Raw genomic sequence first — 72,089 nt, forward strand, 5'->3', positions numbered from 1 at the left:
TCTAAACTGTCATTGCTAGGGATGTTTGAACCACCTTAGTATTAGCAAATCAAACTGAAATGGAAAGTTTATATTCTATGTAGGAAACATTTTTAAATTGTAATTTGACTCCCCAAAGGCCCTTCATAGATCCATAAGAATGGACAAAATTTCTAACTGCAAGTTTCTGTGTATCTTCCTGGGAAGATTTTCCCATTGCTAGCTATTTTGTTTGTGTACCCCATCTGTCTACCTCATCTTTATAGTCGTATTGCTTCCGCAAAAATGCATGATGCAAATGAGACCTTAATAAATCCGTGTTGGTTTGAAGGATAACTGAGTGCACAAAGACAATTACACAGGGGGCATTCTGATTGATATATATGAAAGTCTTATAGCCACCATAATGATGTGGATAGATGCAAATGAATGAGTATATCATGAACATATAGCTCATGATTGCTGTGAATTTTGTTGTTTGAAAATGGAGGAAATAATGTTATCCTATATTTCCTTGATTAGTAAAGGCTTCATAAAAGGTGATTTTTAAAATCAACAACAGTAAGAAGAAAAGAAGACTAACAGACTGCACGAAATAATATTCAAAACAGTAAACAGTTTAGTGAGGGAGGAAAAAAATAAACTCATTTAGAGAGAGGATTAAGGAATGAAAAGCACAGCTACTGGTTGAAAATGTAAAAGTGTGTCAGCTGGGAGATGATTACCTGTCCAGAAGAGAAGAGGAGAGTTCACAACATCCTGTGAAGTTGAAAAGTGTGAAGTTGGTTACACAGCATTTTAGAATTTAGGGAACACATCACTGAAATCAGAGCTAACTCACTTAGCCCACTATCTTGGAGGTTAATCAAAATTTTTAAAAAAATTAAGAAATTTGTTTTCTGAGAAGCAATCTTTTTTTTCTATTTAATATTTTTAAAATTTGTTTTGTTTATTTTTGAGAGAGAGAGACAGACAGACAGAGTGTAAGTAAGGAAAGGGCAGAGAGAGAGGAAGACACAGAATCCGAAGCAGGATCCAGGGTCTGAGCTGTCAGCCTACAGCCTGATGGGGGGGCTCGAACTCCCAGAGTACAAGGTCATGACCTGAGCTGAAGTCAGTGGCTTAAACAACTGAGCCACCCAGGCGCCCTCTGAGAGGCAATCTTAAAATGGGTCCTGAAATTGAGGCTTGCCTACGGATGTCAGTCTATCCAACAGGTGAGAGAGAACCAATTCATGATTATTTTGTCAGACTGGATTTAGGTGAGTTTTTGTAGGAAATAAAAAGGGAGAGATATATGACCTTACACCTGAGGTAGTTGGGAAAGAATGTCTCTAAGTCCAATTTGAAAAAGATCATTCTTTTTTTTTTTTTAATTTTTTTTTTCAACGTTTTTTATTTATTTTTGGGACAGAGAGAGACAGAGCATGAACGGGGGAGGGGCAGAGAGAGAGGGAGACACAGAATCGGAAACAGGCTCCAGGCTCCGAGCCATCAGCCCAGAGCCTGACGCGGGGCTCGAACTCACGGACCGCGAGATCGTGACCTGGCTGAAGTCGGACGCTTAACCGACTGCGCCACCCAGGCGCCCCATGAAAAAGATCATTCTTAAATCAAAACAGGAATTTCTATGGATTTCCTTATGTCTACCCAGAAGAGTGTTATTATGCTTAACAATTTTTAGTATAGTCCGAAACAGGGATATTATAAAACAGATTATTTGAATTACTGTTTAAAATTTTTCCATTAACATTTGGTAAGAAAGCAGATAGCATCTGTGTAAAATCTCACTCCAATTTATTGGTAAGTAACTATAGTATTCAAAGGAACTCAAAGGCAAAGAATTGAGCAATAATTTAATTGGCTTATGTCATTTGACTCATCGCAAAGTGTGTATTATTTCATGATTTAAAAAATCCCCCAAATAGTCTCAAAATTACTGAAATTTTACTAATCCTTTCCATTTACTCTTGGAATACCCTCTCCTATGAATGATCTATAAAAAGAGCTGACTAGGGGCACCCGAGTAGCTCAGTCGGTTAAGCGTCTGACTCTTGCTTTCTGCTCAGGTCATGATCTCACATTTCATAAGATCAAGCCCCAAACTGGACTCTGCACTGACAGTGTGGAGCCTGCTTAGGATTCTCAGTCTCCCCCCCCCCCCCGCCCCAACCTCTCTCTCTCTCTCTCTCTCTCTCTCTCTGCCCTTCCCCCGGCTGCATTCTCTCCCCCTCTCCCCCATCAAAAAAATAAAAAATTAAACATTTAGGAAAAACGAGCTGACTAAATATTTAAACATAAACATTAAACTCTGATTTTTACTTAAGTATAGAGACCAGCAAGTGATACTGTACCATATTTCACTGATCCTATGTATTTGGTTTGTTTTGTATCTTCTCTTATCTCTTAATTTCATCGTGTCTATACACACCCTTCATCCATTCTTGCTATTTCAACATATTTTTGTTGTGTATATGCATACAAGTATTTATGCCATATTTGCATACACACAATTTTCTAGTTTTGATTGAGTTTGTGGTTATGAACTGTTAATATTTCCTTAAGCAGCAATGATGCATACACTTTAAAATCAGAGAGGAAAGTAATATATATCTTACATATACCTATACACAGATACAAATCTGTCCTCTCAAATATAAGGAGATAAATCTATATCTATGTCTGTATCTATAATTCTAGAAATTTGTCTTTCATTTATTTGGCTAGAAGAAGATGAAGAAGATGTAATCAAGAATGTGTGTTTTTTTGTTTTCCTCTTAAGCATAAATGAAAAACCTTGAACTGCCTTTAAAGGTCAAGTCATGAACACACATGGGCTCTACCGTGTGCCTTAAGTCTCACAATTCTGTGTGCCTCATAAATACGGCAAAGCCCTCAGCCATCCTACTAAAAGAGACCAATGAAACATGCTGATTTTAGATTCAGTGAAGCCCAATTTCTCAGGATAACACACACAGGGCTCTGCTACTCTAATCTATACAAGACAAGAACTAGCCTGCAGTGAGAAGCCCAGCCTGTCCTTTGGGCATTCTGTCTATGGCTAACAACCTTGCTAGTTAATAGAACAGTGGCTTATATAAGTTATGGTGGGAAAGCCCTATGGTAATGTGCATTTTTGCCAGTTAGTATCAATCCTCTAATAGACACAGAACATAATGCAATGACATGAGCATGTGTCATGTTTGCTATTTCCTTATTGTAGGGGGCAAAAAAGATATTACAACTCTGCTTGCTCGTTCTTAAACTTGGATAAGCTACTTCAATTTAAATAAGTGTTTCAACTTGGTTTTGGTTTTAGTTTTGATTTTCTGGTTTACAATATACATACAGTTGTATATCTACACAGAAGGAAGAGACCTTGTCTAATAAATGTGAGCCTTGTCTTAGAAACACCAAGAAGGCAGGCAAGAAATAGTACATACTTTTCTGCATGGATGTTAAAACAATATCACTAATATCATTTTGGAAAGAACTCTCACTCCTGCTGTTTGGAAAGCAAATGAGCTAATGCTATAATTTCTCTTCTTGATAAGATTCATCAGCGGTTGATTCCCAAAACTGCATAGTAAGTACATGCACAAACGTAATCAACAAGATCATTAGCATTTATTAAAGAAGCCAATTTCAAACTGAGGGGCAGCATTGAAGAAAGATATAAATAAAATCTCTTCCTTTCTAAATCCTATTTGAATATATACACAAAATGTGTTTCGCAGTACAGTTAAGTGTATTTTTACTCTTTCTATGAAAGAGGGGTCAATACGTATCCTGCCCACATACACAATGGTAAAAATACCGTTTTGGAGCCCATTAAATGAGTTTCAGATTTATGTGAAATAGCAAGTGTGTTAGAAAAAGAAAAAGATGCATGGATGTCTTTGCTTGACATTGTTTTAAAGTAATACATCAGTTTCTAAACTTTGCTTGCATTTTGTTATAAAGTTGTTGGTTATGCCTCATCATAAGGTGGTATCCTTAAGGCCCCTCAGGGAAGGAGCCCTATGTCAATGTTATTTATCCTTGATTGCTTTGAATCAAGGCGACTTTATGATGGTTACTATACTTCCATCTTCTTCATATTAAAGAATAAATATGAAAGTAAAGTTTTGCCACTTAGTGCTAATATTCTTGTTTTCCAATATAGCTGTGCTTAGCATCAAATTATCTAATAGCTTATTTCTCTTAAAAATGATGAGATTGTGAAATGCAAACATGCAATTCTCAAAAAGTCATAAGTTGCATTTTACTTTTCAGAGTCGAAAACCCAGTTCTATTAAGACTATCTAATACCAACTTTAGAATATGCCACCTTGTAGTATATTAATATAAATCATACTAATATACATGTTTTGGCAAGGCTCTTATAAATAGTTTTATAAGTTTATGGAAGGTTATGAAATGTGATCCTCCAGTCTAAATATTTACTGGTGCACATTTTCCAAAAAGAGTCCAACATCATTCATGAAGTATTCTCCCATTTCACCACATACAATTAAAGCTTACCTCAAATTAAAGTAAGAGTTAAGTCAATTGCTATGGTAGTTACTAAAATCTCATAATTCTTTATGATATACCATAAAGGAATATCTTTAGAATAGACCCAATCTACATTTCATCATTTACACTATTTAAATTAAAAAAAAAACCACACATTTAATAAGGAAAAGCCATTGTTAAGATGTCCATTGTAAGTTCATTTCAAGGCTGATCTTCTAATACATTTTATTGCTCCCTACTCGTGAAGGGTCCTTAAGAGACAGAAAATGGCAAGAAGTGAGAATTTGTTAATAGGTCATAGGTTTGGGCTCTGTTTATAAGATTCTGAAACAATGGGATAATGCATGAAAAATTAAGTCATGCACAAATGTTTCCAATTACTCACTTGTTTGGCATTGCATAGATTGGACCAAACATGGAAATTAAAGTCTACATTTTTCACCCCATTGTTTACTGTATTGTAGATTTGGCCTTATGGGTCATATTTCTGAACTTACGCAGAAGTAATTGTGACTGTTCCTACTTTACTACTTCAGAATCAAGCAAAGCTAAGGGTTGAGTCAGTCAATCCATAGTGACTTATTAAAATAAGGCATTTTAAGTATTTCAAGAATGGGCACAAGTGGACCAGCGATGATGACTCCAACTGGCAGTGTTGCACAAGTAAAGAGCTACCTTGGTCCTCGCTATATAACCTTTAGAAATGTTTAAAAATGAGTGTGAGCTTTTATGAGATCAATATATTTTGAATATGCCAGAAAAATCAAACCTTAGCCCAACATATGATAATTAATTTCCCTACACCATTCAATTGCTTCAAGATGCCTCTCTCTCGTGGTCTCTGGCCTTTAGTTAATGTTCCAGTCACATGTCGTATTGTACCTTCGGCTAGAATACCTACTACTGGTTTTTCCCTCTTCCGCTTGAAATTGACATCATATAGTGAAAGATGAAGGGGCCAATGTGCTTCTTAAGAAGCAAGTAGTCATGAGACTTCACCTGCCACCACAGATAGAAAAAAAGGGGGGGAGTTTAGCAATTTCAAGAGCCACAATTTACCATGGAAGCCTCTACTTAATATTCCGCTTGATCTGCCAAGTTTATAGCCTGGCAAATCTGAATACAAATGTCGATGCAAATGAGGATTCATTATTCTTACAAGGTCTTTGTGTTGAAGCTTAATGTAACTTGGTTCCTATGGTTGCTCAGGGAACATAGATTGCAAGACAGCAAAAAATGATGAAAAGAAGAAAAATAGAGAAAGAAAATAATAGAAAGAGAAGGAAATGTTTAAAATGCACTTCAGCCTGCAATGTGAGGATGGCTAGGAACAAAGCATTGTCATTACAATCCCTCTTTCTTGCCAGTTACAAGATACTTACTTCTCATCAGCAACAGAGGAGTTAACCACTCAAGAACATTCTACTCCCAGAGAAAACATAACAATTCTCTTTTTACTGATCATAACACATTGTTCCCATTATAAAACCAATTTCTCAAATTGTCAAAAATTTTTACCATTCTTTTATAATTATAGAGCTCATGGGCTGGTGGGACCTATGCATTCCGATCTCTAAGAAGACTACAAATGCATTTAAAAAACCCCACCCAACAATTCCCTTCCTTTCCTAATGGATTAATTGCCAAATAATTCTGAATCAACATGTTAAGAAAGCTAAGGTTAATACATTACACATTGAAAAATCACAACAGTTTAACATCATTCATTTATTGTTTACCATAACCCATTGCACGCAAAGGTTGCAAAACCCCCAAGTTAGGGGAAATCCTGAAAGGCTGCAAAATTATGATTATATCTCATATACCATAGTATATTGTCCCGATGAATCTTTTGCATGGTTAGCTGTTGTTTACATATAAATACCTTCTCCGGAAATAAAAATGTACTGAAGGTAACAGGAGCTGCAAAGCTTAGCAGATACGATGATCCCAAGATCATTGCAGTAAGGCTTGCTTCTTCATCCATAAATAAAGCACATTTGCATCCATTCAGTCAAATTAGCTCCATTAAAAAGGTGGTTATAATTAGCTCCTTTTTCTGGTTCACGGGTAAAATTCTTGCATGCCTGCTGTTTTGATTAAATCCACCATTGTCTTCCAATAGCTAGTGCTAATTCTTCCAAGGAAATCTTCAGTTGAGGTGTTATTTTATTCTGCGCTTCCGTTAGTTGTCTAATTTACGCCAAGTCCCTGCAGTGTTTCCTTAAGCCATCCTCTTTGTCTTGCCTTTGAAATTTACCAAATCTTACAAGAAATCAATACTTAATTGATTATTCACTTTTCTGCAGCTTCAAACAGCAAGCACGCATAAGATCCTGGAGGAGTCCCCCGATTTCCAATGCAGGAGGTTGTTTGGTGGCAGAGGTCTGCAAGTGTCCAACAGCAGGCATTCCATGGAGCCGTGCACTGGCGTGGAGTGCCAGCGTCTGATAGAGAAAACGAAGATACTCTAACGAAGCAGGAGAAGTTCCTGGATGAGGCAGATCCCTCTCAAGGCTTTGGATAAAAGGCTGAAGCAGGAGCAATTGGATACTAGAACATCAGATATATAGATGTATATATTTTTGCATTAATCCTTCTGCTTTTTGCTTACCCTTTCTTCCCATGGCACTGACGTGGAATATCCCAAGTGCCACCGAACTCAGAGAACTCCACGCCGGAATGGGGGTGAGACTGGTGGTGTACCTCTGGCATAGGATAAGGATGGCAGGCACGTAATATTACGAAATGTAGGACAAATTCAAGCAAAAGAGAGGGAGAGGGAGAGAGAGGGGGAGAGGGAGAGCTAGAGACAGATGGCGGATCTGGCTAGGAGCCAAAGCCAGTGAAATGAATTACATTGCTGAATAACTGTACACCATTGATTCTGCCACTTGTTGCTGCATGGCAAAAAAAAAAAAAAAAAAAAAAAAAAAAAGGAAAAAAACAGCCCCAGTGTATGCTGGAATCTCCCTATTTGTCATATGTGCAGCAGGCAACTTTCACGCACAACTCAATCCTGACAATGATATGCTCTGGGTGTCTTGCGTGGGTGCGTAGGTGCGTGAGAAGGATGTGTGCATGTGTGTGTGCCCGAGGAGCAAGTGTGAGTGTGTGCGCATATGTATGTGGGAGAAAGGACAAACAATCCTTGCAATCCGGCCATTTTTGTTTAATGAAGAATGGAAGACTGGCATTCAGAGATGTGGTTATGTGCCGCATATTAATGTGTGCTCACCAGACATCCTCCCCCACTTTAAAAATGAGTGCCACAGAAGTGAAGCCCTCTACAGATCAACCACGTGGGAGAAGCAAACTCATGAGGTAACATATCATCTCTAAACCTCCAAATGGGGCACAAGGAATTCTGCAGAACAAGTTTCTCTCAGACAGGAAAAGCTGGTTCCAGGGATATGATGTTTGGGTGTTTTCGAAAAGACAGCCCGTCTCAGCAGATTGTTCAATAAATGCTTCATACCCAGGATGAAGGGAGACATTATGGGATGCCCAGGGGGCTTTGGAAATCAAATACAATGTTTGAGTAGCACAATTTGAGGTACATTATAAAAAAGCAATTTGAATTGCCAATGAGGCGACACATATCTGCATGCTAATTAGACCTGTGTCAAGCTTCGTCTGCAGGCTTCTGTTGATGGGGAGGAATGTGCATGTAGCTCTGCTGAGAGATTGTTTCTGCATAAATTATCAGCTTTGTCCTACTGATCATTTTCCCAAACAAACATGAAATGCAAGATCAAAAGGCGATTCTAAAATTAAAATTATTGATTGACAAAGCCTAGATTTCAGAATCTAATTAGAGGAGGCACAAACAAAAGCTGATATTATTACTGACTCTGCCTGAGCTAGCAGCCAGATTGCACAGGGTTTGTAATTTATCTTTGTTTATGCAGCCAGGATATTAAAAATGTAATTAAAATGGTCAAATGATCTGATCAGAAATAGCCACCTAGTGGCAAGTATATTATTTTAAATGGATTATAAAGGCATTGGTCTGTGCAAATAAAAAGCTTTTTTTTTTTTTATGACAAACCTAGCATCTCATTGAGATCTTGCTAAGCAATTCATCTTTTGCTAATAAGTTGTCTTTTGTGTTTTGCTCCACAGATAAGAAACGTCATTTATAACCCTCATTTGTACACTAATAAACATTCTGTTATTACAGGTGGCATCCTGTTATTACAGGAGGATCTTTCACAAATGGTGGCATATTTTTGTCACAAATGGAAGTAATGCAACACCTAATTCCACACACTCATCATATACATTAGATATAATAATTGTATGTACTCAATGGCATCGGCAGGTTAAGTCAGTCCCTCTTCATTTGGACTCTAATATGTAGTGGGTCTCAATATCTCTGGAACTTGGCATTAATGGTCATCCTGAGCCCTGAAAATAGGATTGCAAAGCAAACCCACTTGCCGACTAAGTACCTTCTTCAACTTACTACTTCAGAACAGATACAGTTGCTTAAAAGCATGTAATAAGGTGATTCAAGTGATTTATAGGCTAGATCTTCTCTCATTTAGCAACATTTTGGAAGTGCCAATGAATTATTTTAGGAGCAAATTGTCTAATATAAAATTTATTAACCGAAATGCATCTGCTGTCATCTAATTGTGGATTTTGCAGCCGGTCGCCAGAAACAGCCTTGTGATTCTCTAATAAAGCACCTAAAAATGCATGATAAATAGTTTTAAGAAAAATGAGAGCCATGCTTGTGAGGTCTACATAAGAAATGTTGGAACCCATTTATTTTCCTTTTTCTTTCTTTCTTTCTTTTTTTTTTTTTTTACTTTATGAAATCACTATGGACCTGCTCAATTCCTTTTTAAGAAATTCACAATTTAGGGTTCTGTCAGCAGCTCTGGGGTCTTTTGTTAGGTGCACTTAAAATGCCAGATTAAATATTAATATGTGGTTAGAGTTGTGCTATTTTGCAAGCCCTGAAACCCTATTAGTAAATCATGATCTGGTGACTGATGCAAGAAATTTCAAGGCACCAACAGTGCAGATTGCTTTATGCCCATCAATCTGATGGATCACTAATTTTTAGCAAATTGGGCCTTTGGACTCATAGCTGTAAGCAGGTACATGTTTTCCATCAGTAGAGAACATGGTCCACCTACTATAGCATTTTCTGCACAAAACATGCACCCTAACAAGCAGAATTTTTTTTTTTTTTGCATATTTACTGACAGTCTTTGAATGGGCAATGCTGTATTTCAAAATATACCTTTACTTGTGTTGCAAAGTGTCTCCCTCCTGCCCCCCCACTCGTCAAAGAGTTGGAGATTTCCTAGATTTCCAGAAATATTTTAAAGGAAAATAAAGGAGGAGAGAAGTTGATATGAGAAGACAGATACACCAGCCTCATTAGCACTCTTTTAAAACAGGAAACAATGAGCTAACGATGTAATTCTAGAGAGTTTCAACAGTACCTCTTAAACTGTGGTAAGCAAGAAGATAGAACAACCCATGTAAGACTAGGGAAAAGACTTCGAAAAATAAAATAGTAGGAATGATGAGGTTGCCTGAAAGCAACCTTCTTTATTCTTTCTGGAAATCTGTCTACATAACACGCTGCTGCCTCTGAAAAGTGAAAGACTTGTTAGCATATGGCTCATTTCTCAAATGTGGTCAAAAATCACTATTTGATCCTCTGATAATCCAGGCGGGAAAACATCTTCATTGGTGATATTTGTTTCACACAGATGGGCCTTGAAATCCTTGTGAAATCCTTGTGATAGGAATTAACATATTTCATTATTGTATTTACCAATTATAAAGCATTTTCCTCTCAGTGGATACTCTGCAAGCTTATGTTGGGTTCTGATTTACCATCTGTCCTTTTTTTTTTCTTTCAGTTTTACATACCATTCTACAATACAGGCACAGTCATGAATTTAAAGGGAGGAGCATGAAAGACTACTGGCTTCTCCTCTCCCCTCTCCCGTATTGTTATTTTTTTAATGTTTGTTTGTTTGTTTGTTTATTTTAAGAGAGAGATAGAGAGTGAGTGGGGGATGGATGGAGAGAGGAGGAGAGAGAGAAAGAATCCCATGCAGGCTCCATGCTGTCAACGCAGAACCCAATGCGGCTGGGGTGGGGGGTGGGGGCAGGCTCAAACTCATGAACCATGGGATCATGAGCTGAACCGAAACCAAGAGTCAGACACCTAATGTACTGAGCCACCCAGACACCCCTCCCTTAATGTTACTGTTATTATTAATTTAGAGATAAGTAGAGTTCAAGAGTCAAAGCCAACATTTAGGTAATAGATGCCTTTAGTCACATTTTAACTCAATGTTTCACCGAATTTTCAAGTCTAAGAATATAAAACTCGTTATGATAAGTTATTTAAAATTACTGAAGTCAAGTTTTAATCTATAAATTTAGTCAGTTTACTACATAATAATGGCCATATTCTCCATAAGATTCATTTACATATGCATGTGTGAGCATACACACACACTCACACAACATTTCATTTTTCCAATAACCCTAAAAGTTATGGCAATCACGCACTCAAAGCATTAAATGGTTGTGCTTATTTAACCTAGAAAGGGCCAGTTGAGGTATGATTCTTTGGATAGACAACCTAAAACGCCTTTTTCTGTGTTTCCCTCTCCAGCTTCTGGTTTGGGCTTCAATTATTCTCTCCACCTCCCATCCTGCCCTACAAATAAAGAGGCGTATGAAATCCCCTTGCTGTTCTCCAAAGCTGCGATTCTTTTCCCCGCACCATGAAAGATGATGTCTTGTCTTTCCATTCTTCCCCATGCTCTCAAAATGTTGAATTGATTTTCCATAATAGAGGAAAACATAGGACAACATTACAACAGATCTGTACCTAAAACAAGTTTAAAACAAAGTGTTTAGCATTCTCAACACCAGCTACATTGGGTTCCCTTGTTTCTTACTCCAATACCACCCTGTGCTTCCCTTTGATAATGGTATCTAGGCTTGCTACTGTAATTATTTTTAAGGATTGTGTTTTTTCTCAGATATGAAAAGAAGAGCATCGGCTATCTCATTCATTAGGCACAGTTCCTGATGAGTGGCAATTATTCATTAACTCTTTGTGAGCAAATATCTCAATGAATGAATAGTACCGAGAAATTAATAACTAAAATTTGGAAGAAAAGTTTTATATGCTTCTGAGGAGTAGCCGGTAGTACTAACGCATAAATTTCTCTGACATTTGAGTTTGCTGCTCTCATTGACATAAAATTTTAACATGATGCTTCAGTAGAGAAAAACATGACAACTCAACTTTGAGATAATCGGTTGCTAAGATGTTTCCTTTGAATGTAGGGTGCGGGTACTCAAGGAAACACTCTACCTAATTGTGCATCTATCAACTAGCAGTGATTGGGCCAGGAATTCCTTAAGGTCCCATTTACCTCTAAAGTTCCATGTTCTGTTTGTCTGCAAAACTGGCCTGAAGACTGTATCGGGGTGTAGGCTAAGAGGCAATAACAAAGAGATCCAAATATTGTGGTTCCAACATTGACAAGATTATTCCTCACGGAACAGTCCAGATAAAAGGAGGCAATCCAGGGTAAGCAGGCAGCTCTAAACAAGTCCACAGAGGCTCCCTGTTTCTTTCTATCTTGCTGCTCTAACATTTTCGGTTTGAAGCAGGTCTGTATTCCAAATGATGGGAAGGTGTAAAAAGGGAAAGGAAACACAAGCTTTTTAATCACATGGCCACACCTATTATAAGAGACACTTCAAAATGCAGTCTTTAGTTGGGTGTGCATGTGTTGCTTTGGGAAGAAAAGGAATGAAGATGGGAGGGAAATTAACAATATCTATTTCAAGAACTTTTCTCAAAGTGCATTCTCTTTTCTGACCCAATTTCTCCTTACAGCTCTTTAGGTTTTTTTAATGTTTATTTTTACTTTTGAGGTAGAAGAGACAGAGCACGAGTGGGGGAGGGGCAGAGAGAGGGAGACACAGAATCTGAAACAGGCTCCAGGCTCCGAGCTGTCAGCACAGAGTCCGAGGCTGGGCTCAAATCCATGAGCTGTGAGATGATAACCTGAGCCAAAGTCAGATGCTTAACCAACTGACCACCCAAGCACCCTCCCCCCACTCCTTACAGCTGTTTATATTCTAGCTTGGTTGGCCTTGGAAGTCACTCTACTTCTGTGTGTCAGTTTTCTCTTTGGCAAAGAAAGATCTGAGCTTGCCTGTTGCAAAATTTTATTCTCTCTAAAATTCTGTGATATTTTTGTTTTGCTTTTCAAGTAAGAGAAAAAAAATCTAACTGTACAGTCCCTAAAGAATGTTGCAGAAGCATAAAAATGTCCCCAAATTTAAAATAAAGCATTGAGCAACTTTACAGTGTCTTATGACAGACACATGTATTCTCAAAATTCATCAAAATGTCAAAGTTCATCAGTAAGTCTTTTCTATAACTTTCAAGAGCTTTAAATCTTCATTCATATCGAAGTTACTTTAGGACATATTTTCTGTAAGGACCAATCATGACCAGAGTAGTCAGTCATAGCAAATTCCTCTCTAAGTCAAGAGCCAAAAGACTCTTCTAATCTGGGTTTGGTTGGCAAGGGTAAAAACAGGTGATGAGAGGGGTACAAGACTCATTTGATAAATGTTTGAGTATCTTCTTTATGTGAGACAGTATATGAATTATGGTGAGAGGTGCAATAAAGACCAAATCACATTCTTCATGCTTAATAAGCTTCTAGTCCCATAAGTTCATGGAGGCTTGTGATATTTTTATAAGAATCAAGTGAAATATGTTCCAGGATATTTTAGCAGAAAAAAAAAAAGATATCTGCAGACATAGTCAATCATAGTAGGATAGGCAAGCGGTGTAGAGGTAAGACCTGGGATTGCATTCACCCTCTTGGGGGAGGCTAATTTATTCCGTGTGCTGAAAGCAAAGTTCAATTTGGTGGACAAGCACACTTTGATATTCAAATTTTATGGCAATATGGCAATTTCCAGTTGTGGTGCATATAAATAGCAGGAAATTTATGCAGTAAGGTGTCAGGAGCTCCAGCTGTGAGTTAGGGAGTCAATGTTAGTCGTACATCTTCTTTAGAAATTGTGCAAACTTGCCTTAGACCCAGAATCAAAGTTCTAAGGTCTGAAAAAGAGGTTGGCAAGATTTTGGTAAGAGTTCCAGTCTTGGCAGGGATTGAAATGTTAAACAAGTTAATAGCAGTGGTTCAGAAATGGAGAGCAAGGCAAATAGGATTAAAGTTCTGAAAACAGGGTTCGTATTGAGAAATATTGTTAAATACCAGACAAAATAGTTAGGGATTATGCTCTTTAAAAAGTACAGAATTATTGCAATGTTTGGTTTTATTGTTGGCTGGAGAACAGCATTATCAGAGCTGTATTTTTAGCAAAATAATCTATTAGAGGTTGTTTGGAAAAGACTGAGGCCAATGCAGGAAAACTCATTAATTTCATACATTTCTTGTTGAGTAATTACATTATGCTATATGTAGGGTTTTGCACCAGGGATTTAGAGAAGTGACTGAGTATGCAATTAGATGAAGACTCAGAAAGAATTTACAGTTGACCTGAACTACCGTGTTGGCAGTGAAAATAAATACAGGAGAAAAAAACAGAAGCAGAATCTTCAATACTGCATTTCTGAATGGAAAGTGGAAAGTTCAGAATAAAACTGAGATATTGAGCTTGAATGGCTGAGATGATATTAATTTCCTTAACAAAAATAGAAAAGGTAGAGATTATTTGGGGTTTTGATGATCAGGAGACATTGAAATTAATCCACTAGTTATGAAATTCTATAAAGGATTTTTAACAGGCATTAGAACTTAAGGATCTGGAATTTGGTAAAGAAGCCTGGAGAGGAAACAGCAAGATAATCAAGCATCATGTATAAAGGCAAACGTTAAAACCATGGATGTTCATCAGAAGACAGGGAAGGAACATGTAAAAAGAGAGAAGGTAAAAGAGAAGAGTGAAACCATTCATTCATTCATTCAACAAATAAGTATTGAATATTTATGGAAAATAGAGGAACACATAATTTTAAGAAAGCAGGAGGTTTACATAGAAAATGCTGCCAAGTAGACCTCAGCTTGGGAAAGACAATGTATTATACTAGAATATAACTAGTTACTTTTAAAGTGAGTATTCTGGTCAATAGAAGGTGCAAAGGCTCATTTGCAATGAGATTTTTTTTTTTAACAAGTAAAAATAAGAAAAAGAAGACAACACACAGGGTAGAATCTTTTTTTTTTCCATAGATTGTGTGAAGAGTCTAAGAACCTTCCACTGAACAGGTTAAAAAAAAAAGTTATTATGGCAAAGGGGAAATAGAAAGTAGCTTGAGTGAGTCAACAAGGGGGTTTAGTGTTTAGGTTCCAGAAGGAAACCTTTTATATATGAGAAATGTACCGTGTTTTAAAACATAAATTTTACAAAGACTGTCTTCATAAAAATTGTAGGTTACTTTCCTTTTCAAAGTAGAGCAACTCTGTAAGATTCTTAACCCTATCAAGGATGTTCATGAGTCAAGGATGCTTCTATCTTGAGGGTAGGATCTGGCATGTAACTTGGTGGCCAAAGTCCTCAAAATTGCATGGCTTCTAGTCAAATTCTGTCATTGGATTCCTGTGAAAAGTAACTATCTCTAACCAACCTTTGGGATAGTCAAAATCATGCTTTAGCAGTAAAGAAATTTATTACGAGTTTTATTAGGTTGCAACTAGTTTCTACCTGATCTAAAAAGTCACCTTGCACCTATGGAAAGAGGATTATTTATATAATTATCCGCACATAAGTCCCCATCAACCACTATGTATAATTATTTCATGGCATTCAAATTCAGCACAGAAACATCAAGACCTAAGTACAAATATTATTACTATAATGGGTTTTCATTTCCAGAGGTCGCCAGGGGAAGGGATTAATTTTGCTGCTTTATTGTATACACAGCAAGGCACGCGGAGTCATGTTACAATGCCTGTGTCTTGAAAATTGCATTTGGATGTAATAAGAAAGGCACTTTTTAAAACAATTTTACAATTTTAGATACATTAACTGCATTTCTCTCCATCTTGTTTTGCTAACAGGTTTTGAAGCCTTTCATTTGGATAACATTGATTCTTGTCAATTTTAGAAGGAAAATGTTTCAAATGCTTTCTTAAAATTCTTTTTCCATCCTTTCTTTGATGGTTTTTAGATTGCCTATCTAGGTCAGTCTGTAAATGCTCTGTGTCATGATATTTCTGAGGAACAATTTTTAATTTTGGCAACATGGAGAAGGAGGCACGACAGAGACCTGACTTACTATTTGAATTGCAGTTTTCATCAACATGTATCTTAAAGCTCAAGTAATAGGTAAAGCTTAGTGCTATTCTTTAATCAGCTTCAGCCCATGAGCTTAGTTTTTTTTTTTTTAAGGGGTTATTTAATTAGAATGGCAAATTGATCTTGCAACTGTGAGAAATGTCTATTTGACATAGGTGAACCATAATGCTCATCCCACAAACAATTGAACTCAGAAAAGGTCTTTCTTAAAGGAATTGTCTATCTCTGCAGAGCAAAGGCAACTTCTTGGAAAGTTGCTGTTTTCTATGAGTTAACATGATATGACACTAAATCAACCTGTAGGTTGAATATGTGATTAAGAAAGATCAGTCTCTGCAGCTATAAATTTATGTTAACCAAAAAAGGTATGCACATATATATTTCCCTATTTGAATCAAACTGGTTATTTTATGTCAAATGGAAAGTTTTTTTAACCCTATTTTTACCCATTGTGCTATTTAATTGAAATCAGATTTTTTTTCTTTTCTTTTTTTAGATAAATACTAAAAGTACTAAATCATAGAATTGGAAGATGCCTTTGACATCATCCAGCCCAGTATATTCAGGTGAAAAACCTAAGGCCCAGGAAATAAGCTTATTAGAAGTAGAAATGGGACTGCTAAATATTGAATTCCTAATCCAAGCTTCTTTACACAGCGTGTATTGATGTAATTACGAGCACTATTCAGATTGTCAATGCTTTTGAAAATATTCACTGCTAATTTTATTTGTGCATATATAAAAAGAACGTGTTCTTTTGACAAAAATAAATTTGGAATTTTCAACATTTATCAGAATGCATTTTTCAAGGTTAAGCTTTTACTGCCAATTCAGAAGCTATTTCTTATGAATTCAGAAAATAAAAACAATCCAGGTCTTAGAATTAAGGGTTTTTTTTTTTTTGAATAGTTTGAAATCTTATATATATCAGAGGTTCTTTTTAAAATTATTTTTAAATGTTTATTTATTTTTGAGAGAGAGAGTGCAAGCTGGGGAAGGGCAGAGAGAGAGGGAGACACAGAATCCAAAGCAGGCTCCAGGCTCCTAGCTGTCAGCACAGACCCCCATGCGGGGCTCAAATTCAGGAATGGGGAGATCATGACCTGAGCTGAAGTGGGCTGCTTAACAGACTGAGCCACCCAGGCACCCCCCCAGAATAAAATTTTTAAAGTAATGATACAAAACATTGCAAAGTTACAGAGGAAGCCAATTATGTAAATATTATTGTTATTTAAGAAATCAGTTTCCATAAAATAATACTACTTATTTATTTATTTATTAACGTTAAATAATATATATCAGTGAGTTTAACAGCCGCCATAATTTCTAAGTGGTCATGTATAAAGAAGATACTTCAAGATAGATGCAACAACTATATTGCAATATAAAAAAAAGTCTTATTTGTATTGGTGACAAACACAGGTACTGCTAATATTAATACTTTTTTGTAGTTTCTTTCCGATACTCCCTTTGAATAAAACACTCAATTTCAGTTAGAAGTTCATAAACACAAAGATGTTAAATTATTTTCCAAATATCAGAACTCCATGTTAGAATCCCCTGATTTACACTCTTTTCCCTAGTTTTGGTGTTCCAAAACCAGGGTCCAACATACCCAACAGCAAGGGTTAAGAGTCAGAGAGACCAGGGCTGTCTCAGAAAATGACCGAATCTCCTCGCAGAGGTCCTTCCTAGCCATGCTAGCTCCAAATCGGCTACCTAAGAGCCCAGCGTAGCCTCATTCCCTGCATGGCAGTCTACCCTGAGGCCCTTTGTAGTCACTTAATGCACTTCTCTTACTGAATTTCTTTCTTTCTTTCTTTCTTTCTTTCTTTCTTTCTTTCTTTCTTTCTTCTTTCTTTTTTTTTTGCTTTATCTTTTTTTCTGTAATATGATTTATTGTCAAATTTGCTTCTATACAACTCCCAGCGCTCCTCCCATGTGCCCTTCTCAATGCCCATCACCCACTTTCCCCTCTCCCCTCCCCCATCAATCCTCAGTTTGTTCTCTGTAGTTAAGAGTCTCCACTTTTCCTAATTGACTTTGACTTGGCTTGTCCCTCTAACTCCAGATTCACTCTGCTCTCTCCTTCTCCTAATTCTCTCTCTCCCTCTCCTCACCACCCACCTCTCACGTGCACACACATGCACACAAACACATACTTATCTATTAATCGAAGGTCAGTAAGTAAAAAATGTCATTTCTATGGGTGCTATGTTAGTTTAAAAAAAATTAATGTTTATTATTTTTGAGATAAGAGAGAGATAGAGCACGAGCAGGGGAAGGGCAGAGAGAGAGGGAGACTCTGAATCTGAAGTAGGTTTCAGGCTGCTGTCAGCACAGAGCCTGATGTGGGGCTCAAACTCACAAACCCTGAGATCATGATCTGAGCTGAAGTCTGACGCCCAACCGACTGAACCACCCAGGTGTCCCAATGACTCTTTAATTTTATTAAAATACCTCCAGATTTAAAGAGAGGTCCTTCTACTCAGCACCATTTCACTGAAAAATCTGACTACAATCCAAATAAATTGAAGAGAATTGGTTGTCTTTCATGCATATAAAGAATCCTTGGCTTATATTATTGTATTTCAATATTTATTTTATAAGCAGTTTGTATAATTACAAATATTTTTAGAAAGAGAAAAATATAACCCAAATGAACATTATGGGAGAGGTTGAAGAGACATTCATGTTCCAAACAAAGCGCTTAAACATTTTATGGACTGTTGGGTATTAGACAATATTCTGATATTGACATGAATTAATCAGAAGTGTTTTTATTAATAGGAAAATTTCTAGTTTCCAGTTGGACTTTTCATCTTCTTAGCACACATATATATACCTCCTTTTGCATTTAAAAAAATTCACCCTCTTTCTGATTCAACATAAGTGAAAAGTCAAAATGTCTACACTTGAGGATGATCAAATATATTTCCTGGACTGTTTTAGAATTTTGGGGGGTCATAACTCTTCAGAATCTGATAAATGCTATGAATTTTTACCTAAAGAAAAATAAGTGTTTGGATACAGACATACACAAAACTTTTCTTACGGTTTTTATGGAGGTTTTTGGAATTCCTGAATTTGATGGATAGATTCCTATAAAATCAACAGATCTAGGTATACTGTTTGAAGTAGTTTAGATTATGTAACGGTTAGACATGATCCACAAATTTCAGGGGCCATCAATAATAAGGATTTAATTCTCGTTCATGCTACATATCCATTATCACTTGACTATGCTAAGTGATAATTATGCACAGGCCTTTTGCATTTTTGCAAGTCTGGCAATAGACACGGACTGCATTTATTCTTTTATATCTTTTCAAGAATGTATAGCTAACAATCTTGGAAGATTGAGATACGTGTCTCTCTAGAGAAAAGGGCAGGCTTGTTTACTGTCCAGAACTATAAAACTAATGTCTTTCTCTGGTACAAATGTTAGACCATTATAAAGATTCGGGTGCCCTAAGTGAGTGGTTCCTCTCCTGTCAAATACCCCAGCAGGTGTGCAAGCATTTCCCCTCTTCTTTGTGTCACCCAGTGAGAATGGACACCTAGGGAACTTGAACAAAGATAATAATGTTGCTGTTGTTATTACTGCAAGTAATAAATTCCTTTGCCTCTGATCCAACGGCTCTGTACCTTTTGCCAGCATTGTGCGATGCTATCGGCTAATTTGTCATTTTGCAAGTAGAGCGAAGTTTTAGATACTTCACAAGCTACAGTGCTCTTCCGTGTTAACCTCATTTGGGGGCTTGAGCTGATAACGCAGCCTCCATCTGGAAAGCTGCCTGTTCTCACGGCAAAGGGTAAGACGAGAACATGGTAGTGATGTTCTGGCCTTTACAGCTTCTTTTAAACCCATAACTTATATCCCGTTTTCATCCTTCAAAGCGAGTCGCATGCCCAAGCCTGACTTGAATAGGCTGGGCAGTGAATGCTATGTAAAATTACATAATCTACCAAAGCAGGCTAGAAACTTTTGCGCTAGACCTTTAATTACCCATTTTCTCCTCAGCTAAGTGGATTTACGATAGCATCAAGTTTATGATAGCATCTTATCTAAGACCATATTCCTCAGACTTCAAAAATACATATGCTACTCTCAAAACTACACCTGACTGCTCTTTACCTACATTGTAACTTATCTGATGGTTTTCTTTAAATTGAGGAATAATGATATCTCCTGACTTTTATCTGTAAAGTCATGGGTTTCAGAAGCAATCTATATTTTTTCCCAAGCATATTAAAATAAATATTTATTTATATACTTATTCACATAATAAATAAGTTACTATCTAATACACAGAATTACATAAACTATAATTTGTTATATAAAATTTTATATTATTCATTGAAATAGGAAAAGCGATAGTTATTCATGTGCACCAAGCATCCTATCCTGTACCATCCATGGAAACGTTCCACATTATGACAGACACTAAGGATATTTAGTGTATATAGAATATACACTAAATGTTGTGTCTCTCTCAAATTCATAGGCTTAAACCTAATCCTCAATATCATGGTACTTAGATGTGAGAGTTTGGGAGGTGATTGTGTCATGAAGGCAGAGTCCTTTTGAATGGGATTAGTGACCTTATAAAAGAGTCCCCAGAGCTGACTGCCACTCTCTGACATGTGAGAACACATGTGAGAAGATGGCCATGTATGAGCCAGGAAGCAGGTTCTTACTGAACACTGAATTTGCCGTCCCCTTGATCTTGGACTTCTCAACCTCCAGAACTATGGAAAAGTAATTTCTGCTGTTTATAACCCACCCAGTCTATGGTATTCCATACTACTGGCTAAGATGGACTAAAACCTATAGTATATAGATTATCATAATATATATAACAGTCAGATAATAGTTATTTATTTAACTAATACTAAGTGCATGGTATATATCAGGTAAGGAACTATGGGACCCGGGTTACAGTGCTGAAAGAAATTGACACAATTGCTGCACTCATAGTACTTATATGTTAGTGGAAAAATGATAAAAAAGGAATGAAACAAAAACAAGTAAATATAAGATACATAAAAAATTCAGTGAGATTTTTAATGAACAAATTTTTGAGCTAGATCATAAACCAAGGGAATATATTTAAAAAATTTTTGTTCATGTTTTATTTTATATTTGAGAGAGAGAGAGAAAGAGAGAGAGAGATAGAGAGAGAGAGCAGGGCAGGGGCAGAGAGACAGGATCTGAAGCAGGCTCCAAGCTCTGAGCTGTCAGCACAGAGCCCGATACGGGGCTCAAATTCATGAGCAGTGAGATTATGACCTGAGCCAAAGTCGAATGCTCAACCAACTGAGACACCCAGGTTCCCCCCAAGGGAATATATTTTAGATAGATAATTTATATTTAGAAGGAGAAATGACATTTTAACTGAGATATGATGTGTGGGATAGAGCAAGCTATGCAAAAATCAGCCTGGGGGTGGGGAGGGGGAAATATTCTTAATACAGTTTGAAAAGACCATGAGGTGGGAAAGCAGATTGAGGAAATGAATGAAAATTGGTGTGGTTGGAGCAGAGTGAGCCCAGAGGGGATGCTAAAAATCAAAATGGAGTTGGATATTGAAGGCTATTCACAGGGTGTGTTGAGACTAAAATGTCTTCAAAGCATGCGTATATATTTATGAAAAAACAGGAAAAATTTAGAATTTCATTACAAATACAATGGGAAGTTGTTGAAGGGTTTTATGCTGGGCAGTATCACGATCCAATTTATGTGGCAAAAATATTACGCTTGGGAAGAGAAACAAGTATTCATGGCGACTATACTTAGGTGGAGGCAGACTAGAGGGAAAAGAAGTGGATGGACTTCAGGCATATTGAAAAGGAAGAATGGCAGATATTTTGGTCAAATGGATGTGTAAATTATGAGAAGCGTGACTGCTAGGTTTCTGACTTCAAGAACCAGAAAAATGATAATGTTCATTATTTCCTTAGAGGGAGGAAGATCTGTTTGCGGATTGATGGTGGTACAATGCTGTGAACCATGCGTTTCATTTTGAACAGGCAAGGTGATGAGGTATCTGTGAGATATATAATTGGAAATGTTAAATAGTAGGTTGAATAGATTATTATAAAACTCAGAAGAGATATTTTGGGTAGAAATATAAGTTTATGAACTATCATAATATGATGGCATTTAAAACTATAGAATAATATCATATAATCAGAAAGAGAGTACAGAAGGAAACAAATAGAGGACGAGGTCCATGGCCACAGAAACACAATTATTTATGGGCTAATAGAGAAATAGAAACAGAGGAATAAGGAAAAACAGAAAAATGCGGTGTCATAGAAGCAAAGAGTGAGGAGTCTTCCAGCAAAATAAAATAGTCAACCTTTAATTTTTGATCAGAGATTTAGTTACTTTAAGATAGAAAAGGTCCCTTTCAATTTGGAAACACAGGGGTAATTGGTATTTTGAAAACCATGGTTTGACAGGATGATGGGGATAGAAACTAGGTTGGATTGAGTCAAAAAGTCAATAGAAGGTGTTAGCGAATCAAGACAACACATTTAAGAAGATTTACCTGGAGACAGAGCTGGAAAATGAAATATTTGAAAGGAGACAAGGGATAAAGTTTTTTTTGTTTTTTGTTTTTTTTTTTTTTGTTTTTTGCTGTTGTGTTAATGAACATAGTTCCTTAGGGCATGGTATATGCTTATGAGACCAATGGGAATGACTCAGAAGACAGTGGGAGATTTCAGGAAAGGAAATCGTTGAGTAGAATATTAAGTAGTAAAGTTCTTGGTCAGGGTAGGAAGGGAGGGCTCAGAGCACAGCAGAAAGGACTGGCATTTGACACAAAAAAGATGGATATCGCTTCTATTCTAACAGGAAAGGAGAAAACGAAACATGTTTCGAGATGCAAGGAGATTTCTAACTTCAGTGGCAAGAACATGAAGGATTATCAGCACATTTGATGATTATTATCTTCTCAAAGAAGTCTAGAGTGAGAATTGATCATCAGTTGAAGGTGAGAGTAAAAAACGGGTGGGTCCTTTAAGAAAAGGTGCTTAGGAATATTAGGTTTTGGGGAAATTTAGAAACGGGGAAACAGTCCTGAATGCCTATTGGTGGATGTGAACTTTAAATCAGAGAGCAGCTAGAGAGTGGCTGTGTAGTTTTTCTTGTACGAGTGCACGATGCTGGCAAAAATATGGCAGGTAGGAATCATCTCAGGTTGGAATTTTCTCCACAGAAAATGATGGAAGTAAAGGGTGAGGAAATTGAGAGTATTTGAAAAGAATATAGATGATGATAGACTGTGAAATCGGTATTTAATAAGAATGATGGTGTTACCTGAAAGGAGTTGAAAGATAATGAGACGTTAATGTGGTCAATGAATAAGAGGTTTCAATAAAGTCAAAAACTGCGTCAGTGGCTTCAGAGGTGGGGGCAGGGGCGAGATGGGTGAAGGAGTCAAAAGATACAAACTTCCAGTTATAAAATAAATAAGCCCTGCAGTTAATAATACTGAATTGTATATTTGGAAGTTGCTAACAAAGTAGATCTTAAAAGTTCTCATCACAAGAAAAAAAATGTAACTATGTGAGGTGATATACGTTAACTAGACTTAGTGTGGTGATCATTTTGCAAAATAAGCAAATGCTGAATGATAATGCTGCACACCTGGAAATAATATAATGTTACATGTCAATTATATCTCAATTTAAAAGAAAAAGACTGAGTCACTGGGCATAGAGTTAGGATGTCTTCATCAGATACTGGTCAATCCCCTTCTAGCTATTTTATTCTAGGGACTAGTAATTTCCTAGCTAATGCTTTTCAAATGCCTCTTTAAGATATGTAAAAATCACAATCATTGGTTATTAATATAATAATGATGGTGAAGGGCGTGGCATAAGCTCTGAAGTGTAGAGAGTCCCATTACATAAGGATGCATGTATTTGTCATGGGCGTGGTAGGCTGTGGTTTTGCAATTTTTCCTGCATCAAACAGTGCCATGGCGAACAAACTTGAGCCCTGTATTAGATGATCCCCAAAGAAAACCATTATACGAGTGTTTAATAAATGCTTTCGTTGATGAGGGTGACAATGGATGGTGTCCTGTTTTCTAAGTAAGTAGAAGTAAAGTAAATATTGGTTTTCTGAATGGAAAGAAACAGAGAGACTCTTCATTAATATTTATGTGTAAGGTTCAAAGTCATGAATGTAATATGATATTTTTTTCTCCTGTTATACAAATTAGTATGCCATCATATGACATGACTCTAGAAAGAATGCTGATATTTAAAACATTGCATTATATACTAATGATCTCATAATTTACAAATCCTTTTAATAAGTGTTTGAAAAGATTTATGGAATGATTATTTATATGTAACAGAATACTAATACAAATTGGCATTTATATTTAACTACTCTTTGATTTCCTTTGTGTTTTCCTTTTGAGGTACTGCTGAGTTTTATTTGATTGTTTCTTAATTTTAGGACTATCTAGAAAATAGCACTGCATTCACAAGTGTTGTTTTGTTTTTAAACACTAAGCATATTTGAAAAGGTTAAACTTTCAAACAATGTCTAATTCTCATCATAGCCATTTCTGAAACTCAAACCTAGGTTTAAAAACAAATTAAAAAACAAGAGCAAAACTCTAGCAGTAAGATTCTTAGAAAAAAAATAAAGTAACAACTAACACCAAGATGTACAATACATTTCATTTTCTTCTTTCTGAAGTTATGTAGATGTGATATACAAGTTAAAGTAGTGCTTAAGAAGGGAACCTTTGTGCAATAATAACGCTTGGGAGTTAATTTAACGTTCTTTACATCAGAGAACTCTGATTTGGAAACAAAGTCTCTTTTAGATATTAGAATCTTCAACAAAACAGAGCTCAGAAGCTAGAAAATGGAAGGGGGAAGGGAAGGAGATCATTGGAAAGAAAGAACATAATAAACATACAAAAATTATGCCTGGACACTGAACGTCAGCCCTCAATGTTGTACTGGTTGAGAGAAGGTTGAGGGCTGTTGTTTATAATGGATGCTGTGGGACCCCCTTGATCTCCCCTTGAGAACTGAATCCTCCAGCTGTTTAGAGGTTTGGTGGCTGCTGTCTGTCCTTTCAACCAGACCAAAGGCAGGAGCAGCCTGGACCAAGATGTTGTCCCATTCCCATAACTGATCCATGCAGAGATACCAAGGCTCAGATGCCTTGTCTCAAATCAGAACAACTCTGAAGGGCTATCCCAACTTCAGAGCTCGCTATGAAATAAACTGAGGCCTCTGTGCAACTGTATGAGAGTTGATCTTCTCTCCATGCCCAATCCTCTTGCCCTCACTCCCTCACAGGTATTGTTACTGACAGCATTCCCTAGCAGACCTCTTGCACATGGGTTTTCTGCACAGGTTCTGTTTGGTGGGGAAATTGACCGAATCAGCGTTCTTACTACATGACTATTTGCCGATCTGATTCGGAAAGCCCTAACATTTGGGATCCTTCCTACAGAAATCTCTTGATTCATGGAATCCTTATTAAACATTCAAAGTGAAATTGAGGTCTGCTGCTTTTTATAAGCTTACCTGTCTATTCTATGCCTGCATAGATGTGCTTATGTTATCTCAAACTTTCTAAGGATTTATCTTCTTATAAAAGAAACATTTAAAATGTGCATAGATACTTAGGTAAAATAATGTTTATTATAGCATTATTTATAATAGAAAAAATCAGGAGAAAGTAACAAACACTTTAAACTAAAGGTTTGAAGTTTGCCAAAAGTCAATAGGGAATGAGAAAATAAATGTGGACAACACATTAAAAAATTGTGATAATGTTATTACTTACTTATCATTGCTCTAGGCTGTATCCGTTTCCTTCCCTATATTCTCTATATTCTATGCTTTCCCTTGGATAATAACTGCAGTAATAAATATTTAAATGTGTAAATAAACCATACTTTCACTTTACCGTGTGCTTTATATTCCTCCAACATTGAAATATCTTCTTTGGATTAGGAGATTTCCTCTGAATATCTTTTTCCAAATACAGATGATATTTAATTTTTTTTTTTTTTTTTTTGTATTTTTGTCTTTAGTCTACTAGAGTCTTTTGGTATTTTCTAATTCACGCTAGAGTGCTGCTTCTAGGAGAACTTCATAGATGGACTGAGTAAATCAATAAATACCTTCCTTGTCAACTCCATTTCCAAGTATCTTCCGAAAGGAGGCGGTAATCAAAGTAGAATTCAAACACTTCCAAATACATCTAAAGTGCGGGTTTATTACTCTAATTATTTTCCGTGAACGCAGTTCTACTTTATTACCCAAATGAGAGTTATTATTGTCTTTCCTTCTGATGATTGCATCTGTCGTATTTATTTCAGGGTTTTTAAGACCCTTTAAAGCCTATTTAGGTTTTCTTTTTTTTATGAATTTAATGCTAATTAAAATAATGGGTTAGTAGGCTTGGAAAATCAAATCATTATTCAGCCAGAACAATGGAAGAGATTATTTAATTGACCACCTCAAATCATATTAAACCAATCCTGGAAGAATCACCGCCAAGACGCAAATGGTGCAGATACTGTCATACTTTCTATAGGATACTAAACTTTCTTTCTTCCAGGTGTTTTTTAAAAATAAACTTAAAGGCTGATGGTTAACCTCTGACTTTAATATGGAAGGCAACTGGACATTTATCCACTTAAGCCCTATCATTATTCTTTTATTAATTTCTATAGACATAGTAATTTCAACTGATGGTATGGAAATCAAGCAGGATTCAGAGTAGGGCTTAATAATATCACCAAGTACTTTGTCAACACAGGTGGCTATACTGAAAGTGAATCACAGCCATTATTCAATTTCCAGCCATGGTGGTAATTTGTTCTGCCAGGATTAAGATTATAGAAGGGAAGCCCTTTTTACTAGGAGAGGAATGATATTTAATGATAAAATGGAAAGATATTTGTCATGGCTTGCAATTTTGCAAGTATTTCTTCATGGTCATATCAATTACATCTGTTTCCATACAGTGAATAAATAATAGATCCTATCTGTTTTTTGATTTTTATAAACTGATTAAGTGTTTTGGTGTTGGAAAGTTAGAAACAGATTTGGGGAGAGCAAACCAAACCAGACTGGGTTCAACAAACACCTGACTCATCAGATTAGTTTTTATCTGATGGGCACACTACCCTAAGTGTGCCATCACCAAGTGGAGGTTCAGAGAAATAGATACTTATACGCTGTGCTTATAGCATACATTAACAACCTTTTGGGAAGCCAGTTGAACTATATTAAAGTCTCTAAAATGTGTTCAATATTTTTTCAGCAATTTCACTTACAGAAACCAATTTTATGGAGTTAAACAATAGTGTGTGAAAATTCAATTGTAAGAATGTTCAGGGGCATCTGGGTGGGTGGCTCAGTTGGTTGAGTGTGTAACTCTTTCAGCTCAGATCCTGATCTTAGGGTCATGGAATGGAGCCAGGTGTCGATTCTCTCTTTCTTAAGAGAGATTCTTAAGATTCTTAAGATTCTCTCTTTCTCCCTCTGTTCCTCTGCCCTGCTAGCTCTCTTTCTCTCTCAAATTAAAAAAAAAAAAAAAGGAATGTTCATCACCGGGTTGCTTCTAATAGAGAAAAAATAGAAAAAAAAAGTCCAACTATTATATTTCTCAAATAAATTAAGGTACGTAGAAACAAGGGAATTGTGTGACTATGTAGTAGAAGAATATTGACAGGAAAAGATGTTTAAGACCCAGCAATAAAACCATATGTCTGGTGTGTTAAACCTTATGTACATTCACAGAAAGTAACTGGAAAATACATGCTGCCAACTCTGAGAGGAATTATTGGCAGGTACCTCTTCTTTTTGCTTCATTTTATTTTCTAAAAGTAGTTTTACAATGATGATGCATTTATTTTGTAAGGAGGGAAACATTAAAATGCAGAGCACATGTCAGGGACTGGTAAGTCAAGGGAGATAACTCTACTTACGTCTGAATTTTCATCTTTGACAGAAACACAAACTGAAAAGGGACGTGGAACTGTAAGGAACACATTGTTTTCTCATGCCAGGATAGCACTAATTTTAGAAGTTTAAATTTAGGGATTTAACATTTTGGAGCAACAGATTCATAGTCATAGCTTATGCCTTCTCAATAGTATTTGTCAAGATCACACAAGTGTGCAATTTGTGTGAGACAGATATGCATTGCATAACTCACATGCAATTGACCTTATTTGTCAATATATTAACACATGCTTCAGCAAGAAAAAATTTTTGACATCCTACAAAATATGTATTGGGAAGAAAATAATAATAAAATGTTATTTTCATTTTTCCCTCTAACTGACCACAAGCTACTTGTGGTTGTTTACTTGTATGTACGTTGATTACTCTGCAGGACAGCAAAAGTCGTGAGTCATATTGAAAATGGAATTAAAATGCAGTGCTTTTTGCTTATTTATTTATTTGCTTGTTTTTTATTGAAGTGTAATTCATGTACAATATTAGTTTAAGGTTACAACTTCATACACATTAAGAAATGGTCACCACAGTAAGTGGAGTTATCTGTTACCACACAGTTATTATAATATTACTGACTACATTCTCTGTGCTATACTTTATGCCCCTGTGACTTATTTATTTTATAACTGGAAGGTTGTACTTCTTCATTTCCTTCATCTATATTTGCCTATCCACCAACCCCACTCCCCTCTGTCAACCACCAGTTTGTTCTCTATATTCATGAGTATGTTTCTCTATGTCTTCTCTGGCAAAATGTCTGTTCAGGTCATCTGCCAATTTTTTTTAAGTTTATTTGTTTTGAGGGGCAGAGACAGAGAGAGAGAGAGAATCCCAAGCAGGCTCTGTGCTGTCGGTACAGCGCCTGATGCAAGGCTCAGACTCACAAATCATGAGATCATGACCCTTAACTGAGCCGCCCGGGTGGCCCTCATCTGCCAAGTTTTTAATCAGATTATTTGTTTCAGTGGTGTTAAGTTGTACGTATTTTTAATATCACTTACAAATATGGTCTCACATTCAATAGACTGCCTTTTTGTTTTGTTGATGGTTATCTTTGCTGAGCAAAGTTTTTTAGTCTGATATAGTGCCATTTATTTATTTTTTATTTTGTTCATCTTACCTGAGGAGACAGTCCTCAAAAAATATTGCTAAAACTGATATCCAAGGGTTTACTGCTTATGTTTTCTTTTAGGAGTTTCATAGTTTCAGGTCTTGCATTTAGGCCTTTAATCAATTTTGAGTTTATTCTTGTATATGATGTAAGACAGTGATCCAGTTTCATTCTTTTGCACATATCTGTCCAGTTTTCCAAATGGCATTGATTGAAGGGACTATCTTTTCCCCACAAACACACTATTGTTTAAACCATCCAGTCTACGGTATTAGGTTATGTCAACTCCAGCAGACTAATTTATCACATTTATCAGAACTTACTGTCTTTTGCCATCATTTTCTTTGCCATTTCTCAGTTTTCTCAAAGCTTTAAGTATATCTAAGGTTTTAGTAGCAATTTAATAATAATTTATCTTAAATATAGATTGTTAAACGAAATAAAACCAAACATGCTCTCCTACATCCAGGCCTTTCTTAAACATTATTTGATATAATAAATGTGTGACTTATCATAGTTCTGCACTAACTTAGGAGCATATTTTCCCAAAAGTTTGTAAGAATATGGCTTTATATTCTGTTTAATTACATACAGGATTCTATTAAATAAAAATTGAACATTTGTTCCATATGACATTAGACCTGTTTTGTGATAATCTCGCTTTCTCACCGTCTTTTGTTGGATGTACTCGTTTAATACTTGAATCCCACATTTTAACCTAAACTACCCTGAGACTGCCAAGTTATTGGAATATTTATGGATTTCATTTTATATGTCACCATATCTGATTTCCAGCCACATCAATTAAAATATATAAATCTCAATGAAGTGAAAATAGGATCAGAAAAACATAATGTTTCTTAAATGCTCCAAACACTCCTTCTACATTACCTGGAATACCAAACTGTAATGCTGCACTGTCTGCATACAGATGCCAAATAGGTGTCATGCAAATCAGGAGCAAGTCATTGACAGATAAATTAAATAGTCATGATCTGAATATTGGGTTTAGGCAAGCATCACAGTCTATTGGCGCCAAGTTAGATTTCTTGTCCTGTACAAAAATGTTATGTTGCTCTCGTTAAGCAGTCATCCATCTAAGTGACTTCAAGGCCCTTAAGACCCGAATAGGCAAAGCTCATCTATCAGCCTCTTGACTTCAGTCAGCACCACAGCGGGTACCGTAATAGCTGGATCTCTGTATTCTGATTATTTTGTTACATGAACACATTTAACATCACAGTTTTATTATAATTTTATAGTGAGATACTGGTTGGCCTTCATTAAAAACTCTTTGTGTTGTGTTAACCTGTAGCTATAAACTCTGATACAAAGATCGCGTCTTTTGTACGACTTCAGCGGTAGTCTAGGAAAAATGATTTTCTAATAACTAAATGCAGTGATGCTTGTCATCTATCCACAGAATCTTTCCAAAGCAGGCTAAAATGACAGGACCTATAAAATGGCAAACAATAACAGAGGCAATTTTAAATTCAAAACAGGCGATTCTACTGTACATCTTTAATCAGTATATTAAATCCCAACTAGTATAGTAATTTTGAGTAACAAATTTAAGTAAAAATTAAGTTAAACCAGCTTTTTGGCATCATCCCAACAAATAATCATTCTATGATTTAACTAAAGTTTTTTTGGGTTAAAAATAATTGCAAACTCTAATTGCAAAAATAAATTTATAATGATAATATTTCCTCAAAATAATTAAAATTTTTTTAAAGTTTATTTATCCTTGAGAGAGAGAGAGAAAGAGCACAATCTGGGGAAGGGCAGAGAGAGAGGGAGACACAGAATCTGAAGCGGAAAGCCCGATGCAGGGCTCAAACCCATGAACCCGGAGATCATGAGCTGAGCTGAAGTCAGATGCTTAACAAACTGAGCCACCCAGGCGGCCCTCCTCCAAATAACTTAAAGTTAAAACAATTTAAATGAAAATAGCTATCAATGTAAATGGCAAAATTATCCTTTTTGTGATGATGAACAGAATCTTTCCAAGCAAGATTGGAAGATATATTTTGAAATCAACAATAAAAGGGGCACCTGAATGGCTCAGTCAGTTAAGCATCCCACTCTTGATTTCTGCTCAGATGAATCTCAGTCTCGGTTGGGGTCTGCACTGACAGTGTGGAGCCCACTTAGGATACTCTGTCTCCCTCTCTCTCTGCCCTTCCCCTCTTGCTCTCCCTCTCTCTCTCAAAATAAACAAACAAACAAACAAACATTTAAAAAAATCAACAATAATAGAGAAGGAAACCTAACAAACATATTTAGAATGTATAAAATTATAATACATTTTTTTAAAATGTGGAGTGATGGTATATAAATAAGCTGAGAAATCTATATAATAGAAACTGCACAATACTTTTACTTTTTTTAATGTTTATTCTTGAGAGAGAGAGAGAGAGAGAGAGAGAGACAGCATGAGTGGGGGAGGGGCAGAGAGAGAGAAAGAGAGAAGGAGACACAGAATCTGAAGGAGGCTCCAGGCTCTGAGCTCTCAGCACAGAGCCCGACACGGGGCTCAAACTCATGAACCGAGAGATCATGACCTGAGCCTAAGTTGGACACTTAACCGACTGAGCCACCCAGGCTCAGTCACAAACTTCACAATACTTTTAAAATAAACAAATATTTATTGACAACTTAAGTACTGCAGACCATCGTATGGTTTTTCTTTTAACTGTAATTGCCAACCTATAAACTAGGCAATTGTGCCTAGTTTAAACTGAGAAAAAACTGAAGCTAGTAAGAACGTAAATCTTTTTCCCTTACACAGCTTTATCAAAGTATGATTGATATACAATAAGCAGAACTACTTAAAGTATTGTTTGAATCCTCAGAAATCTTAGCAAACCAAATTCAGAAGTACATAAGAAAAATCATACATCATACTCAAGTTGGATCTATTCCTGGGATGTAAGGATTGTTCAATGTATGCAAATCAATATATATGATATACCATATTAACAAAGTGTAAAGGATAAAAATTATGATCATCTCAATAGATGCAGAAAAAGCAAAAAAAAAAAAAAAAAAAGCCCTTGACAAAATTCAACATACTTTCATGTTAAAAACTCTAAACAGACTGGTTATAAAGGAAGGAACTTCAACATAATAAAGGTCATATATGACAAGATTATAGCGAACATCATACTCAATGGTCAAAAGCTGAATTTTTTTTTTCCTTTAAGATCAGGAACAAGACAAGGATATCCATTCTTGACGCTTTTTATTTATCAAAGTAGTGAAGGTCCTAGCCAGAGCACTTAAGCAAGAAAAAGAAATAAAAGGCAACAGAATTGAAGAGGAAGAAGTAAAATTGTGTCTGTTCTCAGATGACATGATGCTATGTGTAGAAAACCATAAAGACTCCACCCCAACTGTCAAAGCTAATAAATGAACTCAGTAAGGTTGCAGTATACAGAATCAATATATAAAAAAAAACAGTTGTATTTCTATACACTAAAACAAATTATCTGAAAAAGAAATAAAGAAAATGATTCCATTTGTAATGGAACCAAAAAGAATTAAACACTTAGGAATACACTTAACCAAAGAAGTAAAAGATCTTTACAATGAAAAATATAAGGCATTGATAAAATAAATTGAAGAAGACAGAAATATATTAAGAAGTATTCATGTTCATGGACTAGAAGAATAAAAGTGTTAAAATGTTCGTAATACCCAAAGGGATCTACAGATTCAATGCAATTCCTATCAAAATTCCAATGGCATTTCTCACAAAAATAGAAAAGCAGTCTTCAAATTTGTCTGTAGCTGCAAAAACCCCAAATAGACAAAATAATCTTGATAATGGAGAACAAATCTGAAGGCATCATACTTTCTCATTTCAAACTATATTATGAACGATAATAATCAAGCAATATGGTATTGGCATAAAAACAGTCACATAGATAAATGTAACAAAATAGAGAGCTCAGAAACAAAACCCATGCATCTATGGCCAATTAATATTTTACAAAAGAATCAAGAATATTCATAAATAATTAGTCTTGGGAAAACTGGATATCCACATGCAAAATATTCATAAATACATAGTGTTGAGGAAACTGGATTTCCACATGCAAAATGATGAAACTAGAACCTGATCTTACATCATGGACAAAAATCAACTAAATATGAAAAAAATCTTGAACATAAAATCTGAAACTTTAAAACTCTTAGAAGAAGACATAGGGAAGACCTCCTTCACATTGGATTTGGCCATGTGTTTTTGGATTTGGCCCCAAAATCAAAGGCAAGAGAAGCAGAAATAAACAAATGGAACTAAATTAGACTAAAAAGCTATGCACAGCAAAGGAAACCATCAACGGAATGAAAAGGTAACATATGGAATGGAAGAAAATATTTGCAGACCAACCATTTGGTGAGAGGTTAATACCCAAAATATATAAGTAATATATACAACTCAATTAAAATTAAATAACCCAATTAAAAAAATGGACAAGGACCTGAACTGAAAAATTTTGAAAGACATAAAAATGACCAACAGGTACATGAAAGGTGCTCAACGTTACTAATCATCGGGGAAATGCAAATCAAAACCACAATGAGATATCACCTCATACCTGTTACGATGTCTATTATCAAAAGACAAGAACAACAAATCGTGGTGAGGATATGAATAAAGGTAACACTTGTACACCGTTGGTAGGAATATAAACTAGGTTAGCCATTATGGAAACCAGTATAGAGGTTTCTCAAGAGGTTAACAATAGAACTACTTTGTGATTTAGCAATCCCAGTTCTAGGTATATATCCAAAGGAAATAAAATCACTATTTTGAAGAGATATCTGCACCCCACGTTCATTGGAGCATTATTCACGAGAGTCAAGATATCAAAACAACCTAAGTGTCCATAAATGGATGAATGGGTAAAGAAGATGTGGTATACAGTGGAATATTAAGCCTGAAAAAAGAAGAAACTACTGTCATTTGCAACAACAGGGATGAATCTCAGTGGCATTATGTTAAGTGAAATAAGCCAGAGAGAAAAATACTACATGGTATCATTTATATGTGGAATCTGAAAAAAAAAAAAAAAAAGTTGCGCTCATAAAAGCAGAGAGTAAATGGTATTTCCCAGGGTCTAGGGGGTCAGGTAAATAGAGAGAGGTTAGCAAAACAGTACATTTTAGTAATAAGATGAATAAGTTCTGAGGATATAATGTAAAACATGGTGACTAGTTGATAATACAATATTGTATAATTGAAATTTGCTAAGAAAGTAGAATTTAAGTGTTCTTACTAAAAAGGTAAATATGTGAGATGATAGATATATTAAGTCAGTTAAGGAATCCTTTCATCATGTGTACATACATCAATCATCACATCATACACTTTTAATATATTACAAATTCATTTGTCAGTTTTATGTTAATATAGCTGAAAAAATGTATAAGTGCATATGAAACAAAGAAAATGAGCCTCCGAGGGGAATAACAAGAAAGAAAGAAAGAAAGAAAGAAAGAAAGAAAGAAAGAAAGAAAGAAAGAAAGAAGGAAGGAAGGAGGGAGGGAGAAAAGGAGGGAGGGAAGGAAGGAAAGAAGAGAGGAAGGAAGGGAGGAAGGAAGGGAGGAAGGGAGGAAAAGGTAAAATTGGTAAAATTTTGATATACATATATATTTGTAAAACTATCCACACTCAAGGTAGCAAACACGCAATCATCCCCAAAAGTTTCCCTGTGACCCTTTGTAATACTACTTTCTCATCCCTCGCCACATTCCCTTATGTGCTATCTATATGATTTAAATATAGGTTTAAAATAGCTTAAAGTATGTGGATGAAAAAAATATGTAGCAAGCAAAGAATAAACATAAGAAAGCTGGTATGGTCATTTTAATACCAAAATAAATAATACTTGCATGCTAGAAGTGATAAAGAGAAGTTATTACAATGATGAAAAGGTGAATTCATCACAAAATAATAATACAACTACATATGCACATAATAACTGAGTTTCAAAATTTATTAGGCAAATAAGCACACAGGAAATCAAAACTAATAGTCACTGTACTGGGCACTGTAGGTATAGAACATAAAGTTCCATTGGGTAGTGCTGATCTATAGAAGTTTGAGGGAAGTAGCCCAAGAATTCCATATTTAGTCAAATTTTGTCCATGTATAAATACAATAGAAATCTGAGAATACAAAAATATTTGGAGAATATAGCACTTGTGAATTCTTGAAAAATTCTCTTTACTAATTGTTGGCTAGAATTAGCCAATCAAGATTTGGTGCCCAATAAGAACTCTGAAATGTGGCCCTTTTATGGGAAAACTTAGTTGGGAGGCATTAAAATCATTGAATGGGTAGAAGGTTCTAGATGACTGGTCACCCCTATTATAAATCAAATGCTCATGTGATATATAATTCATAAAGAGAATACTACGATGTATAAAACTAGGACAACTATAAGCAAAATAAAAATCTTATTACAATGTAAGAGAACTGGTGGGGGGAACATGAGAAATTTGTAAGAAGTTTAAATCAGCAAATGTCTTTATGTAAAACATAGCAAATAATAAGAAAGCATACAAATATAATATCTAAAACAGAGACTTTGTACATAGAAAGTACATCTCTTTCAATGCTATTCTTGATGCCTCAAATTCAACAATTTAACTCTTTCCTGAATGACTATTAGAATAGGATTTTTACTGATGACAGCAAAATCTCTTGTATGATTTTGTGAACCATAATGTATATATATATATGTGTATATATATATATATATATATATATATATATATATATATATATATACATATATTTCCCTATCAAATAATTTTTGGTATCAGTGCTTATTATGTAAATATATAGAAACTCATGGTATTTTTTTTGTACATTAAGAAGACAAATTCTAGAATTTTAAGCCATATGTTTAATGTTGAAGAGAACTGCCTACATAAATGTTGATCATTTGAAAATCTTTCTAATTTTTAAAATTTTGAAATTTCTTTTGAAGAATTTTAAACATCAATATAATTTCTGGAGATTATTACTATTCATATAATTATTTAAAGATTAACATTGTATACCTTCTTAAAAAATGTTTGTTTTGAAACAGTGTATGTGCACCTGTGCATGAGTGGAGGAGAGGGGGAGAGAGAGAGAGAGACAGAGAGAGACAGAGAGGCAGAGAGACACAGAGACAGAGAGACACAGAGAGTATCCAAGCAGGCTCCACACTGTCAATGCAGACCCTGATGCAGGGCTCGATCTCACGAATGTAGAGATCTTGACCTGAGGTAAAATCAAGAGTCAGACGCTGAAACCAAGCCCCCCAAGGTTGTATAAATTTTAATAAAAATTTAAAAGACTTCTATTTTACAGGTTAAATTCTCTTCTGAGTTTTGCATTCTTACTTTCAGTTTTTCATGTAGGATTATTTGGATGCTTTACCATTCATTTGTTTCTTTAACACCTTTTAGAAAATGTATGGTCTCTGTTGCTTGAAGATTTTACTGGTACCCTCAAGGGTTTCAAACTTATTACTGCTTTTATACTAGACTTCATGATCATTTTCTGTTTCTATCCTACATTTAAAACAAAGTATATTCTATTAAAAAAATTTACCCAGAACGTTTTCATTTTTGTCATTTGTCCACAATGTGATGAAATATCACATTTTCTAGACAAAATGATGGGTTATCTACTCATGTCTAATTTCAGTGGAAGAGAGCTTTTCTAGATAAAGAAGCATAGTTTAAAATATTTTTTCTATGTAGAGAAATTAAGTGCTGCTGAGATTTAGGAATCATACTTTTAAAGAAGGGTTAATGACATTTTCTCCTTTTCTAGTATCTTTTATTTTTGGTTTATCAGATTTACAGAAAAAATTTTCTGTGAGGAAAATATATGTTTTCTGACATGTAACTAATGATATAGTTAAAGTGCTAACATTGTTGTGACATCCCAGTTCATCTTGATGAAAACATTGCATTTCTGTGTCAAAATAAATTCGATAACAATTAGGAATGTCATAAATAGAACAACCACATGAAATTCAATTTCATGTGTGAAAATTTTGACAATCACCATTTAAAAGTATTAGTTACTTGTATACCTGCTGTTAAAGATAGCACGCTGTTTTTGGACATGAATCTGGGTCCATCCCTGATCAAATTTTCTTTTATATATTGTGAGAGGAAATGCATAATTTGAATTCTGAATCACAGAATTCAAGTTTGAACTGCTTTGCCACATTTCCAAAGGGTAGGAGTACGTTTTGAAGCTTCCTAATGGAAAGTACTTAGGCATCCCTCAACCTAGAACATTGTCTGATTCAAATAACACAATTAGTGGCAAGTTCAATGGCTGCTGTAGATTGTTACCTAGTAAAGATAAATCATTATCAGATTTCATTTCTAGATATGATTAATTGAGAGTCTAAATTAAGACACCTTTTTGAAAAGTTTTCTCCTTAACTATCAAAACATATGTGAATTAAGTAAAATTATATGTGTATGTATGGATTATAGAAGAAAATATCAATTAAGTTAAAAATAGAGGAAAAAATACCCTCTAGGTTAACTAAGGAAAATGGAAAGGAAGAGAATGGTTAATTGTATGTCTTTTTGTGTGTCTTTTGGAACAAGACACCCTGGGTGTGAATCTTTTACTTACTCGTAGTGTGTGTTGGGCAAAATGTGTAATTAACCCTCAATCATTTTGTTGTGATATGGGGTAAAAAATAGCATCTACTTCACAGAATTGTCATGAGGATTAAATGTATCCGTCCATGTAAATCATTTAGCGTGGTGCCTGGTACATTGTAATCAATCTTCAGGACTATCGTTACTCTTAAAAATAGGACCCATTAACCATAGCATATAGGAGGATCTCTGCGTCTAGTTATGGGTTTCCCCTTGTTTTTGGACTTGAGAAATAATGTAGTGGAAACAGGGATATAAAACTGGACTGTGAGGTACATGCCAGGGTTTTATAGAAACATTTAATTAATAATATTTATAAATTATAGATTTGAATAGGTTTTCCACTGACAAGAAGATGCAGTAATCTTAAATCAGTTATGAAGAAAAAGTAAATCCAGCCATTAGGAAAAAAAATTAAATATATTTTTAAATTAAAATTATTGTTAACATTATACTTAACTTTTGTCTGTATGTAACATTTAAGTATTTCCTTTTGCATCTCACTCTCTTGGCATAAAAACATCTTGAAGGATAAATTCCAAACTATTTAAAGCTGTAATTTCTCTCTCTCTTTTTTGAAAGTGAATGAGTTTGTCACATCCTTCCTGAGAACAGGTTTTTCAGAGATGGCAAAGAGAAGTACATAAAGGCATTGGGTATCTATTATTTTTTAAAGTTTTATATTATTTTCTTTTACTATCTTTTGAAACAAAGAGATGAAATTACTTTAATGCTTTTTTTTTTTTTTTTGGTCTTTGTTGCTTTGCAATTTTACTGAGATTTGTCTAGATGCGGATTTCTTTTTATTTATTTTAATCCGGATTTTCCTTCGCTTCATGAACCTGAGAACTTGTCTTTCATTAAAGCTGGAAAACTGTTATTTGAACATTGCCTGTCACATTCTCCCTATTCTCATTTCTGTGATTCCAATTAGTTGTTTGCAATTTCCCTGTGTTCTGTGGCTCACAATCTTTCATATTTTTCATCTTTTGTCTGTTTGTCCCACGTTTTACCCCTGTTTTCCAGTTCACAATTCTTTCTCCAGGTATGTCTCATAGACTGCTTATGGCCATTGTGTATAATTTCAATTGCACATTTTGAAATGTTTATTTATTTATTTTTAGAGAGAGAAAGAGAGAGTGTGTGCAAGCAGGAAAGGGGTGGAAAGAGAGTGAGTGAGACAGAGAGAGAGAGAAAGAGAGAGAGAATCCCAAGCAGGCTCTGTATTGTTACACTGTCAGCACAGAACCCGATTCAGGGTTCGATCCCACCAATCGTGAGATCATGACCTGAGCTGAAATCAAGAGTCAGTTGCTCAACCGACTGAGCCCCCCAGGTGCCCCTCAATTGCACATTTTAATTACTGGAAGTTCCATTTTTTTTCCCCCAATCTACTTGTTTCTCTAATCTTATAATAACTAATTTGTGTTTTTATTTTATTCTCATTTTGGGGTAAACAATTTAAACATAGTTATCTTAAATTCTGTAGGTGGAGATTCCAGGATCTGTAGTCCTTAGGAGTTTAATTTTGCTCTTTTTTGTTTTGCTGACTCTTGATCATGGTGGCTTTATTTTCTTGTGTTTTGAAATTATGTTTCTGAGCTCATATTTGGCTAATCTAACTGTAGAAATTCTTTGGGGCCTGAAATGAAGAGACGTTCCTTCAGAGAGGTTAAGGGAAGCTAACAATGTCCTTTAAGTTATTTTTTTAGGTTGAGGTTTCCCTGTCAATACAGGTAATGCCATTTAAGTGCCAAACTTGCGTGAAGAAAGACCTGGGATTATAAATTCTCCAGGAGATCTGTAGGAAGAATGGGAGGCAGGTAAGGCTAGATTCTTCTTCCTCTTCCGTTTCTTCTTCCCTCCTTCTTTCCCTTCTCCTTCCCCTCATCTTTCTCCTCCTCTTCCTTCTCCTTTCTTCTCCAATCCAGGGCTCATGCCAAGACAACTGTGTTGTCCCATTATCTTCCTTGGCCAGCAAATGGAATTTTGTTTTTCTTAGCTCATTCTAACCAAAGTATGGTCCTCTGAGGATCCTAAATTTTGAACAATGTTTTCTTTTTTTTTTTTTTTTTTTTAATTTTTTTTTTTCAACGTTTATTTATTTTTGGGACAGAGAGAGACAGAGCATGAACGGGGGAGGGGCAGAGAGAGAGGGAGACACAGAATCGGAAACAGGCTCCAGGCTCTGAGCCATCAGCCCAGAGCCTGACGCAGGGCTCGAACTCACGGACCGCGAGATCGTGACCTGGCTGAAGTCAGACGCTCAACCGACTGTGCCACCCAGGCGCCCCTGAACAATGTTTTCATTGTAGCTCTTCACCATGGGTGAGCCCTAAGCCTTCCATCCTATTCATACAGAAATATGAAAACATTTACATTCCTGAGTATGGCAAACACCCAAGCATGAAGGTTGCTTTAACATGCATACATAATTTGCTGTTTTCTTTTACGTATTTTTCTGGACTGAGGGACTGACTGTGCCTTCATTTTTTGGGCCTTCTGAAATACATTTAGCACTGTTTCTTTTCTGTGTTTCAGTCATAATTTCCCTAATGTGAAGATTTTTAATACTGCTTATCTGTCACTTTCCCAGAAGTGGAAGTCCACTGTGCATACTCATTTAGTTAAAGGTATTGAAACATAAACTTAAAAACAAATTTAGTGCCGAATCAGATGGTTAGCCCCACTTTCTTCTTGGAGACTTAATTGTCTTTGAAGTACATTAGTTCTTGATCTTTTCTGTCTGATGAACTTGTTTCCTTGGACTCTAGATATCCTGTCCCCAAATAATAAATATCTCCTATTCTGGCTGCAGTGCACATTGTCTGTCTCTTTGTTGCTGACAACTACATGCCCTCCATGGTCCATATCAGCGGCCTTTTATTGGACATTTCCTCTCCTCCCCCATAACCCCCCCTTACCTCAAATGGAGAAAAACTCTGCTTATCTGAAACCTAGATTTTGCTTTTGTTTGATAGAGTTATGACACACCCACCTTTTCCTTTCGTGACTGGGCTTTCCTTTCCAGACCTTTCCCCTGGTCTTGGAATTACCTTTAGACTCTTATGTTTGTGTGCTTAATCCTCTCATCACTAAACCCTGGTGTTACCAGCTTTCGTTTTCCCTGGGTTCTCAGTCTCTGTTTTCTCTCACCTGCCTCACTGCCATCTACTCTCTAGTTGTGCAACATTCATCCCAGATGATGACATTCTCTACTGTTCTATATGTTTCCGGAAAGGAAACATATTACTTCCTTTTCTTTTTCTCCAACATGGACTTTTCATAGTATTAAATTATAAAATAATACACTTCTCATTTAAAAAATGCCTGCAAACAGTAGAAAGTTAACCACCCCTCCTCCACTCTCACATTCTCCCCACTTAACCCCTCTACCAGTAAATCTCACATGCCAAAGATAATCACTAATAACAGGTTGGTCCTTCATGTAACTTTTTGCATCCAGAACACAAATATAATGACAAACGTCATGCCTTAAATCTCATTTTGTGGGGCGCCTGGGTGGCTCAGTCGAATTAACATCTGACTTCAGCTCAGGTCATGATCTCATAGTCCGCGTGTTCAAGCCCGGAGTGGGGCTCTCTGCTGACAGCTCAGAGCCTGGAGCCTGCTTCGAATTCTGTGTCTCCCTCTCTCTCTGCTCCTCCCCGCTCATGCTCTGTCTCTCTTCTTCAAAAATACATAAAAACATTAGAAAAAAAAATTTTAATCTTATTTTGTAACCGGACTTTTTCACACAAATTTATCATGGGCATGTTTCTTTATTAATGCATAGAGAATTATCATACTGTTTTTAATTACTACAAAGTATTTAGTTATGTGGAATACACATAATTTATACGCTAGCCCCTACTGAAGAAAATGTAGATTTTCTCTATATTAGAAAAATGCTGCAGGGAATCATTATATGTACAGTACATTGTATGATTTATTTCCACGGGATAAAGTTCTATAAGTGAAATTGGTGAATAAAATGATATGCCCTTTTTAAAATTTGATACATATTGGCAGGTTGACCTCTAAGTAGGTTTATGTTCTTCACACTATTCTTTGTCCGTATAATTGGTAATTAATGGTATTTAATTATCTGTTTTAGTTAGTCATAGCAGCTTTTCTACTTCTGACATTTGAAATGCCAGTTTTTTCAAATCTTGCTATGCAGATATGGTTATAGATACAGATAATATCAATGTACATGTAAGTAACTTACTAGCAGTTATACAGTACTTTAGTTTTCTTTTTGTTAACAAATTTGATTATAAATGTATATATTTTTTTTAAAAAGTGGAAATTTCTCCTGCTTTCCACTTCTCTTTCTTTTGCAATTGCAATTCCCAAGCTTAGATAGTAAGAATATTTTGCTATGTATCCTTCCAGGACTTTATATATATATATATATATATATGTGTGTATATATATGTGTGTATATATGTGTGTCTATATATGTGTATGTGTGTGTATATATGTGTATATATATATATATATATATATATAAATAAATAAAAATGGGGTCTTTGTATACGTGCACATCTATACCTTTTTTTCTCTTCCAATGTAAACATTTCATCTTGGGAACTGCAGATACGACTAGCTGCATTCAGTGACTGCATAATATTTAATAGTATGGGTATCAGATTCTTTATTTTAATATTCTTTCAGTGATGCATATCTTGAGTGTCTTAGGTTCTTCATTCTTACAAAATGCTGCAATGGGTCCCTCTGTATATGTGTCATTGTACCATCTTTTCTTGACTGTGGTTCACTCTCCTCTCTTCCTTATCATTATTTTGTTGTTGTTATTGAGAGAGAGAGAGAGAGAGAGCACAAGCAGGGGAGAGAGAGAGAGAGAGAGAGAGTGTCTTAAACAGGCTCCATGGCATGCACCTGACCCTGGGCTTGATCCACAACCCTGGGATCATGATCTAAACCTAAATGAAGAGTTGGATGCTCAACGCACTGAGCCAGCCCAGTGCCCCTCCTCTCTTCCTCTTGACAGTGAATGCCTCACTGTCTCAACCCAGCCCTAGGGATCACGAGCCTTCAAAGAAATAAGATCAGAGAAGTTATTGACTTGTTGAGGCAGGTTCCACTGGTAAAAGGAAGAGTGAACTTGAATATAGGACCAGATCCCAAATCTACTTTTCTTCTCGCAAAAAATCTTTGACCATCTAATGTCATATAAAATATCATTTTATTTTATTCTTTAATTTTTAATGTTATTTTTGTGCGAGAGATAGAGACAGAGTATGAGTGGGGGAGGGGCAGAGGGAGAGGGAAACACAGAATCCGAAGCAGGCTCCAGATGTGGGCTTGAACCCACGAACCGTGAGATTATGACCTGAGCTGAAGTCAGACGTTTAACCAACTGAGCCACCCAGGCGCTCCTAAAATATCATTTTAAATGCTCTAACTCAGCAATAACAGTTTGCTCATCGTCACTGTATGGAAATATCACTCCGAGGTTTGCCTTCTAGCTATTCTCAAACCCCTGCATATATTTGAATGTTGTCTGACTTCAGCCAAGCCCAGCATGCTTTTTCATTGCCTTTTTTCGATCTCTAGTTATTTCATTTTTATGCTGTGCGTGGCTTGATCTCTCTGCACTTCAGTCTTCCTCATCCTTGCTTGCAGGATCCCCCTACCTTAGATCAAAGAAGCAGCCTGCTCTGTCGTCTCAGTTCAACTTGGAAATCAAGCCAGCTTACTTGCTGAACCAGGAGCGGTCATCCTTCTTCATAAAATGTACCCGTGGTACATAGTTACACATCAAAATTTTCTCACATGCATAAATTGAAAAAGGCAAAGTCGGCAAAACAATAACAGCTAAGAGCCATAATGAATTTATTTCATTATTGCCTCACACTGGGCCAAATTCTTTGCATGCAGTTTGTCATTTAATCCTTCCAATGTCTTTAGGAGGTTGTTACTATTATTGAGTCCATTTTATGGGTTAAATAACTTAGTAAATGATGTTCATCTGTAAGAAAAGAAAGAGGAATTTCAGTTCATGTCTGTCTGTTTCTGGAGCCCAGATATACTATTATTTCTTTAGGTGCATAATCAGGTGCTTAAGCATATTTCTATCATACTGAGGGACAACTTATCTTTTCATTCACGTAATTTCTGAAATATTAATGGAAACAAATGTGGGGATAGATTCCAGGATATAAATTCCTACAACTTATGATTTTTCAAGATCTTACCCACTGCTCAGAATGAGGACATACTATGTACAAAACTATTGTATCTGTTGCCTTAATCTACCTTGTATGCTATTTTAACTTATGACTTCGGGATTTAATAGAAAATTATAGCTAACTTACCACACTGACCTATTTAAGATAGTTCTAGTGTGAGACAAGTATGAAAAATAAACATTGGGGAACCATAGATCTATGATAAAATATGTGGAATGTGTATTGAGATAGAATAATAAGACACATTTAGCAGGCAGATTTAATATGAGAAGTAAAGGAAAGATAGGGAAATTCCAGGCTGCATGGGGTTAGACAAACCTGCTTCTCATAATAAGCATTCATAATAAAATCCCACCTGTAGGTCAAATCATTCTACTCTGAATATGGTACAAGTGACCCTCGGCCTAGTAGAGAAATGTCTCAGCGTCTGATGTTGGCTTTGATAAAAATATCATTATTGTTTTAATAATATTTTGTCAGTCTAATAGTCATTGTTCTCATAATTCACTTTATTCAACAAATTATGAGATTGTTTTCAGAGTTTCAAGAAACAAAATAAAGCCTTGCAAAAGAGAGAGAAAACACCATCACCGTTCCTAGGAAAACAGGCAGACTGTATAGGATAGAAGGCATAATTGCATGCTTTGATATTTATGATGAAAGACCAGAGCTGAAAGAAAAATGACAAAAATGCTATCTTAGCCCTTTATGAAACAAAGAAAACTTGAAGGTCGTGCAATAGTAATTTTCATCATTCCTTCCAAAGCCTTGCCAAGCTTTGAAAATTCATATGTAATAGCAGCTAGCTTTTCTAAGTGAAAATACATTGAAATCATCCTGGGATACGTAGTCTATTAAAGGAAAAACTGTATTTTCTTCCCATAAAGAAAATAAAATTTTATTTCAGGACCTGATATTGACTCTATTTAAAGACACGTATTTTTTAATCCACACAATACTGTATTGTATGGTTCTTTCTTTCTTTCTTTTTTTCTTTCTTCCCTTCCTTCCTTCTTTCATTCCCTCTCTTTCTCTCTCTCTCTTTCTTTCTTTCTTTCTTTCTTTCTTTCTCCTTCTCTTTCTCTTTCTTTCTTTCTCTCTTTCTTTCTCTCTTTCTTTCTTTCTCTCTTTCTTTCTTTCTTCTTCTTTTATTCTCATGAAGCAGAGTTATTTAAAAATCAAGGGTCGCATGTATTCAACAATCTCCTGAAAATTATTTTGCTAAAAAATCACTTTCTAGATGAAGAGTAGGATGAGATATCTAAAATCCTGGGTTTTTTTCTAGTTCTACCATGGATAGTATGAAAATTATATAAATAAAATTTTTCTTAAGAACTTTAAGTGAAATATTCTGAATACTTTAGAGTTGTTTATAAAACTCTCTCTTTTGTATCAGTTGAACATATGATAAAAGAGTCAGAAGTTGTGCTTTCTAAAAGAGCTTATTTATGTACATTCATATATTCACTGACTCAAGCTTTTAGTATTTCACTACTGAGAAATATACAATATTTTTAAATGATTCCCAAACTCATTTTCTCCAATCTCGGTACAGAAATGAGTCAGTTTCACAGGATGATTAACTGTACTAGCCTAGTCCCAATGTATGTCTAAAATAATAACTGTGGAAATAGTAAAATATTTATTTCCTTTCATGTTATCTCATTTTCGGTAATGCTTATTTTTTAAAAAAAATACTTATTCGCTATGTATGAATATCCATTTTCTCTCTGGAATTCCCTACATTGTTGTCAAAAACCATGAGGGCAAGTAAATTAGGTGGTTGTTGTATTGTTTCTCTTTTTTCTCTTCCTTTTTTCTCTTACCAGCACTGCTTATTTAAAAAGATTTCTTAAATAGAGGAAGCATAATGATTATTGGAAAAAAGGAAAATATGACTCTCACTTGTCCAATCACCACTACATGAATATGCCAAACATCTGGGCTTTCTATTGCCTTGTTGAAACATCTGTTACCTTTAGTTCTTTTATGTCTATCATTCCTATGAAGTTTCCCAGTAAGGTCTTAGTGATTCATTTGCCATCCTTTTAGATGTGCGTTAGCTATAGAGAGTTAGTTTCAGGATCTTCTTTATTGAACAGTAAAAAACAAAAACTAAAACAAACCACACAGCCCCAAACAAAATGGAAGCAGAATTCTGAATTTATGGTATACTTCACCCAAATGAAAATGAAAGAAGAGAGTATTACTAAAATAAGGTAGAGACGAAGCCACGTTTAAAGTCACCTTAAAGATAAGCAGTTTTTTCTAATGCAGTACATTTATAGTCAATGTATAGAGAGATATAAATGTGCCAATCTCAAAGAAAAATCCTGCCCCAGAATCCAGAACAAAGTCAAGTCGTTCATTTCTTTTCAATTATGATCCAATCTTGTAAGAAATATTGTTGAGGTAATTCCTTATACCAAAACGGAAATTTGATTTGATTAATTTGCTAAGTAACAAAGTTGCCAATTCATTTTTTTTTTTCTCAGTGGAAATATTTATTTGGACTGTTTGGACTGTTATGTATAAAATTAAAACAGTGTATTCGAACTAAACATTTAGTCCTCTTTAGCATGTAGTCTAAAAAATTTCTTGTGAAAATGATTGTTCTGCTAACCCACTGATGAGAGACACTGTGAAGGAAATGGCATTTTCTGCCATTGCCGAGTTTTGTTTTTGAGAAACAGGGTATAAGTTCTTATTACCAAGTAGATTGTTTTTCAAATATCTTATATCTTAGCTTTGGTAGATTCCATCTACTTTATACTGTATTAAACAAATTATTCTTTCCATATTTAAAAGGTGAGTCCCGGATGTAATTTACGAAGTGCAAGTTTCACACACCAGGCTGATCCACGACCCACATACCCTGGGAAGTTAATTAGAGATGTCATGGGTTTCAGGAGGTAACAGGAATCCCCTATTTTGACTTATGTAATAGAACTTGTAAGAGATTTGGAGAGGGGCCAAAGAGACAAGATTCCTTTAGCACTAGACTGTTAGTGATTATAAATGGTAAATTTTTGAATTTATATTTAAGTAACTAAAAAAATGCAGTTATCTTAATACAATAGGCTATTAGGGCAAACTACTTTTTTTTTTTCCAACTTAGTTTGGAATCATGAAATCCAGAGAGATTGATGCTCATATTAATAAAAGAAAAAATAGAGCATTTATGGTAAGGAATATTCCGCTGAGAGAATTTCAAAAAGTATTTTAAGAAATGGGCTAGAAAATAACTACCTCTTAGATTTGGACATGCATATACTGAGGATTGTCCCTAGAAATTTGCTATGGATAGTTTTTTTTGTTTGTTTGTTTGTTTGTTTGTTTGTTTTTGCTGTTAAGGTTAGTAAGAACTAACTATAGTGGAACAGGTTTTGCAGAAGCCATGGTCTGCTTGAGGAACTTTAATACGGTGGTAACTACTTCATATTTAAGAATGTAGCCAGAATTTACCCCTAATTAAAGCTAAGTATCAGGATGAGAGTCTTCTCAGTAAGTACCATGAGAGAAAATTATAAAGAACTTTGAAGAGAGGATTCAAGAAGTCCTGAAGTCATTAGGTATTTCCATAGATATGTTATGCCAAAAGAATGTGTAATTTGTTTAGGGGAGTGGTTGCTATTTCCTAATTCCTTAAACCAAGAAAAGCAGGTGGCTCCTTCATGCGCTCATGGGTGCCAGAGTGCCATCTAGTGGAGGTCAAGGTGAACTAAAGGCACCTGACCCTCAGGATGTAGAGAACTTAACAATAGGGACCAACTTTTGAATGAACAAGTCTTTTACTCTGTTGACGCATTTCACTTATTTTGTTCATAATTTAATAACATTAAGTATAAGTTAAATGAATGTAAAAAAATCCACAATTTAATTGATTCCATGATCATGATTCAGATTTTCTTGGATTTCTCAAAATCCTTATTTTTAAATCACGTTTGTACAGATGCAAAATATAATGATGCTCCATTTATACATTTACTATTTTGTGTTTCTCTCAAATTGATTCACAATACTAACATAAGCATTTTGCCTTATATCCTTATATCACCTCATCTTTTCTCCACTTCACAATCTTCTCTAAGTCCATTTGATTTTGAAAGTGTCTCCCCTTCTGGCAAAGCCAGCATAATGTTTACAGTACATGAAAATATTTGATATTTGTAACTTTTTACTCTATAACTGCATAAAAATGAAGATTTAAAAAATACATTAGCCAAAGGTCCCTATAAAATAAATTTTAAAAATAGTTAACTTTGAGGATAATTCCAGACTGATTTCTTGTTCTTTATAATAGTTTTGAACAATTTTATTATTATAAGCCTCAAAATGACTCCAATTACAGACTTAGGGACCAGTGAGTCCAATGTGTTGTTATTATAGGAAAAACATTGATCTGAAGACTGAGACTCATCTCAGTCTTGGTTAGCTTCTGACTTTATGACAGTGGTCACGCATTTTTCCTCTTCCCCTTTATTTCAGCTGCAAAATGAGATAATTCTTCTCAACAGAACCACTTGGGGATCCCCGCCTAGAATTTACTATGTCTGAGAAAGCAATGTTTGGCATACACATTACACATTTGGACTGAGATCTCTATAAAGTTTTTTCAAATCAACTTTATTGAGGTATATTTACATACAATAATATTAACCCATTTAAAATGTACTTGAGGTCATAAAAGCACACATCCATGTAACCACTGCCACAATAAACCTATAGAACATTTTTATCAATCAATATTTCCCTCATGACCCTTGTAATCAGCCCTTCCCCTACTCCCAGACTTCATTGAGTTGTGATTCCTGTACTCTCTGTTTCTGCTCCCTACCTATCCCTTACTCTTTTTCCTTAAATATTTGAATTGTATTCTTAAATTATATGTTATCTTCAGTGATTCTTAGCTCAAAAGTGCTTTGATTTAATCATATTTATTTAATGAATTTGATCATTGCATGCATGACCAGTTTCTTTCTACTTCATAGCAAATAGCCTCAGCCATAACCCAGATTAGTAATCTTAAACCATACCTAAAGTAGGCATACTATTAGTCACACACACACACATTTAGGTTGAGAGAGAGAGAGGGGGAGAGAGAATCCCAGCCAGGCTCCATGCTATCAGCATAGAGCCCAAAGAAGCACTCACTCCCAAGAACCGTGAGATCATGACCCAAGCCAAAATCAAAAGTGGGACACTTAAACTGACTGAGGCATCCAGATACCCTCTAACTGTTTGTTTAGAATGGTGCATAGATGAAGTTTGTCATAAAAGATCAGTTTCAAAGGATCACAGAAATTACTATTCTGTGTTTAGATTTATATTAATTTAAGACTGTTTTAGTATATTTAGGTAAGAGATTACATGTGTTTAAACAGAAAATGAATATAATAGAAAATATAAATATATTTTATTTATAAAATAATTATTTTCTATTCTGCTTGGTATTGCTTTAAGGTTGTTATGATGATAGATATAATTGCAGACAATAAATTAAAAGCCTTCATTTGCTTTGTTTTATGTTATTTTTTCAATGTCCGTGTTTTACTTTTAGAATTTTCAAAATGGATATATTGCATATTTATCTAACATTTTGTAGAGAATTTCACACAAAAATTAAGATATTATTATTGAGATATTATTAAATATTATTACTGATATATTATTAAATTGAGATATTATTATTCAGTAATGGTATTGAAAGGAATATTGGAGAATTTTTAAAATGCTTTACTGTATTTATCCAATAATTAGATCATAGATGTAAAATGTATTATGACAAGAACCAAAAGGTAACAAAAATTATTTTGCTTTACTGTATCATTGCTTTGTTGTGCTGAATATTCTTGAAATTAACTATGCAACAGATTAAGCTTGGAAGTTCTTTAGCTTGAGGTTATTACTGATCACATGTTTTCCTTAATATAAAAGAGTATATTACCAAAAAATGGTGTTTAATCTATTATTTGAAAACCTAATAAGTATCAATTGAATAAGAAAGTTATATTCTTGAATGACATTATATAGTTATGCCATTTGAAAGCTTTAAAATTATGTTTATAATAATAGTAACAACTTACAAAAAAACACTGTCTTGGAAAAGGTGCTTTTTTTAAAATAAAATTGTTTAAATATTTATATATTTTTGAAAGAGAGTGTGAGAGGGGGAGGGACAGAGAAAGAGGGAGACACAGAATCTGAAGCATGCTCCAGGCTCTGAGCTGTCAGCACAGAGCCTGATGTGGGACTGGAACCCATGAACCATGAGATCATGACCTGAGCCTAAGTTGGACTTAACGGAATAAGCCACCCTGACACCCTGAAAAAGGTGCTTTCTAATGTCAAATATTGTTGAATCAGGAGCAGTTATATAATTTTATTTATATTTATTACAGTAGAATTCATATTATGGAAATGAATAGTGTTCCTACTACTAGCTTTCCTTAAGTTTATTTAAATTGTGTACACCATGACATTCTTAAAAGCAATACCAATTGGGGCGCCTGGGTGGCGCAGTCGGTTAAGCGTCGAACTTCAGCCAGGTCACGATCTCGCGGTCCATGAGTTCGAGCCCCGCGTCAGGCTCTGGGCTGATGGCTCAGAGCCTGGAGCCTGTTTCTGATTCTGTGTCTCCCTCTCTCTCTGCCCCTCCCCCGTTCATGCTCTGTCTCTCTCTGTCCCAAAAATAAATAAACGTTGAAAAAAAAAAAAAAAGCAATACCAATTAATCATGGAAGAGGTAGCACATGTTTCTTAGTTCCACATTTATTGAGAATCCTAGTGTTTACCATTCTGTTGTAGCACCTAGGGGGATAATTTTTACCAGACATTTTTCTCCACTTTTCTTAGTGGGGTAAAAGGTGGGAAAAAAGGATGATGTCATTTCCCAGCAATGTTGTCTATGGATTGCTTTAAAAAAAGTGTTCTCATCACGCATCTTAACACCTTATAGAGAAAAACTAGTGTACCTTCACAGAACCTTCCAAACAGAGTCTACTCAAAAACCAAGGGAAGCTAAGAGATGAGAATGAGATGAGAAAGAGCACACTTCCAGAAGTTTGAAAAGGTAGAATGGGTTCTACCTTTTAGACCGCTAGAGAATATAGACATGCCACAGTGCAGTATCCCGGCAAAGATTGCTTACAAGAACTAACCTACTTGTGTTTACAAAGTCCTCAGTTGGAAAAGGACACAAACCAAAAAAAAAAAAAAAAAAAAGAAAGAAAAGAAAAATAAGCTTCCATTTGAGACATCAAAAAAAAGGGCAATACTTCTGAGAATTCTTGGTTGTTTACAAACTCAACATTCTAATGTTTTCATCAAAAGCTTATTCTGGGAAGTAAATGAAGTAATCTTTTTGGAAAGTAATAGGATTTTATTCTCATGAGATTCCCCCACAGCGAGGTGGCCACTTCCTTAAATCAACCAGTCAGGTATGATGATACCTCAAGTCCCAACTGCTTGAAGCAAATAAATAATAAATGAAGATGGTATTTGAGTCTGAAAAAATCATCTGCAAGGTCAAGAACCTCCTTTTTGTGAACTCTGTAAGATGTATCATGCAGAAACAAGAGTTAAAGGTTGGGAGCTTGACCACACACTTCAGTTTGGCTTGTAAACTGAAAGTGGTTACTAACCCAGCACCAAGCGCATCACCGAAGTGGGTTTTTGTGTTTTGTTTTGTTTTTTTGTCTTTTTTTTTTCCTTCTTCTTTTTTCTTTTTTAATGGTATGAGTTCTGCTTTCATTCCAGGATAGCTGAGAGTCAGAAATACTGGGAAGAAAAGTTAGCATTCTTAGTGAGCACAAACCTGCTGCTAAGATGGTATTTTGTATTGATTTTTCCTGAAGCCTGTAATCTTGAAAGCTTGTAACATAGGATGAGGTAAATATCATTTTATTTGCTCAAATAGGTTTAGATTAGATTGAGATGAAAAAGTAAGGACAGGCCAAATTAGGACTGAAAGCAGCAATTACAGATTATTGTTTCCAGCAGTAACTAGAATGGGTTATTTCACTGATAAAAAGCCTTATTGAAAGAAAGAATTGGTGATTTTCTTTATTTTCAAAAATAAAAAAAAAGGAAAAGAAAAACATAAAATCAAAATTATGTTGAAATATAAAAATAATCAGTCTTTGTTCAAATCAAAGCGGAACTCTGACGTGTAAGTTACCTTACTAATATAAGCCCAAATGTGAGCTCTTACAACACATACGAGACTAGCAAACCACTAAAATGCAGTTTTGATTATGCAAGCATACTATATGCGGTATTCTTATTTAGCTTATCAAAATCTCTGAAGCCTAAAGTATAAAACCATAAAACAAGCTCTGAAATTATTTCTCTCAATCACATGATTTCAGAGAAAAAAAAAAGTGTACAAAACCATTCAAATGATACTGACAATAGGGCATGGAATTTAAAAGGTTTAACCATGTCTTATCTCAGAGTCTGTTTTATTTCTTCATCTTCGGAGCACTTCAAACATATAAGCTGTTATTCCGTCTTTAGATCAGTAACTTTGAATTGTTCTACCTGTCATTCTGCAGAGACCAGCACAGCTAGCTGTCATACAATGATTGTTTGCACTTCCATTCTTTCACATTAAATGGCAATCATTCGGTCCTTTTGATTTGTTTCTTTTATTTAGCCCTGAAGTTTTTACACTAGAATCTCATTAAAGCTGAACTAGTGTGCTCCTGTCAAAAAACTAATGGAAAAAAGTTTAAAAGTGAAATGTGTCCCCTGTATTGTCACTACTAGAGAAGTTGCATCTATCAAGATTTCCCAAGTTTAGCACTTTGATTTATGTTTTATTGAGTCTGCTGTCCCTTATTTTCTCTCTTCCTTTTCATCTAGAAAATGAAGAAAACTCAATGAAACCAGGTTCATTTATGTAAAAAAAAAAAAAAAAGAGAAATATTTAGAAATATCCATTTTACCTACAGTTCTCTACCATTGAAATTATATATCCATATTTATGTGTGTGAGTGGGTGTGTATGTTTATCTGGAGAATAACAGTAATTTTGAACTCTAAACAGATTCTGAGTTAGGAAGGCAGTTTGCATTTATAATCTGGGTTCAAACACAAGTGCATCCAAATAGGTAACTTAAGAACCATTAAGCATTATAAAAATGCTTATAGAAGTCCTACTTTTTCTTTCATAATCAAGAAAATCTTCTTCTAGGAAAAAATAACTTATGGTCAAGATGAGGACATCAATTATGACTAACAATGGGAATCAGAAGGATAGTTCTTAAACTGCATAGGATTTATTTATGCATAAGTATGTACCATTGCATTCAGGAAAAAAAAAAAACATCATCTAGGTCATATTCATATAATCTAGGCACCACGGACAATGACAAATATATTCATTCAACATGAATCTCCTTTCATCATGTGCTGCTGTTCTGAAAGATAAGTGAAATAGATTGTGTGGAGGCTGATCCCTTTCTGAATTCCAGAAAATAAGATAAGTGTCTTCAGAATGCTGGCAAATTAATCCCAGTGAAATTATGAACCACTGACTACAGATCCAGCCGGAAAGGATAGAAATGGCCAGGGTGATTGTTGTTATTTTAAAAGTACCTTTTCTATTCATGCTGTATTTGTTAGTGGATACTGTAGCATGTTGTGCTCCTAAATTCTTCATCCAGAGATGAGATATCCAGTACATCTCAATTGGATTCGTAGGGTAAATGTAGAATATTTATGATTGCTAATGTTGCTATCTTTTTTTTTCTCAACATATATGGATAGGATTTGAGATTTAGAACTGCAATTCAATTTTATTATCAATCTCAAATGTCCTTATGTTTTAGTCATACATTTGTAAGTAATTTGAATGTATAGAAGTGAGGATAAACTTTAAAATATATTTCCTGGTGAAAAAAAAAAGATTTTAGAAAATGTATTTTTCCCTTACTTGCCCTAAATATTTTAGATTACCTAATGCAGGTTAATATTTTGCAATGATTTACATAAAGAAATGTCTAGATTACATAAAACTAAATCACTTACTAAGAATTCTAATGCTTGCAAGGAACAAATTTAAAATGTAATCTTAACTACAAATATAATAAATAAAATTAGGAGCTTTAAATTCAAGAAAATGCACTATGTGGCTTAAAGTAGACCTATGATTATGTATAATTTATTATACATGCACACATATTGTGTTTGAAAATAAGTAAGTTTAAAAAATAAAATATTAAAAGTCACATGTGTGACAGAACTACTGTGACATATAAAAATTATTTGTCTCTATGCACCTTTTATGCACAGTTTTAAATTTCATAGGTAGACATGAACAACAGTCACTATTTTTCCAAGATTAGAAGCAAATATTTGGAAAATGATCACCTGCATAATTTCACTTGATTATGTTGACTAGGTGTTGTTTTCTTTAAACGTCTCTATGAGATGTATAAATTCCTAATGGCAAAAACCAATTTCTTCCATTTTCTATCAGTGACTTGTTCCCACCAGTTAGTTGTTTCACCTTCTACTAGAGACACAGCCTAAATGAATGATTAGTGGTCTCAAGATTAGACTGGAGAACTTTAATCTCTGTGCCCTTGTCCAGGATCTTTCCACTAGGTTATGCTGCTGCTCCTCTAGAGACTAAAGCCAGACCCACCTGGGTGGCCTGGGAGATGCTTGTATTTTCAGAGCCCGTACCAATGAAAACAATGCCGCTTCTTTCTTCTTCTTCTCAGAGCAATCTTGCTTGAAAAACCAATATTGCTACCACAACGCCATTTGGATGAAATTTTGCAGAAATTAAGCATGCTGTGCCATACACTTTGAAAAACCGGAGAAAATAAATTTTTATTTGAATTAAGAAAATGCAAACATTGCTTTTCTGTAGTTGGAGGCCTGCTTGATTTTGAACATCTCTGCAGGTGCCTGAGCTTGTTGCTGTATATTAAACAATAAGAAATACAGTAACAAAATCAGCAGGCAAATAATATAAACAGAACTGGTGAATGCTGTGCCAATTTATCCAAGCAATTCTCCCAATATGCCATGGTGATTATTTGAAATATTCCTGTTGTTTTCCCCAGTTTGCTTATTCCAATCTAGCGTATGTGACTGACAAGTTGGAGATATTGGCTCCGGTTGTAGAAACCAGGCAGAAACACAAAGTAAGAGATTCTACGGCGTTGAGGGTAAAATTACACCCTGGAGATAATGTTGAAAACATAAAGTGGAAAAAAAAAATCTTTTCTAACGTTATATATGAGACTTGGTGTTTAGATTCAGGGTTTTGGATTTTTTTTTTTAAACAAGCTACGCTTGAAATTCACTTTTATATTAATTTTTCTGATAAAGCTATTTGAAATTTCTTTAAAGCCCCTTCTACTTTGGGAAATTAAAGTGCATTTGTTGAATCTAATGTTCGATGTTGGTGCAAAGTACAGTCCTCATCACAGTGAAGCTATCAAAGAGTCAATCAGTTGAAAACGGATGGATTAGGGGCGCCTGGGGTGCTCAGTCGGTTAAGCGGCCGACTTTGGCTCAGGTCATGATCTCGCGGTCCATGAGTTCGAGCCCCGCGTCAGGCTCTGTGCTGAGAGCTCAGAGCCTGGCGCCTGTTTCAGATTCTGTGTCTCCCTCTCTCTGACCCTTCCCCATTTATGCTCTGTCTCTCTCTGTCTCAAAAATAAATAAACTTAAAAAAAAAAAAAAAGAAAACAGCTGGATCAGAACTGACCAGGTTTTGTTTGAAATTAGTGATCATTCCTAGAGATGTGAACGAAGAGGAAAAAAAAAAAAGTACAGTTGAATTTGATGTTAGATAAACAGATTCACTGCCAAGAGAAAGCTTATAATAGGTTTATGATAGATTTTAACTTATTCTCTGAGGGCGAGTTATCCTGATATTCTGCATTTTTAAATGAAGTGAACTAATAAATGTTTCTGAAGTATGTGCTTCCTATACACTAGCTTATAATTAACCCTTCCAAAATGTAAAACAAACACACTCAGTTGACAACTACAATTTTCACTGTGCCAATGGTTGGAAATTGATAGAGCCTTTTGTATACCTTTCTCTACACTTTGAACTCCTCCCTTAACCCCCACATTTCTGTTCAACCTCCTGACATTAGCCCCAGAATTTTTAGGAATGAAAACAACTGATTATTCAATTTGGTCAGTTCACAACTGTTTTAAAATTATTTACTGATTTAGCTCTTGCCATGTTCAAAGCTTACACAGGGCAATGTGAAGCTGGAAGGACTAGCATTCAATTCTACACGTGTTTGTAGGTAGTTGAGGAAAGTAGGTCTGTTCACTGCTAACTCGATACCATCTTCTATTTTGAAACTCACATATATAATAAAATGTTGAATTTTTACATGAGAGGGTGTTATTTTTGCCTTCAATGAGATTTCAAGAAGTGAAGGCATAAGGCATGCTTCATGCAGAAGGTAAGGTATAAGTTTACATTTGTTCGATGGGTAGATTTTGAAGATGCACAATTGAGGATAAAATACACTGTTGATTAGTAACATTCTGAGGAGATGGTGTGATGAAAAAATATTGTATTAAGGGGAAAATTCCCTGCAAGAGCATATCATAACTCCTATGATTTTAAAGTTGATAAAAATTAGGTACACAGTCAACTTTTCCCATCTTATTCTAATTTATAATTGAGGAAAGTAAAATTTCCACTCTCTTGCTTCTCCATACTTTTGTGTTAACTTTGTAAATCCAAAAATGAGCTAATACTACCATGATAATAGTAATTGCTGCTAGGATTTACATGCCAATTATGTACCTTTTTTTCTTTTTTTTTTTTTTTTTTAAGCAGTGCTTCTAAGAAACACAAAAACAATGATGATCAGGTTCACTGCAAAGTCATCTTTTAAAAATCTCAGGCCCTCGGGGTGCCTGGGTGGCTTAGTTGGTTAAGCATTGTTGGACTTCGGCTCAGGTCATGATCTCACAGCTCCTGAGGTCAAACCCCATATTGGGCTCTGTGCTGCCAGCTCAGAGCCTGGAACCTGCTTTGAATTCTGTGTCTTCCTCTCTCTTTGCCCCTCCCCTGCTCACACTCTGTCTCTTTCTTCTTCAAAAATAAATAAACATTAAAAGAAAAAAAATTTTTTTAATCTCAGGCCTTCAATTTTGCAGGATCATCTTTTCTTGATCAATTAACTCCTATATTTGTTTCAAGGACTGCTTCAGACCTTCATTACTCTTCTCAAGGAAACACGACTTAATATTTGTCTCCATTATTTTCTTTTATTCTACTACATCAAACAAGAATAATTATCAGTCTTGAAGAATGAGAGGTCTGTTCCTCTGCCTACTCAAACCCAACTCTTCTACAAGTGTTTCTTTCTACACTCCAAACCCTGGCCTCCAATCTCCTGTCTAAACATTCCCTCTCATCTGTTTTTCAGTCAAAACACCTACTCCCTCCTTCCTGTAAACCAACAAAGGAATGAAGGAATAAAGAAAATAACTGTTAAGGTTCCATTTATGTGTTACCTTCTGTGGAAAACCCTTTTTGTGCCCAGCTTGCAATACTTTCTGTGTATCTGTAGTGTCGATATTATTCTTCCCTGAAGTGCCAGCTTACGTGTTTGTCTCCTCTGCTAGACTGTGGGTGTCTTGAGGTCAGCTGTGGCACCTGAACCACTGTTGAATTGCCAGTGCTTGGGAGAGTGTTAGGTAAATATTTGAGAAGGAAATCAATGAACACAAGGTTATGATTTTCCTGTTCCTTTATACTCCTTTGCATTTTCTAAATTTTCAAGTATAAACCTGTGTATTTTGAATACAAGACAAACTGAAGTAAAAACATAAACAAGAATAAAATGAAAGTTATTCTGGACGGAGCCAAAATGGCAGGGTAGGAAGGTCCTGAACTCACCTCCTTCCATAGACAAGGCAAATCTACAGACACATATGGATCATTTCCTTCTGAAAGAGTCTACAAACGTGATTAACTGCTACTCTACAAAAAAGAATAAAAGGACCACATCCAGCTGGGTAGGACAGGCTGAGACAATCTTACCAAAACCCCCACTTCTGAAGTGACAACACACAATAAGAAGGAATCTCACCAGTACAATGCATCTTCCACAGGACAAAGGGGCTTGTTCCTCACATTAGACACCCCTTGAGATCTGCACTGGAGAGGTAAGCTCCCCCCAAATTATGGCTTAGCAGGGCACCTGGGTGGCTTAGATGGTTAAGCGTCTGACTTCGGCTCAGGTCATGATCTCACAGTTTGTGAGTTTGAGCCCCACATCGGGCTCTGTGCTGACAGCTGGGAAACTGGAGCCTGTTTCAGATTCCGTGTCTCCCTCTCTCTCTGCTCCTCCCCGCTCATGCTCTGTCTCTCTCTCCTTCAAAAATACATAAAAACATTAAAAAAATTTAAAAAGATTCTGGCTTAGAAGACCAGTGGGGCCTATATGTGAGAGAGACCCAAAATACTCTAGCAAACTGAGATCCTTCTTTTAAATGACTTCATGCAGTCTCACTCACTCTAGGAGCCAAAGCAAAAACACCAATTTGAAAACCTCCTGGACAGTATGTAGAAACTCATTTGCTGTTCTGAGGGCATATGGTGGAGTGACAGGGGAAGTTGGGATTCTCTGCAGAGACAAGGGCTCTGGAGGTCACCCTTTGTGCACTCTCCACCTACCCACTAGTGCTGGCAGAGGCACTCAGGCATGGCGCACTCTTACTGCATCACTGGGGTGGACAGGGGCAAGTGATCACAGCACTCTGCATGAGCAGAGCTCATACTTCTGATTGCAGGCAGTTGTGGTGATTTCCCACTTCCTGGTTGGGGCAGGCAAGGGTGAATGGTCATGGCATTCTGTCACTCCCCTGCTAAAGCCAGTAAGTGCAGGGGGTCATGACACTCTCCTCCACACTGGCTGGAGCTGGTAAGCGTGAGTGCTCATGGCATTCTCCATCCCCTCAATCTGGGGCCAGCACATGTGCACAAAGTACTATCCCACAGTATCGCTGAAGCCTGCAGCCATGCACAGTCTAAGAATTTTCCCACTGTGGTTCTGAAGCCTGTGGTGTTCCCTGCCACCTATGCTCTTCAGCTCTTCTGGAGCCTGTTTCAGATTCTGTGCCTCCCCCTCTCTCTGCCCCTCCCCAACTCGTGCCCTGTCTCCTTCTCAAAAATAAATAAACATTAAAAAAAATTTTAAAAAGAATTCAAAGTAATGGTCACAAATATGCTCACTAAACTTGAGAGAAGAATGGAGAAACACAATAAGGACTTCAGCAAAGATATTGAAAATATAAGAAAATACCAAACAGAAGACACAGAACTGTAGAATGCAATAATTGACCTGAAAAATACATTAGTGAGGTTCAACAGCAGACTGGATGACACAAAAGAACAGGTCAGTGAGCTGGAAGACAAAGCATCATAATTACCTAGATGGAGCAGAAAAAAAAAAAAAAATTTTTTAATGAAGATCACTTGAGAGACCTATGAGTCAACATCAGGTAGGACAACATTCACATTCTCCGGTCTCAGAGGGAGAAGAGAAAGAAAAGAAATCAGAAAATTTATTTGAAAAAAATAATGGCTCAGAAATGCCCAAATTGGGAGAAGGAAACAACCAGGTCAAGGAAGTCCAGAGAGTTCCAAATAGAATGAATCCAAAGAGATCCAAACAAGACACATTATAATTAAAATGTCAAAAATCAAAGATAAAGAGAAAACCTTAAAAGCAGCAAGAGAAAGGCAACTTGTATGTATAGGGGAAACCATAAGGCTATCACCATAGTTTTCAGCAGACATTTTGCAGGTCAGAGGGAGTAGCATCAAATATTCAAAGTGCTGAAAATGGAAAACAAAAACAAAAACAAAAAACAAAAACAAAACCTTCCAATCAAGAATGTTTTACCTATCTTTCAGAATTGAAAGAGAAAAAGAGTTCCAGATAAGCAAAAATGAAAGGGTTTGCCACTACTCAACTGGCCTTACAAGAAATGTTAAAGGGACTTATTTAAGCTGAAAAGACATGACACTGATTAACAATAAGAAAATATACAAAAGTAAGAATCTTTCTAGATAAGGTAAATATGTAGAAAAGAAAGTGGATAAATCACTTATAAAGCTAGCATGAAGGTTAAAAGATACCAGAAGTAAAATTAACTAACACTACAGTAATTAATTAAGGGTTATATGTTAAAAAAAAAAAGAGGAAACATAATATCAAAAACATAAAATGTGAGGGGAGATGTAAAAATGAGAGTTTTGGAGTGTGTTCAAAATTAAGTTGCTATCAATTTAAAAGAGACTATTATAGAATGTTATATGTGAGCTTCATGGTAACCACAAAGCAAAACCTTATAGCAAATGCACAAAGGAATAAAAGGAAGGAATATCTAAATATAACACTAAAGAAAGTCATCAGACCACAAGAAAAAAGAGAAAGAGAAGAAGAAAGGAATAGAGAAAAAAATATAAAAAGAGTCTGGGGAGCCTGGGTGGCTCAGTCGGTTAAGCGTCCGACTTTGGCTCAGGTCATGATCTTGTGGTTCCTGAGTTTGAGCGCCACATTGGGCTCTGTGCTTACAGCCTGCTTCAGATTCTGTGTCCCCCTCTCTCTCTGCCCCACCCCTACTTGTTCTCTGTCTCTCTGTGTCATTCAGAAATGAATAAACATTAAAAAAAAAAAGAGCCTGAAAACAATGTACAAAATGTCAATAAGTATATAATTACTTTAAATGTAAATGGACTATATTCTCCAAGCAAAGACATAGAGTGCTAAATAGATAAAAACAAACAAACAAACACAAAACAAGACACACCTACATGTTGCCTATAAGACTTCAAATCTAAGAACACATAGAGATTGAAAATGAAGGGATGGAAAAAGATATTCCATTCAAATGGAAACAAAAAGAAAGCTGGTGTATGTATATCCATATCAGACAAAATAGACTTTAAAGACTAATAAAAGACAAAGAAGAATATTGTATAATGATAAAGGGGTCAATCCAACAAAAAGATATAATTTTATAAATGCACCCAACATAGGAGCTCCAAAGTATGTAAAGCAAATACTAATAGGCTTTAATGGAGAAATTAACATCAATACAATAACAGTAGGGGAGTTTAACACCCTACTTGTATCAATAAATAGATTATTCAGACAGAAAATCAATAGTGAAACATTGACCTTAACCAAAACATTAGAACAGTGAGACTTAATAAATATACACAGAATATTCTATCCAAAAGCCGCAGAATATACATTCTTCTCAAGTGCATATGGAACATTCTCCAGGATAGGTCACATGTTAGGGCACAAAACAAGTATCAATAAATTCAAGAAGACTGAAATCATAACAAGCATCTTTCCCAACCACAACGGTATGACACTAGGAATTAATTACAAGAAGAAAACGGGGGGGGGGGGAGGGGGAAGCCCATAAATACACGGAAATTAAACAACATGCTACTGAGCAACCACTGGATCATTGAAAAAAAAATCAAAGGGGAAATTTTAAAAAATACATGGAGACAAATAGTGCATGAGTTCACTTATATGTGGAATCTAAAACGAAACAAAACAAACAAATAAAATAAAATAAAACTCAGACCCTTAGGTACAGAGAACAGATTTGTAGTTGCCAGAGGGCAGGGGTCTTAAGGGGCTGAAATGGGTGAAAGGATTAATGGTTGAAATGGGTGAATGCCCTAGCAGATCTTGGATAACAAAATAGTACCATCAAGTAGAAGCAAACTCAACTTCCAGTAATAACCACCTCATAGAGTTCCACAGTTCTGGAGAGTGGCTAAGGAGTTTATATTCATTTTCAGCAATGTGATTATCAGTTCAGCATTTGAGATGCTCCCTAACCAACTCTAGTCTCTTTACTATGGGAAACATCTCTGTTCTTCACCCTTATTTCTTCAGTTTTCTTGCATCTTTCCTGGTCCTATGTAATTTGGTCCCACGTGTCCTTATTGGACTCTTAGTTTCACAGTTTATAGAACTTTTCTCCAGATTATCCAATTTTTAGTAATAAATAGTTTCAAAATATTCTCCATTCATCATATTATATTTTGATGCCATATTCCAAGACAAGAAGTAGCTGGTTAATAGCTGGAAATACCGTATATGTTTCTTGTAGCATGACAACCGAGACTTACTAAGTGCTCAAGAAATTTGATCTATTGGCTAATATAACAGATGGAATTTTCCTCCACATTTTACATTAGTATTAAATTTTTTGAAAAGCCGATTGTCCTTTTTCTTAGCAAAGATACTACCATTTATTTGAAAGTTAAAGTAGCAAGGCTATTGGGCTAAAAGAGAAAAGTTTTTTCCTGTAGCAGAATTAAGACAAAGTTGAGCCTAACAATACAGTAGACAATACTACTAGTATTGCAGTAGTAGTGCAGTATCACTAGTGTGATATTGCACTTGCTTTCCCATGAAGCAGAGACAAAATTAAATCTATAGGTCAGATATAAAGAAAGAAGAATAACTAATATAAGAGAAGATGCTTGAGGGACTATTTATTTATTTATTTATTTATTTGGAGAGAGAGAAAGAGCATGAGAGGGAGAGGGGCAGAGAGAGGAGAGACAGAGCATCCCAAACAGGCTCCACACTCTCAGTGCAGAGTCTGACATGAGGCTGGAGCTCACAAACTGTGAGATCATTAACTGAGCCAAATCAAGAGTCCAACACTTGACCGACTGAGCCACCCAGGCACCCTGAGGACTATTTAAATGAAACCTTAAAGCAGAGGTTCACTTGTCCTCCCAATACTCGAACATTGTTTTGGATTTATTCTAATAACTTTTAATGCTAGAGAGAATTCCAAAATGATTTATAATCAGTGGAGTAGCTAGATTGAAATATCAAGATAGCTTTAGAAAAAGTATCATTCACATAAAACACTAATGCATATTACTGGTTTTGTGAGCATCCTTCATGTTACAGTAACTGCAGAAAATTTTCAGACAGTCCAGGAAGCTGTTTGAGGGATACTGTAAAGACCAGAGGGAAAGCAGAGAGCCTCATTAATCAAATTCCACTCAATATTGATTTAGTATCATCTGTATCTTTCGTTATTAAGATTACCTTAAACAGTGACTTGCAAATAGGTAACACAGATTTGTAAAAAATAGGAGACCAGACTTTATAGCCTCAATGACAATAGCTACTTGAAATCAGGTTGGTTCTTTTGCTTCGTGATACTCACTGAGCTTCTAGATACTGTTCTTAAACTTACTTTCATAGTGCCTTGGATTTCCATACTCTAAAAACTGAGAGCATACTGAACCTTTATGTAATAACCTGATTAAAAGCTGCCCTTATGCTTTTTGCTTAAGGCAGAAGGGGTTTGAATAATCCTGTTTACAATGCAAGGCAATTGCTTTTTTTTTCTTTCCCCTAAAGCTCTAGTAAAAATCATGATTTAACTTCTTTTTTTTTTTCTGTGACACTGTAAAACACAATGGCCCTTGTAAAAAGCCTTAGAGATGCCTCTAGAAATATTAGCTCATCTATATGCCCTAGACCATCTAATTAAATAGAAATTGTGTGTCTTCAGTATAAAACTCCCTTTGATTAAAGTTAGTCTGGGAATTGGGCTGAGAAGATAATGAATTTCAGTTACCCTATCTACAAAAGTTGAAGTGAAATGGCCCTTTAAAAAAATCCCTTAAAACTTAGATACAAATAATTTAATGAAAAGAACTTGGATTTTTCAAAATATTGCTGAATTCAGCTTCAAACCCTCAGTCTATTAATGAAATGATGTCTCCCTAAAACAATGAAGCCTTTTGTAGCCTTGCAGATGTATTTCTGCAAGAAAAAGATTTCTATTTAATGCTACATCCCATTGCCCCTTCTTCCTCCCAGTAACTGTCACTGACTGTCAGTTCCTGTGTGGTGGTGTTGCCTATGCTGTCAGATCAATTTTTAGAGATAGGGCAAAGTCACAGTAAAATTCAGTAGTGTAGAAAACCCATTAATGTTGAAGGCGCTATGTGTGTTATATTCTCCAATGAAGCAAAGCTAGCAGGGATTTTAATAATGATAAATTTAAATGTACAAATAGGCAAAACAAATATCATCAACAAACTCTCGTGTGTCTCAGTGAAAGATTAGACCACACCAAAGAGTAAATAGGGTCTCTTTGGAAGGCCGCGTTAGGAGTGTATTGGAGAAAGTACAAAGCTTCAAAAAGCTAACAGGTTAGGCTCCACTTAGGTCTTTCAGGACTGACATAGCCAAGGTTTCCAGTTCTTCAGATTTTGAGAAGATTCTTCGAAGTTCTTGCCTAATCACGAGACTTAGATGAATAAAATGTAGTTATTCAGTAATTTTCATTGGATTTATTCTTTTTTCTATTAACTTATTTTTTAACCTCACTTACTTTACTTACTTTCTTACTTATTTACTTTCACTTGCTTTACTTACTTTTTAGCCTCAACCTAAATGTTAATGTGTGTAAAATCAGGAGTTTGATGTAATAGTTTTTCACCTATGGATATTTTATATATAGATAAGATATAGGCAATGTATACATTATATATATATATATATATTTATATATACATATATGTGTGTATATATATATGAAATATGTATATGTGTATATATATGTATATGTGTATATATGTATATGTGTATATATATATGTATATGAAATATGCACATAAGTAACTTTTTAAGGTAGAAAAAAAGCTAAAATTTAAAAAGTTCATCTGCCTAAATGATCTCATGTGCTATTAGCTTTACTAATACCACAGTCTGGGACAGTGGGGACCAATTAACCGTATTTCTATAGAGGGAGAATGTCGTCTTTGGCAAGGCAGAGAGAACAATTCTGAAATGTCGAATCAACTTAGCCTGGAAGTATTCTGTCCCATATAGAAGCCCCCCCCCCCCCCCCCCCCAGTGAAGGTATAGCACGCATAAGATCATTCAACATTAGAACAGTAAAGCAGGAATACCTGCGTCACATGAGACCTGGTTCACACGAGAGGAACTAGAGATTCAAGAGAAGTCAATGACTCCTGTCCGGCCCTGTGGCTGGCAGAGGAGTGTCCGAGGACCCGGCTCCCCTGTTGGCATTAGAGCGTCTTTTATACTCTAATGCTTATTTTGGTATTGAAAGTAGTCAGCCATTGAAAAAGAACTGTAAAAACGCCAATTTTCACACCAATAAAAATCCAAAATGTAAAATGCAGTTTCATATGTTATGGTTAAAGCAAAACATAAATGTGAGAAATATTTTGGAGGGCAAATACCAAGGAATCTCTGTGGTGATATCCCAACGTGACGGCACAAATGTACAAACGCTTTTACTATAGGACAAACCCTGTAGTGTTTAACACAGCAATAATGTAGTGGTTACACAATTCTCACCAATTTAAGAGCATACAGGTGTCACTTTGGGCAGAACAAGAGCAAAACCAGGAAGGCAACGATGGGGTTTGTGTACGAGGAAAACAGCACAGGATCCAGTCTAAGAGGTAGGGAAGAGTCTTGAGTTAACACGGGGAGTTCATTAATGTAAACCTGACTAGTTTTAACTGCGGGTAGTGGGGTCATAGATGTGGAATGGCATTGAAAAGTTAAGGAATGAGAAAACAAACTGAGGCAAAAGGAAGCAGGATTAAAGAGAGCAAATACTGGGCAGAGTTACATAATATTATTGCTTGAGGATTGGTTTGAGGTTGCTTCTCAGAAGCCTGGCACACTAATAAAAGTGTTCCCTGTCACTGACATCATGCTTCCTTGATTTAGAGACTGTTTCTTTCATTCTGCAGCTTTCTTATTTTGTTAACTAGTCCTTAGAATTCTTCCTCAACCTACCTGTACTTGGAAGTATGGAATTAAAATATCAGGTAAACGAACTAACAAACTAACAACTATCAGCTGTAAACAAACTATAAACTACCCTGGAGTGTATAGTTTTTACGGACAGTTTTCCCCCCAACGACCTATATGTGTTATAAAAGCCACAATGATCATGTTTTACCTTTTTATTTAGTCTTGAAATGTCAATAAATATTTGTTGATTTGCCCTGGAGTTAGCTTTATTGTGAACATAGCTAATAATAATCATGATGATAAAAACAAATTCTTGCATTTATAAAATGTTATATGTAGTTTGCAAGAAAAGTATTAATTTTCTCATAATAATAGCACTACTGTGCATTCATTCATGCACTCAACAACATATATTGAGCACACTTTTATGCAGCAAACATTCTCCTATGAGTTCAGGATACAGCAGTGAACAAAAAGGATGAAGTTTTTGCCTTCCGGAAGCTTATGACATTGTAGTAGGGGACACAGCCATTAAAAATCATCCCACTGATGGGGCACCTGGGTGGCTCTGTCAGTTAAGCGTCTGACTTCAGTTCAGGTCATGATCTCACAGTTCATGGGTTCAATCCCCATGTCGGGCTCTGTGTTGACAGCTCAGAGCCTGGAGCCTGCCTCGGATTCTGTGCCCCACCCCCACCCCATCCCTCTCCTGCTTGTGCTCTGTCTCTCTCTCTCTCTCAAAAAAAAAAAAAAAAAATTTAAAAATTTAAAAAATTGAAAAAAATCATCCCACCGATAGCCATAAATTAGTATTTGTATTAACATAGTGATGAGTACATTATAGGAATGCATTGGTGTTATGAAATAATAAAATATGGGGACTAAAGTGGGATACAGTGATGAAAAGAACTGGATATGGTCTGAGGAACTGTATTTTAATGTGGGACCGGAAGAATGAGAAGGCGTCACCTAGAGAGAAAGAGAGAGAGAGAGAATAAGGTGTGGGGAATTAGGGGAATAGGGTAGGAAGATCATTCCAAGTAGAAGGAAAAGCACATTCAAAAGTTGTCCAGTGGGTGAGAGCATAGAGAGCATAGAAGGCATAGTTTTGGAAGACTCAATGAAGGTTGATGTGCACAGATACAGAGGAAGAGGAGGACAGGAATGGGTAGCAAGGGATGATGCAGAGAGGAGTCTGAAGAAGAGAATTTTATGCAGATTAATAAACCAAGTAAAGGTGGATTTTTTAAAAAAAAGGTGCTTAGTATTTGTTTCCAATAACTACCGTTAACATCCCTTACTTTTGTTCGGGGGTCCGTCCTCTGCACTCAGTTCACGTTGCTCAGATTGAGCTGACTCTCCTGCTAGCTTAAGGGTAGAATGGAGTCTTAGTCGCCCTTATTCATCAGTGTCTCCCATTCCCTAGTCTTAATGATTGATTGAAAGTAGGGATGTAGCCTCCTGAAACCAAGATATCATGACAGACTGCTAAAACCACTGCATTGGAGGCAGATAGTCTTTCCCATTGGACTTGAATCGAGACACACATACTCGATTTGGCAAGCAGAGGCGTGCTATGTGTGCGTGAGTAAAAACACTGTAATCTGTACAACAGTGTACAGAACTTTCAGTGCTGTCCTTTTTAGTACCATATCCTTTGAAACCACTAATGAAATTCAGTTGCATACGAGAGAAAGCAGAAATAAGGAACAAGGGAGGAAGAGTATCTGAGGCATCTCAGAGAGACAAATGAAAAGAGGAATCACTGAAAAAAGGAATAGGAGGTTCATTCAGCTCTCACTATGCTACTCATTACACTATCTGTTGTACTATCTGTTATGTTGTGTGTATGTAAGCCTTACATCTTCAACATGATCAGAGGCTTCTTGATGTGGGGATTATGTCGTACGTATCACATGCAACAGCAAGCAGCATGACCCTAGACAAGCAGTAAGGGATCAAGAGTTACTTAGACATATTTTTAGTGTGAATGTGGTGGCACGTTGCAGGGTGGCATACAAACTCAAGTTGCCAAGAAGAGATAACAATGCACTCAAGATACGCAAAGCAGATCAAGACCAGAATAGAGAAAGAGACAGTTTTCTTTGTTTCTCTCTGTCTCTGTCCCTCTGTCTCTTCCTGTTCCTCTTTGACTCTGTCCCTCTCTTTATGTAATTATAGATTACATTTCTTTAAGATCTATCTAGGGTAGTTCTAGATATCACATGTATGTATATATGTAATATATAATTAGAAGCAGATAAAGACACATTGTCACTTAGCGAATTTCAGTTTTGAAAAAAGGTCAAATGATTTCTCTTGCATGCACTAAAAATAAAAAATTTAAAAAAGAAGAAAAGAGAAAAAAAGAGAATATTTTTGCTTTAACTGGAGAAAGAATAAAGCATGTCTTTTTAATCTCTGAAGAATAGAAGCCTTGCTGAATCCCTCTGCTCTTTCCATTTGAGCCCAATGAAGCAGACAAATTCAGAAACAGTCAACATTTATGACTTGGATGTGAATGGTATTGTTTCATAGTGACCATTAAAGAAATATATGATCTTAGGATAATATTCCAAAATTGGTTCTTGTTATTCATACTATAAAACAGCCAGAGATCCAAGTAAATTCCACTTGAAGATAAAAGATCTTCAGAGTCTATTGGATACTGATTCTCTGTTAACTTTGTGAAAAAATGCCTGGTTATTCATATATTAGTAAGAATAGTTCTAAGTCAAAGAGAAAACTAATATTAATTATTAAAATATTTTTTAATGTTTATTTATTTTTGAGACAGAGAGAGATAGAGCATGAACAGGGAAGGGTCGGAGAGAGAGGGAGACAGAATCTGAAACAGGCTCCAGGCTCTAAGCTGTCAGCACAGAGCCTGACGTGGGGCTCGAACTCACGGACCGTGAGATCATGACCTGAGCCAAAGTTGGACGCTTAACCGACTGAGCCACTCAGGCGCCCCATTATATTAATTATTTTAAATGCAGAGTGAGAATTAATTTCACTTTACTGTTACACCTTTAGGTAAGCCAACACATTTTCTAAGAACTGCTACTTTAAATATTTTTCAGATTTTTAAATAATTTAAACAGGGCATTAGCTTTCAACAGACAAGTATTTTTGAATTGTATCCTTTCTTCTTATTCCCCTGACATTCAGTCATATTTTTCACATAGAGCTTTCTTATATTTGAATTTCTCTACTTATACAAATAATATATCACTGATGAAATGCAATTGTTTTCATAATAAGTGATATCCTAGAACTTCTTAAATAGTAAATAAAACTTATTTCTCCTACCAATATTTATAGATTGGTTATGAGATAGCAACTCCTTTGAAAAGATTAGGAAGAATTGAGAATAAATACCCTGATGAGCAGAACAATGCATATGATTGGATCCAAACTTTTCATGTGATCCCACTTAATGTTTTCTCTACGAAAGAGGAAATTATTGGGATTTTAATTAAGTGGCCTCTTTCTATCAGATTTGAGGCTGAAAACAAATTCACTGTCACTGGCATGTCTGGAACTCTCCATGCAGCAAAAAAAAAAAAAAAAAAAAATAGAAAAGAGAAAGAAAAACGGTTTTACAATAATTTACTAGCTAGAAGTAATTGCTCCTATTTTGTTCTTCTGCTTGAAATCTACCCTATCCTCCAGACTCCTTCTTTCATTGACTCCCATCTGCTACACACAGATACTTCTCTACCCACTAAATGTGACATTATCTCCAGGTGATTGTACAGTTCATTTAATGAACTGTTCATCCTATGAAGGATACTTTAAATTATTTTACAAGGAAAGATGCCTTCAAAGTTATCTTGAAGTAGGAATTCCTTGGAGCACCTGGGTGGCTCAGTCGTGTAAGCACCCAACTCTTGATTTCTGTGAGGTCATGAGCTCACGGTTCTTGGGATCGAGCTCTGCATGGGGTTCTGTGCACAGAGCCTGCTTAGGATTCTCTGTCTCCTTCTCTCTCTGTCCCTCCCCCATGCTCGCTAGCTCTCTCTTTGTCTCTCAAAAATAAATAAGTAAACATTTAAACAAGTAGGAATTATCCAATAACAACAACAAAACCTTTCTTTGAGATTCATATCAGTCATTTAGATAAAATTACATTAATGTTTACACTTACCGAGCAACTGAACAAACATAGGACAACTCTCTACTCCATAGATAATATAATCTGCAGTTCAATACTTGCACTTGAGTTAGTAACAATTTGCCAGTTTAGGAAGTTTCCTTCATTCTCAATTCAGGCTGTTCTGTTGTCCGCATCTGAAATTAAAATCACTAGTATAAACTTTGCTGAGCACCTGCTATGTTTCAAACTGTACCAGGTATAAACCATATATTAAATTACTTATTTTGTTTATGTGTTTATATTGGTTTACTTTATAAGTTTTAGGTTGAAGAAAAATTAAACAGATAATACAGTTTCTATACCTGAAATAAAATTTTCCTTATTATTAACATCTTATTTAATATAGTACATTTATAATTAATGACCCCAAATTGATACATTATTATTAACTACGGTCCAACCTTGATTGAATTTCCTTAGTTTTAATCTATTGTCCTCTTTTTCCCTCATGATCCTATGCAGCATACAATGTTTATTGTATGTCCTCTTTTTCCCTCATGATCCTATGCAGCATACAATGTTACATTTGGTAGTCATGTCTACCCTTGAATGTGACATTTCTCAGAATTTCCTTCTATTTTGATGGCCTTTAGAGTTTTGAGGAGTACTGTTCAGATATAATGTAGGATGACTCCATATTGGGATTTGATGTTTTCTTTATGATTAGATTGGAGTTACACGTTTTTAGGAAGAATATCACAGAGGTAAAGTGCTATTTTCATTACATCCTATCACGGGTACACACTATCAACATAATTCATGTATGTTGACGTTGACCATAATCACCTGCTGGAGTAGAGTCCATCCGGTTTCTCCACTATAAAGTTACTTTCCACCCCTTTCCATATTGTACACTTTGGAAGGAAATCACTTGAAGCCCACACTTGAAGAGTTAGAAGTTATATTTTCCCAACTTTAGGGTAGGATATCTACATAATTTTTTTGCAATTCCTCTGCACAGGAGATTAGTGTCTTTGCTCTTCTTAATTTATCTCTTTATAGCAACATGGATTCACAGGTATTTATCTTACATTTTGAGATAGTATAACATAATTTTGCTTGTTTTGTTGCTCTGATTGTTTCAGGAATTACATAAATTGTTTTGGGCTACTAATTTTTGAGTTGATTTTGTAACACAGCAATGTATAACTAAAACTGTTTTTTCCCTCTGATCTCCTTTGGAATGTTAGAATCCTTTTAGTTTATAGATTTAGGATTTTATTTTCCAGTTAAAAGTACTGTTCTATGGTAAAATTGTTTCCCATGGGAGTAGAGTCTATACATGAATACTGGAGTGGAACAATTAAGTAAATAGATGGCAGGTAGTAAGGGACAGTTTTCTCATTTTTGGAGGGGGAAGTTGCAGATAAGCAAGAGGAGGATGCTGGAATGACCTTATGTGGTTATGGATTAGAGTTGGAGATATCACAAGAAGGCATGTTAAACTTAATATAAAGATGATTACATACAGAAATATTTATTGATACTTATATATACATGGGCTAGTAGAGTCACATATATTTCTTTGGTCTGTCAGCTGAGAGGGCCTAAAAGAAATGACTCCCCAGTAAAAACAAGCACACCTAGTGCCCAGATCTAGGTTTTTAATACCATTGTCCATTAAAACAAGCCAAGGTTCCTTGAAGAAATGGCTGATTTTAGAACTGTGGCAGGAATTCCCAGAAAGAGCCTTGTAGTGCCTGAAATTAAAGAAATGCCACACACACACACACACACACACACACACACACACAAAGACACACACATGCACACACAATGAAGAGGGTACGTCTCAACCTGGGAAAAGCCAAGCTCTCTTATGAGGCAGGCTTGCGGAAAGGTCCGTTTTACCAACAACCACCAGAGTGAGGGTGGAAGGGTCCATTCATATCTTGAGATAATTGCAGCCCCACCTGACAAGCATCTAGAGCCAGAGGCACCAAGTAAAGCTACATTCCTGACTCATAGAAATTGTGAGATAATAAATATTTGTTGTTTTGGGCTACTAATTTTTGAGTTGATTTGTAACACAGCAATGTATAACTAAAAGTGTTTCTTCCCCCTGATATCCCCTGGAATGTTAGAATCCTTTTAGGTTACAGATTTAGGATTTTATTTTCCAGTTAGAAATATTTATTGCAATTATACCTTTATTATTTTTTTCTATAAAATTAAAAAAAAGTTTCTATAAGCATACCTACTTTATTTTTATCTTTTATGTTGGTTATATTCTAT

Source organism: Puma concolor, chromosome F2 (genome assembly GCF_028749965.1).
Source record: "Puma concolor isolate L17-30 chromosome F2, mPumCon1.1.hap2, whole genome shotgun sequence".
Lineage (NCBI taxonomy): Eukaryota > Metazoa > Chordata > Mammalia > Carnivora > Felidae > Puma > Puma concolor.